Source organism: Lepisma saccharinum, chromosome 2 (assembly GCF_977018435.1).
Source record: "Lepisma saccharinum chromosome 2, izLepSacc3.1, whole genome shotgun sequence".
In the NCBI taxonomy this organism is placed as follows: domain Eukaryota; kingdom Metazoa; phylum Arthropoda; class Insecta; order Zygentoma; family Lepismatidae; genus Lepisma; species Lepisma saccharinum.
The window spans coordinates 90382655-90454743 of record NC_139230.1 but is presented as its reverse complement, the minus strand read 5'-3'; the positions used below and the strand labels follow the sequence as shown (position 1 = coordinate 90454743).

The 72089-nt window shown below is 37.3% G+C and overlaps 1 protein-coding gene across 1 annotated transcript; it reads left to right on the top strand.

Annotated features, from left to right (window-relative positions):
• Positions 1-28888: 28888 nt before the first annotated feature.
• On the top strand, positions 28889-63929 carry LOC145984465 (uncharacterized). The gene is made up of 3 exons (XM_083118124.1): positions 28889-28915; positions 46483-46664; positions 63207-63929. The coding sequence occupies exons 1-3, from the start codon at positions 28903-28905 to the stop codon at positions 63645-63647; spliced, it is 636 nt and encodes a 211-aa protein (XP_082974250.1). The 5' UTR covers positions 28889-28902; the 3' UTR covers positions 63648-63929.
• The last annotated feature ends 8160 nt before the right edge of the window (positions 63930-72089 follow it).

Here is a 72089-nt window from a genome sequence, read left to right as displayed (position 1 = left end):
GAGAGATCAGTCATGGGAGTCCCTAAGTTAAAACACGATAAAATCCTCACCAAAATATATTACGATCCCCGACACCGTGCTTCATTCTCATCTGTAGATCGTTTATGGAACGCGGTGCGGGATAAAAATATATCCCGCAATACGGTGAAAAAATGGTTGATGCACCAGGAAACGTACACACTCCACAAACCTGCAAGGAAAAGGTTCCCCCGAAATCATTACAATGTGTGGAACATAGACATGCTTTGGGAAGCTGATCTCAACGACATGACATCGATACAAAAACATAACGATGGATACAGATATCTTCTGACAGTGATCGATGTATTCTCAAAATATGCCTTTGCATTACCACTAAAAAATAAAACAAGCAATTCGGTAACCGAAGCTTTCAAAAATATTTTCGGACAAAGCAGACGAAAACCTGTCACACTACAGACCGACCAAGGAACGGAGTTCACAAATTCTACATTCCAGAAGTTTTTAAAAAATGAAAATGTAAATTTTTCGATCGCTTCAAATTATCCTGTGAAAGCAAGTGTAGTGGAACGTTTCAACAGAACATTGAAAGAACGTATGTGGAAATATTTCACATCGAAACAAACAAGACGTTACGTAGACATTTTACCGCAACTTCTCGAAGGTTACAATACAACTATCCACAGTTCCATAGGAATGGCACCTCGAGATGTGAACGAGTCTAACGTTTACATCGTGTGGAAACGTCTCAACAAACCTGACAAACATATTTCACAACCGTCTTCAGATCTGAATGTTGGTGATTTCGTACGAATCTCCGTCGTCAAAGGACATTTCGAGAAGGGATACGAACAATCGTGGTCACGAGAACTTTTCAAAATCCACTCCCTTGTTCAGCGATCACCTGTACCTGTATACATATTAGACGATTTAAACGAAGAACCTGTAAAAGGCACATTTTACAAACATGAACTGCAAAAAGTTTATTCGGATCCTGACGAAGAGTATAAAATTGATAAGATTTTGAACAGCCGGGGAAAAGGTAAAAAATTGGAATACCTGGTTCGCTGGCTCGGATATCCACCTAGTTTCGATTCGTGGATCAAGGCATCTTCCGTAAAACAGTTATCAGAAAAATAATTTCCAAAACATATTTATATCAAAATATATCGTCACCACGATCCAGTGAGTTCTTTGTGTTCGGCGAGAATGGACGATAATTTCTATGTTTACCTACCGTCATCTGCATCGGAGAAGTATTTTCCGAACAACACGCTGACCCATTTCAACGTAAAACTTGCAAAACGGATCGATCTGTCTCCAGAATTGTGGGAAGTCGGATTAGCAGAACTGCATTATTCAACTCTATACGACAATGTTTTGGAAACAGATTACGGAACGGTAACCTTTCCTGTTCGGACGTATGCAAGTGCTGAGGATCTGATCTCTACCATCGAAGAATCCCTCCCCAACGACCTGGAAATACGGAGAAACGTTCTTAAGCAATTCTGGCATTTTCTGTTGGAAGCGCAATGGGACGCGTCGGGATCTTCTGTTTCTACGGATAATACACTCTATATTAACGAGCAGCCATTTTATTTTCCTGCAGCAACATATACAATAGAGGAGTTCATTCAGTTCCTGAAAACAAACCCTGCTAATGCCGTTGTTCCTACTCATCTCAGATTTTTCTTTAAACAGGCTGTGAACAAACATCTGTCCGTGATAGGGGTTCCCGATCCTGAATCGGAAGGTGTTCCAACAAATACTGTTACACCCATAGACGAAACTGATGACTACGCTAAATTTCGATATGACGTATTGAAATCTATTTATTCTACGCACGCAGTGTCCAATAACGTCGTGGATAAAAACCCCTACATATTCATTTATTCCGATCTCGTGAAACAGCAATTGGTCGGAGGAGAAATGCTACGTCTTTTACGTCTTGCCCGAAAACAGTATTCGGAAACAGAATCATCTTGCACAGTACCCGTAGCCCATCATACATTTAATCCGATTCATTACGTTTCTCTGGATAAAGGTTCTTTCGAAACAATAGAAATTGCGATGTATGATAGACAAGGATATTTTCTGCCTTTGAGAAACGGCTCCGTACCTACAATAGCTGTTTTACATTTTCGTAGGAAAGCAAAGTCCTTTTAAAAAACAGTAAGGAATCATTTTGCTCAGTCTATGTCGAAAAGCTGATGAATCACCATGAATTCGCAGACCGAATATTACAGTAATCAGATCCGTGGGGGAATTGGACCCATCTATCGTTCAACTAGAATTCAGAAAGGGAGAGGATTGGGGTCTCTCTTTGCAGGACTCTTTAGAATGGTGAAACCTCTACTCTGGAGTGGTGCAAAAGCGATCGGAAAAGAAGCTTTGAAAACAGGCGCTAACATTATCACCGACATTGCAACAAGCCAGCAAACTCCGAGAACTATCGTTCGTCAACGTGTACGTGAAGCGGGTCAAAATCTTCAAAGTAAAGCACAACGGAAAATCGACTCTCTGGTAGGTTCCGGTATAAGAACAAAACCTGCAACAAAAATTGCTCAGTCGATGTTAAAACGTTCAGCCACCCGTATTAGAACATCTACGATCCGTAAAAAAAGCGCATCCAAAAAGCGGAGAAAAACATCCACAAAATCTAGGACAACACGCAAAAGGAAAATTAAACAGAAGGTGGCAGGAAAAGATATTTTCGGATAATGATGGAGAATAACACTTGCATGATCTCGCAGTTCGATCTTTTCAGTAAAAAACCTATTCAGCAAAATGTCGAAAAAACTTACACGGTCGCCTACAAGCCTATCGCTTCCATCGATAATCAGAACATACTTCAGTTTGCCGTTCCGCCGGCAGGAACAGATTTTCTAGATCTTTCATCTGCCTATCTTCGTCTGCTAACGCAGATGGTCAATCAAGATGGGTCTCCCATGAGTGCTTCCGAACCTTCCAACGCCCTCACAAAAAACTGCGGGGTCGTAAATTATCCTCTCCATTCACTTTTTTCACAAGTTACAGTGGCTCTCAACGGTATCACTGTAACAGTTGCCGATAACAATTACGCATATAAATCAATCTTCGAAGCAGAAATCAATTACGGCAGCGATGCTGCGAACACGCATCTCACAAATGCCTTGTGGTACTTGGACACACCTGGACATCAAGATCAAATCACCACCGACAACAAAGGTTTTACCTCCAGAAAAGACTTTTTCCAGCACGTTCCGACAACCGGAAATCCTACGGAAGTGTCTGCCGTAGTCAGACACACTGTCGACTTAAACCACAATACATTTTCTTTCAATGGGTAACTGGGGAAGGCAAGTGCAATGCGCATTTTCCCCACTTTTCATTGTAGTTACTCTTGGGAGGGCGAATTTTCCCACTTTTATTGCGAGAGCTCACTTTTCCCGGGCGCATTTTTCCCGACACCAGTGGTTTTGGCTGCACCAGCCACCCAGGTAAGCGTGGAGCGGTTGTTCTCAAGTGTGAAGTTTGTAATGTCAGATTTGAGGTACAACCTTTCCTCTCCAACACTTGATGATCTCATGGTCTTGCGGACGAATGCTTTATTCCAAAAGCGTTCTGATCAGCACTTGCCAGCCTTAAACCAAGATGAAAATTCTTTCAGTTCCTCTATTAGCTCCAGTAGTGTTTACGAGTTCGTCGACGAGGAAGGTGAATAGTCATTGTCTTTCATGCTCACATGTTTCCTGTCCTTTTTCATAATTCTCGTTTGGAAAGACATTTAAAAGATTAACATTGTAAGATTTATGTATGACCTAATTTCCTTTTTTTATTCAAAATTTAAATAATAGCTGTTAAAGTGCAAATACTATGTTACATACGAGGAGGAGGAACCTTTACTACAAAATTATGACATGTATCATTTACAATCAACCAAAGTTTGTGAAGCATATTTTTAAGTGCTTTTTCTTTAATCCATGGTTATTTGTAGGTGTGAAAATATCCATCGAGGATAGATGCTTATTGCGTTTTTCATAAATTAACAGTTCATACACTATTTTAATTTTCTATTTTCAGTAATTCAGAAAACCAAACCATAGGAAAATCTAATGTGTATTAATCTTATTGATGTAGTTTTGCGCGAAAATGGACACACTTATGAAGCTAGCCACAGCTCACATAGAATTGTATCTGTTTTATTAACTACAATTTGGTTGCTGTACTGTGATGACATACGCTACTTTCATAAATGTATTTGTTTAACTACATTTTGGTTATTGTGCTGTGATGTCATACGCTACTTTCAGAAATGTATGTCTGATTAACTACAATTTGGTTACTGTAATGAAGATACGTAACTTTTTCCACAGTTAATTTTCATCCCATTGTTTGATGCCATTTTGAACTGAATCAACTGAGGTAAAAGTGACGCGGCGGATTCATATAAACTTTTCGTTTTCATTTCACAGATAATTACAAAAAAGTACAATTGTCAGTACAATGTGAGATACAGTTCTTAAATGAAGAAAATGTAAAAGTTACTCAGTATTTTTCTCGATCTCAAACATAGCAAAACGCGCCCAGATCCTTAACATTTGGGTCTGGAAACGGTTTAAGTTCGAGAACTGAAACTGAACTGAAAACTTTCATTCCGGGCCAAACTGGATATGAAAGTTCAGACCATCCAATTACAGTTCGGGTAGATATACTCCGGTTTCGTTCCAATTTTAGTTCGAGAACTAAAAATGAACAGAAGGGTTTCATTCCGGGCCGAACTAGAAGTACAACCCCAGATCATTCTAGTTACGGTTCGGATAGATATGCTCCGGTTTCATTCCAGTTTCAGTTCGAGAACTGAAAGTGAACCGAAAGGTTTCATTCCGGGCCGAACTGAAACTATAACCTCAGATCATTCCAGTTCTGGTTCGGACATATATACTCCGGTTTCATTCCAGTTTCAGTTCGAGAACTGAAAGTGAACTGCAATGTTTCATTCCGAGCCGAACTGAAACTGAAACTGAAAGTAGGTTTCAACTGCAGTCCCTGGCCTCGATGCCTGCCAGATTTTTATCTTTACCCGAGTCCTAAAAAGACACGTGAGACTCGATGTAGTTCTTGCAGGTAGACGCGAGCACTACTGTCAGTGTTGCCAACGGCCATTATATTTCACTACGCATGGAAAAATTTGAATTACAGCTAGGCAAAGATGCCTTGAGGTATTATAACTATTGGCGTAGCAAGGGGTGGGCGAAGTGGGCAACCACCCTGGGCCTCGTACATGTATGGGTCTCGCGTCCCGTGAGGATGATACGAAAAACGTAATAAATGGAAGTGAGAAAAATAGAAAAGGCTATTTTTTTTTTTAATAAAATTAAAACCTTTTGTTTTTATCTGGCTTTATATTCTAGTTTAACGTTATAATTTCAATGAATACGTCAAATCAGAGGAGGGCGGGAGCTCTAAGCCTAAGGGGCCCCGAAAAAGTCAAAATAATTCTCAGTTCTCATGTGAAATATTAACGCAAAAATTGCTTGGACATTTTTATCCATTTATTCTTTTCTTCAATAAATAGCGCATTGTTTTGGCTTTTCTTGAGTCTCGTGACCTTGCATAGCCTACCCGATTTTAATATGTTAATGATAAAGCACCTCAAACTGCCATGGAGCAAAGCATGGGCCATTTAAATGCTTCCGTTGTTTTAAACTGAAGAATGGTATGGATAATATTAGCAGTTCTTCCTTCGTTCCTACAACTTCAGATCCAGCTATTGCCCTCTGTAACGGGCACAAAGATGATTTATCTTCCGAATTTCCTGATCAAGTTCTACGTTTCAGGAATGTGCTTAAATCTGAAATCAAGTGCTTTGGCGAAGTTTATTCTCCTTGATAGCTCTACACTAGCTTCCAGTGTTCTCTGTATCCTGCACCGCCACTGTTTATTTCCTACTCTTCAAGTAACAACCACGAAAAAAGAACTATCTTTTTTCAAAATTCAAACTTAGGAAAATATTCTGGAAGGTAGTGTCGAATGGTATGATTCATTCAGCCCAAACTAAGCGGACTCAGTAATCTCACTCTTGAACGGGAAGGGGCAAGATCTTGTAATGATGTGAAGTAAAAGTGTCATTCGCTGCCCAGAAACCAGCTTTCTGTTAAGCAAGGTGGTTTGATTTAAATCAGGTTGATTTAAATCAAGATTTAAATTTGGAATTCTATTTTAAAAAAATCACTTATTGAAATCACTTTAAATAAAATTACAGAAATATGTATACAAGAAATTTGCAGATATCAGAATCACTTTTTGTGAAAGTATATTAATCTCGTAATCATTTAATATTGTTTATTATGCTCTAAGAAAGGAAATAAAGGAAACGAAATATATGTACTGATAGGGTGAAGCTCATACGAAAGTAAATGTAATATGTCATCTAAAAAAAAAACACTTAAATTTCCCTTGATTTAAAATTCAATAATTTTTATAAGCGAAAATAGAACATTTTTTAAAATAGAATAATATGCAAAATACTAATCATGTTAAACTGTAAATAGTGGCATTTTTATTAAACTGTAAATAAATATGGCAGCTGATATTTGGCTAATACCATAATATTATTAAAAACACTAAAATTCGGCTACAAAGACTGTAAAAATAATTTTAAATTAAAATTATAAAGTACATCCAGAATATTTTATTTTCACTGTAAGAAAAGTTACTGAAATTATAATAGTTTCATTAACACACTCAACAAACATTTTCATATTAGGTTCATTATGTTCAGTTCCAGAAACAGAGAAATGCATATTTTACATGTAATTTGCTATTTTCATTAAACTAACTGTTCAAATACTTTACAGAGCTGTTTATCAGAAAAAAGCCTTTCTATATAAAAGATATGTCTATGTGTACGGTTCCAAAAAACACGCAAGCAATTTTAAGCATGTTTTTACAAAATTTAAAAAGACCGATTTAAATAAAAATTATGAAAAATTATAAATAAAAATCATTATTTTTATTCACCCAGCTGTTAAGAGGGGCGGGGGAGGGGATACGTAAGTATTTGTATTTTCTTTCTTTGAACACATAAATGTCAAAGAAATATATGTTGTAATATGTGTAATTGTTAACGTAAGTGTAGCCACAACCCGCCATTTTAAGTAATTACATAAATTTCCTAGAAGAATCTGACTGTACTTGAGGGACCCAAATTTGTTTCTCGCGGACGTGTACTTTACGATTTTGTTACGCCACTGCGTCAAATATTTAATATTGCATGAACATTAAGACGTAACAACAAAATGAGATTCACAATTTTTATTATCATCTAAGTCTTAAAATTCAAAGTTAACTGGTACAATTAATGTGCAACGAAGTCAAAATTGCGAATTAAAGAAATGTCAAATTAGCTGTATCAATTGACTAGACCAAAGACTTCACACTTATGGGGCAAATGACTATCGTTATAAGATTTGTTGATGTTGAAACCGATTGTGTCGAAGAGCTTGTAGATAGATATTTTGGACCCCTAGACAGGATTGTGGTTTGGTGCATCCCCTTCCCTCCGCTGTATCAAGCACCGACATTTTATGTGCGTCCTTCGATATTTTCTACTTAAGCCATGGTTTGTGACATTTACATCCTACAAACTTTGAAATGAGGAAACAAAGAACGACTCATTAAATAATATATAGGTTATATGTAAATATTCTTAGTTCGTATTTCTGATTTTTTTAAAAACAAGTTGAGCATATTTAAGGATATTTCAGTTGTCTTACTGCTTAAAGAACATCTTAAAAAACGTACTATTACTACTACTTTGGTTAATGAAAATTCCAGCAGCGTTTTACTGTAGCTGTGCCAAGTGTAAATTTCTTCTGTGGCGTACTATTAAATACAATTTTCGTCAAAATTATTATTATTATTATTATTAGGCTATTATATAAATATCATAATTTGCTGACGTTTTCTTGATGACTGTGTATCGATTCACATTGATATTTCAAACTTGAAGAACAAATGGGGCCGTGCATTCTAATCTCGCCCATGTTGCTACGCCACTGTACCTAAGATTTTGTAACTTCTCAAATTAGTTTCATTAATATGTCAAACCAACTACCACATATTTTCGAAATTTGTTTCGATGGTCTTGAAATAGGTTTGTGTGTCTTGTTCATTTTATGCCACTTTTCTGGTCTTGAAATCGTAAATCTTCTCTCGGTTTCATTTTTAATATTTAACATTTTCAATTTAATTGCCTGCTATTTGCACCCGTATGAAGATACAAGCTAACAATTATATTTTGCATCGTATTACTATCAATGGGGTCTGTAGAACTAGATAACTAGCAACAACATGAGCGAACGACGATTTGTTGAAAGAGATGACAATATTCAAAAACCTTTTAAAATGCAAATTCTGATTTCATGTTCCATTTTATGGACTACCGTGCCTTAGTGTTCAGGGGGTATCTTGAGCAACTAATTCGAATATTGAATTGGCAAAATGACACCAGAGAGAAAATCTGTTTGATTGATTCATTTATTTGCTCAATTTATGCACAATAAGGCTAATCGGGACTGGGCCTATAGTTTAAAGTGGGATCCGAACCACCATGTGCCTCCACCGGGTATCGAACCCGGGACCCCTTGATTACAAGGCGACGACAATACCACTGCGCCATAGGGGAGCACCCCCCAAAAAATGTTTAATGTAGGACAACCGCCAGTCACACAAAGCTCCAAAATATTTACGATGGCACTTTTGCAAAACTTGGTTCGTACTCCTTTACAGGTGTCAGCAGTGGCGGGGCCAAGAAGGGGTAGTTGATCCCACTTTTTGTCACTTTTGCACCACGCCAACCTTATGTACCAAGGGAAATTAAACTGTCCTCCCACCCACTTTTGCACCTTTGCCCCCTCGTTTTGGAACCCAATCGCCGCCACTGGATGTGAGTGATACAAATGTTTTCTACCAAGGAATAAATGTCTGCAATTTCAAATTGATAAAAGTGATGAACATTTTAAGTGCTCCTTGAACAGTTTAGAATGTAAAAGTTACCAACGGTGACTGTGTGACTCATGTACACTTCGCAACATCTTATTTGACCGCCCCAAAAGAATTCTAAGTCCCGAAATCGTAAACTTAGCAACATAGCACTTCAGCTCCAGGTGAGAGTAGCCAACTTTGAGTAGGTCCTTCCACTAGACGATAAACGCTGCGGTGATAGGTTTTCAATTTAACACTTTCCACGAACTTAGAAACTATAAACCGCTATTATAATACACAATCAAACAGATATAATAAATTGGAAAAAGAACCTTGAGAGATATTTACGATTCTGCTTGCTCGACTTGAAAGTTGGGGGGTTTGAAACACTGAATAGAGTTTTTCTCCACCTGGAGGAAATTGCCATCAAGTTTGTGCAGAAAGAAGCAAATTTGTGAGGAGTTTATGCGACATTTTATTTACAATACCTTGCATAATATCGAACAGTTCTCAAAAACATATATTTTACACGACTTGTCGAGAAAATGTGCTTGAAACACAGGAAGGTGGGAGTTTTCATAAACGTCAACATGTTTTTAAGAGTATGACGTCATTAAAGCCCCTATCACACGGAACTGGATTTCTAGTTAGAATGCCCTAATTGGCGCTGAACTAACTTTCTAGGTAGCAATCATGGCCGCCTGGCTGACTGCTTGACTTGTTTGGAGGAATAGGACATGTTCTAATTGCTACTTGCTTTCCTCGACTGGATTCTGTGGAACAGCCAATCAGAGCAAAGTTTCGCCTTGTGAAGATAATCTGTGAGTGTGGAAAGGAGCGTGTTTGTCTGTGGTTTCCGAGTGTTACTCCAGCAATGTATAACGTATACAGCATGAAAGGCGCTTTGAGTTATACCATCTATGGCGAGTGCACGGTGTTTACATTTGAAACAACTAAAATATGCTTCCATGCGTGTACAGTAAACGTTGTAAAGTATGTATTTAAGCAGCGCCATTGTTTTGTACCTAATAACGTTTTATACGAAACGTTATTCCTCTCGGTTGAATAGTTATCAGCTTTTAAAAATGTGAAGTGATACATTGTTTACTTCTCACGCGGCCGCCATTACAAGTTCCCTCGTATGGGAACAAAAGTCTATCGACAAGTACGCTGATAAGTATCGTGTGAGGCGAAAACTAGCAAATTGATATCAAGTCCAGCGCCAACTAGGGCATTCCAACTAGAAATCTAGTTCCGTGTGATAGGGGCTTAAGTTAACGTAGAGCAGTTGGTTAGGCGCTGATATCTTTAATTTTCATCAAGCGTGAAAGGTCGCGGGTTCAAATCCCACCCTCTCCTCTTTCTTTATTTTTTTTTGTTTGCTGAACAGATACCGTTGATATTAGAATATTTAAAAAATGAATCCGATGCACACTTGAGGGACGTCCCTTCTGCGCATATTTCCCCTTAGAAGTTGGAGATTTCCAGGATTTAAAGTTAAAACGTTTCTGTTTAGTTATTGTTCATATGCTGTGTTAACACACACATCATGATTAATTCACAAATCACATATATGTATTCAGGATGCAAAATGTAATGTTATTTAAGTTATGTATTTTTGTTCTTCACTGACACCTAAAATATTGATTATTTGATTTCGATATACTAAAAAAAGATATACAGTTATGTTAAGTAGTGATGTAGTGCAGTACTGTAACGAAGGACAGCGTTTAATGAGTTCAAATTGCTAAGATTGGTAATTTTATGTCCGTTCCTTCGTAATGACTGTTGTCAATCCTCTGACCACCATCTTACCATGCGTCTAAAACTAATAGTAAATCGCTTATTAACATAAATAAATAATTATTGCGACGAAGGCCGATTCGATAAGAAACTACTAATAAGTATTTATATAGTGAGTGACAAACAAAAAATTCAAAACCTCATAATGATGGTTAATTCCTCACTGCTTTGTATCTAAAATGTTTGTCTTCTTTGAACAGAAAGTACGAGTGTCAGATATAACAAACTTTCCCACTAACTTTGCAATATTCGATACCACCATCACAGACTTAGCTCTACGTAACTTGATTCTGCGCGTGGCATGTGACTTCCTCCTATCATGGAAATAACTTTATCTTACTATTTCCTTTCCTGTCGTGAAATACAGAGACCAATGTTAACTTCTTAGCACGGTGGATAAACTATACACCCAACGATATAATCCTGAAAAAAAATCCTGCCTAGGTGGAGAATCGATCCTACGACCTCCCTCGTAAGAATCAAGCACGCTACCTCTTCTCCAGGTAGCTCATGTTAAAATTTGCTACCAGTTTGAAGAAACCAATGCACACATAATGTCATATCATTAATTTCCTCATGGCAATTTTCATGAGGAAACGAATTCAGATAAAATCGAGAAACGCTGAAAGGGAAAAATGATGAACATGTCTATTGGCGTTTTGTTATATTTTGTAAATTGTGTAAAAATTACGTGTTTTGAACAAGCAATCGTTTAGTTACGAAGTATGTTGTTTGTTTAAAGTAGGAACAGGAGAGCGAAAAGGAGTCATTTAAACCAGACTCCGTTTGACAAGAAACTTCAGCTTTTTTCCAAAGACTGTATGAAAAGAGAGAGGAACGTATGAAATATAAAATATGTGTGAAATTAAAACAATGGAAATCTTGAAAGATAATACTAATGAACTTGTAACTATGAAAAACATATTTTCGTGATAGAAAACTGCAAGTTATTTTCGAAATATGAACTTGATGTTTTTCTTTATTATGAAGTGGAGATATGGGACGATACGATCCCTCAGCAAGAAAATTTTAAGTAAGCTACCTCCAACTTTTTCAATGGTCATAATTACTAATTAGGGTCCGGAAGTTGATGATAAATCAACTTTTTTTCTGGCCCTTAAAAACAATGCTATACCTGATATCCTGTCCGTTTCCCTTCAGTTAGAGCCGGAAAACACTTTCTATTTTACATTTTGTTTTGCATTTTTCTGTCTTTTTTGGCTTTTAGTTTATTTGTCAGTATTTTTAATAGTTTTTGTTGCATTTTTATACTTATTTTTGAGGTTTATTTTTCTCCTCCCCTGTTGTTTCGTGCATTTTGAATGCATTTACTAGTAAAACTTACATATTTAGATTTCTTGACATGGTCCTTTTAGCAAATTCACCATGAATCGAAAATACGGTCAACGGAAAAGCATAATATTATTCTTAACTGAAATGTTTGGCAATGGATTAAAATACTTTGTGTGAAGATATAATTTGAGGTTCTTTTTCTGGACAATATTATCGCTTTAATCTGTAGTTTTAAAGTAAAATTAGTCACAATATTAAATGGAATTACACTCTGGTATACGCGAAGCAGAACTGTATTTTCGGATGCTGGCCGACTACAGTATCATAGAAGGCCCACTCTGAAAGGAGATGAATTGGTTGATTTGGTGTTTTAAGTCAACTTTATACATAGTAAGGCTAATCGGGACTGGACCTACATTTTAAAGTGGGATCCGAACCGAGTGCATAAAATAACGTGAACCGTGTGGTGTAGAGGGATCGTTTGCTTATGGAATGGAAGGTCATGGGTTGAAACTTACTTCTTTGCAAAATCTTTTTCGGGAAGTAAACGGCTTTGGACGAGAATGCTTATCTACGTTTCTTGGATATTTACGTTGATATTTATGCGATTTATGTCCAACATTTCCGGATGCAGAAAGTTGACATGTAAGTTCTTAATATGTGTTAACTTATAACAGCTGAATGAAAGGAAAAGTATTTCCTAAATTCCTGCCAATCACTGAAAGATTAAAAAACATTAGAAGCATTACTTGAGGCATGCACAGTGGCGACGATTATGGAGTGTGGAGGGTCAGATGACCCAGCACTATGCTAAACATTACCTACCAAGGGAAAGAAACTGTCCTTGCCCTCACCCCTCCCCCCACCTTGCCCCATCAGTTTTGAAACCCAATCGCCGCCACTGAGCATGCATCGCATAAATATTTACAGTAATATCATATAATATTATATTACGTTATTAGAACACTTCGTACTCGGTAAATAAAAAGGAAAAAAATTAACAAAGGGTGGGATTTGAACCTACGATGTTTCGATCTTGACGAAAACAGTAAAAAAACGAAAATGCTGTCATCTAACCAACTACTCCAGGAGATTGCTAACAGAAAGCTCAGTAAAACACGTTAATCTCAGTTGAAGCAACATTGTGCCGGAGTTTCGAACCATTTTTCGCCAAGAACCAAGGAAAAGAGACACTTTGCAGAAGCGTTTGGTGTTGTGCAAGGTATCTTTACTAAACATTTCCCATAAAATCATAATAAATTTGCCTTCTTGCATTCTAATGTGACCGCAATTCTTTCCAGGTGGATGAGAACCTGTTCAGTGTTTCACAATGCACATACATTTTCCTATTTTCAAATTCAGAACGAAGAATCTTGAAATATTTTCAACATTCGTATTTCTACTTAACATTTTTTGTCTACTCATATATTTTATTACTGCTTTAGGGTATCTTTACTTTATGGAATGTGAAAGAATGAAAAAAAAAATCACGAGCGTTTTCATTCAGGAAGAAGAAATGTTGCAAAGTTGGCTACTCTTAGTTGGCTCAGAAGCGCTATGCTGCCAAATTTACGAATTCCGGACTTTGAAATTTTTCAGGGCGGTCAAATAAGATGTTGCGAAGTGTACTATCTGGAGACGGTGCAAAACCGAAATGAGCGTTCGCTGAAGATAAGCGAGCTTGGTCTTGCAAGGTCTTCCAGTTACCCGTGGGCTTTCAATGCTTGACGGGTCAAAACGCAGGTCTATACGTAGTTTTACTCGCCAGCCAGGCAGGCCTAGTAGACGAATCTGGCCGATGTGCAGCTTTCTGACCATAAAGTATAAATCTTTTCCTTTCCTCAGTTGAAGGAAAGCTTTCACATCGTCCTTTGAGATCACCAGCCTATGCACTGTGATGCTGCATGTTTATTCGTTTCTGGCGCCTTTTTGTTTCCGTCAGTACATTCATGTCGTTACAGTAAAATGGCCAACTAACATAGATTTTGTAGTAAAATACCTAAAATATAAATTCTATGCTTTGGGATCAGGATTCTGATGTTACTGTTCTCGTCTAAGAAGCTACACACTTTGTGTTATCAGGGCCTCCCCGATGGCGTAGTGGTGACGTCGTCGCTTTGTAATCAAAGGATCCCGGATTCGATACCCGGTGCAGGCACGTAGTGGTTCGGATCCCACTTTAAACTATACGTCCAGTCCCGATTTGTTTTTATGTGCATAAATTAGTCTTAAAACAAGTTTAAACAAACAAAGAAGCAAACAAACTTTTTGCTATCAGTTCACAATTATTTTTGTCTTTGCTCTAATAGTTGGAGATATTGATAAGTGCCCAAAATGGATAGACGTAAAGAGTGAGGTACTTGCAAAATTTCCGGTAACCACACTTGAAGCAACGATATATTATAAATTGTACGTATATAGTCTCCCCACAATAACCAAATATTAGCAACCAGATAGGCGGACTTCCCCTTCCCTTTCAAATACCATTCTGTACATAACCGCCGAACTCGGGACCCCTATTACTCAAGATTAGTCAAAAGCAGGCACATATCAAGAAATAGATTTCGGGGGTGGGGTGAACTAAGTCTCAGAAATAATAATAATAATATAAATGATGAAATTAAAGTATTCACATTAGATTAATGACATTAATTAAATACGAAAATTAATTAATAATAATATATTATTACTCCCTCTGTCCCATAATTATTGTCCGGTACACCTTTGTTTGTTGTCCCATAATAATTGTCCGATATTCAAAATGTGACATTGGTGTATACAGAAGAAGAAAATGAAACACGGGAATGAGTCATACAACTTTATTACTCAAGGATCAGTACAAATTGGCCGATCAAGAATCCAAAAGAAAATAAATAAAAAGCAATCAATTCAGGATCAATACAAAGTGACCAAGAAGTTCGACAAAATAAAACATCAAGACGAAAGAGATTGTTGGTCCAGGAAGGTTGTCATCCCATCAACGAGCTAGATCTAGTGCTGCAGTGCTGCTGTAGCCTCGTCGTAAATGTTTCGAGGACACTCCAAGCGAGATGGCAGGACGTTCCGGCGGTTCAAGTGCGCTTTTTGCATATGGAGAATCCTGTAGTTGTTCCCACCTTTGGAGGCGCATAATTTCAATGAGACAGGACTGCAAAGTAAAAAAGATGTTGTTGAGCTTGTCGCGTGTCAGATCAGAGAAAGATGTTTCAACTGCGGCGATCAACTCATCAATAGTATGTGGAGCTGCCTGATGCTGGAGAGACTGAATTGCCCGGAAGTACCCGAGATCTAAAACATTCATGTCCGGACTGTTTGGCGGTTGGCATACGAGATCCAAAGTGATTCCACTGGCCGCTGCAGCATCCATCCAGGCGCGGTCATTGGGAACGATATGCGGACGCGCATTGTCCTGCTGAACGGACACCTGGATTCTCCCTGCGCGCAGTCCACGAGGCCATTGTGCATCTATGGCTGGGATTAACTTGTTGATGAGCATGTCCCGGTAAACATCTTTGGCAACAGTTAATGGTTTGGTGACCATTGTACCAGCAGGACGATTCCTACTGTTCCTCTTGGCAGGTTCCTTGCTGACGAACGGCCAAATGTCTAACTTACCATTAAACCACTGCTTGCGACCAGGATCCCAACGACGCCGGGCGACGGCAGCCAGAAACATGATGTTGGCAATAAAAGATTTGCTTTTACATGTTCACTGCGGGTCTGGTTCGTTGGGCAGTTCATCCACATGAACTGTCTCCATCATCATGTTGAACTTCGGATTTCCGCTTTCAGGACAAGCGACTGTGGTAGGATCCAGCATTGACAAGGCAAATTTTAGACGTTCCGTCTTGTTGCTATCAGTCAATAATGGCTTCAGCGCACTCGTATGCACTCTAATCTCTCCTGCCTTCACACGCCTGTGTAGGGTACTCTTAGCAACATTTAGCGCCACTGCCATTGAACGAATATATATTGCCGCTTTCGCAGCGGTAGGTGCTGTAGTCGTTGTAGGGCGAGATCCTTCTTCTTTGTTCCGACTTTGCCTTTTATCCGAGATGCAACCGCAGAACAAATGGCCCCATTTTTCAAAGATTGCCGCCCCTGTTGCCAAATGTGACGTACTGTTCTCGTACTTACATGAAATTTCTCAGCCGCACTTGTCATGGCACCTTTCTTCACTACGCCAGCCGTACTGTTTTCAAAGAGAAACTCGTACACTGCCTGTCGTTTACTGTCCGTGAGGTTCTTGCTACAACTGTCGCTTCCTATCATGGGTTGTGTGTTCATGGCTGTTCTTCTCACACGTACTCACTGAAGGAGTGCTCTACTAACGATTTGCAGCGTGCCTTGCTAGACCGGTTGCCATACAGTGCCACACCGGTGTGTTGCAACCCAACGCCTCCTTTTGGTAATCGTCTGGGCGGTATTTCTTGCTCGTTGCGATAAGGTCACGTTGTTCCTCTTCACAATCTTGAAGACTGATCTACTGTGCCTCTCCTAATCCGTGTGCTTTCCATCTGCCTCTTCGTCTGTACTTCCTGTACTACCATTTTGGCATACCGGACTATAATTATGGGACAGAGGGAGTAAAAAGTATTTCCTGAACAGATTAACTTGTGTTACTTTGTAAAAATTAAATTAACATAGAAGATATTAAGTTAAAAGTTGAGAAATCTCTTTGGAAGTCCAAAATGCAATAAAAAATGTTGTTTAAATCGTATAGATCGAGTTATATTGGTAGAAATAAGCCTAAACTTGTAAAATATACAGATAAAAGTTGAAAAACACATTTCATGTGTCAAAAATGTAAAATAAAATATTTCCTGAACAGATTAAATTGTGTTACTTGAGTAAAAAATTTAAATAAACTTGTAAAGTAATAAGTTAAAAGTTGAAAAAACACACTTCGTGTGTCGAGATAACGCTGAATATATTCTTTATGTGTAATGATGGTTTGATATAAAAGCATTAAAATAATGTTGAAAAGTAATAAAACAAAGAATCAACTTAGATTATTTCTGGGAAATATAAAAGTTATACTCCTTAACACTATAGTGTAGCTTTTCATATATTTGGTCAGTCACCATATTACAGAATTTATTATTTTTTAAAACATTTGCAGATAGATACTTACATGGTTCAGCATAGCCTCCACTTTGAGTCAATCGGGAAGGGCACTCAAAACTTGTTCGGACTTGTTTCTCATAACCAAATTAAACTGGTTTTACCCATTTCTTGCTACGGCTCCTTTATAAGTTCGAAAAATCAAATGCGTCGTCCTTCCTCTTTTTTTCCTTACTTCCTATTCTTCCTGTGTGCTGAATATCCGCTCTTTCCTATTCTATACGCACATAACACTTTCAAGGTAATTTTTCCTACCCTTGTGCACCGTCGTCCCTCAGCCTTTTGTTCCTTACTCTCAAATCTTACTGCGCTCTGTATCTTGCTCCGTCCTATTGTGTCTACACAAAAACAATTTCAAGGTCTTTTTACCTTCCCTCGCAACCAAGAAGTCTTTCATCGCCTTTTCCGGTTACGCGTTACAAGAACGCAAGCTATTTAAACAGTAACAATACAGCGGCTTCCCTTTCACATTTCAAAAACATTTTCATTAAAACTTTCTTTTGTACAGTTGAAAAACATCTTCGACGTTCTTCTTCTATTATCCGTTCACATAGGCGAGCTATTCACTCGGTAGCAATACTGCGACTTACCTTTTGCGTTACAAAAACCTTTTCATTACTTCTTCTTTTCTATCGGGTTTCCTTTCGCTTCCTTTTCATTTAATCTTTTTCTTTTGTATCGACCCGCATTTCGATTTACAAAATCTGAACCTATTCACTTAGAAACAATACCTCGTTTTCCCTCTCACATTGTAAAAACCTTTTCACTAATATTTCTTTTGCACCTTCTCGAAACACATGCGATTTATGGGTTGTACTATTGTGAAAAACGCGGCCGCCATTGATCATTCGGTTTCCTTTTCTATAAATATACAAAAAAGATTATTTCCATTTACTTTTCCCCCTCGTTCTTTTTGTTAATAACAAAAGAACATTATTTATTCATCCTCCACTTCTATTCATCACGTCAAACATGTCAAACTTGTTTACAAGTTTTGTGAACACGTGTGCACTTGATTACAACAGTAGGGGAGGGAAGAACAATAGGTGTTAATTGGATTTCTCTAGGTGTTAATTGCTTTCTTCTGATTCCCCTACTACTAACATGGTTTCATAATATTGTTAAAATGTTCATTTCACCGTTAAAATTTGAATTATCTGTGAGGCAATTCAGGTAGGTTTTGGAAAGGAAATTTGCACGATATACCGAGCAGGCATTTCCTCCTGATCGTAAGTGTAATGTTGTATGTGAGAGAACTTTATATGAGTCTGTGTGTAGAGGTTTTGTTGAGACAAGGGCGCCTCTAATGTAAGTCACCCTTATTTTAAATGTAGTACTTCTAAATATTGCAAGTATGAAAAATCTTGTAGTTGAGGGTTGTTATATTTTAGGAAAAAGGAATTTGGAAAGGAATACCAATTCGGTCAGAACATTTACTCTTACTATAAATTAACCCAATTTCTAATTAATGCCATCCTTTACACAGCAAATATAATTATAATCTTGAGAAGAAAAAAATAAATATAACTACTAATAATTACTAAAAACAAATTGAACTTTACATATGAATTGAATGTAATATTGTAAATACTCTTGAAGATTTTATGAGTGTATACTGTATACTACTGCAGAATTTAATTATTAGACTGAAATGTTAACATTATCACAAAAAGTCTATTTTCATTTGACATCTTTCCAAAAAGTAGCTCGCTACGCTACTCCTGTGCGCTACTCGCTACTTCGCTACTTTTGCGCTACTTCTGCATAAAAGACTAAAAACAATCACAATATGAATATTCAAAAGATGCCCCAGTATGATAAGCTAACTCGGACACAGATTCTGTTATTTATTATCTAGGTTCGAGTTATTCGACAACTTTGATAGTAGTGTTACATCTGTTACTTATTTTTACTATAGTGTTTGAGAATAATGTACCTATGTAAGTGGCATATCAATTCAAATTTGATATATGAGTATTGCATTTAGGGTGTTGCCTGAATTAATGATTATAACTAGACACAAATAAAATTTGGTAGGATCTGTATTTATGTTAATATATCAACATATTTTTTTTTAGAATAAACGTTTCATTTTTTAACAGACTGATATGCCTTGTAATCAAGGGGTCCCAGGTTCGACACCCGGTTGAGGCACATAGTGGTTCGGATCCCACTTTAAGCTGTAGGTCCAGTCCCGATTAGCCTTACTGTGCATAAAGTGGACTTAGAACATCAAATCAATCAATCAATCAATTAACAGACTGATATAAAGGCGGTAATTTGAACAAAAAATATATCTCACTGGTTCACAAGGATGATAATTGTCTTGAACATGAATAACCAGATTTTCTAAATATGTAGATAATTATAACTGATATCCATCATTCACATAAAATAATTATTCAAGTATAACTGGTGGCCGCGGTGGCTCAGTCGGTAACGCGTCTGACTACCAAGCTCAAGGTCCCGGGTTCGATCCCCGGCCGGTTCAAATCCGGGAACTTTTCTAGCGGTGGAAGCGGCTCCGGCGCCAACCCAGCGTCGAATAACATAACATGGGTACCTGGGGGAAACCCTGGGGGGGGGGGGGTAAAGGCGGTCAGGGGCGTGATGCTGATCACATCACCCTCACTCACGACCGGATCAAGAAAGTGTGGGGCGTTACCCCCTATACGCCTTCATGGCGTGGTGCTATGCACAGGGGAACACTTTACCTTTTTTTTTTACCTTTCTAGTATAACTGACATTTTCACTAAATGGTTGCGTAAAACAATTTTTAAAACTACACCATAGAAACATGACCCCTGTGTGTTCTTGCGTTTCTGTCCGTTCAATTTAAGGTAAAAAACGCGACATCCAAAGTTGCGAGGTCAGTGGGGCACTCAAAACACGATCCACCATGTTGATACGTCACTGGTCCCTGGGTGTTTAGTCATTTTCTAAAATTTTATTATTATTATTTTACTATGCCTACGGAGAGACAACGTGTGGGACAGTTTTACAATCTGTGCAGATTGAAATAATTAAATAACGGAAGAAGGAGCAATAATTGGAAGATAAACTATGCTTTGTAATGGTCATTCTCTTACATGTGTGCGTGTTCTCATTAAGTTATATCAGAAATATTTATGTCAGTGACTACTTTTTAAAAAAATATTTGGAAATTAACTGTAACGTTTTGTGCAAAAGGCGAATAACGTAAAAATGTGATATTTATCAATTTTATTTTCTTAGCCTTAAGAGCTACGGGATGCAACCATGTTTCATGGTTGCTCGAACCTTGAAGATGGCTGGGGGATGCTTATGGTATAATTGAGAAACAATGAAGCGATGCTTTACGTAAGTTTTCCTGTTGGGAATGCTTCCCTGAAGACATAGTGGAAATTTGTCACTTTGTATTCAAAGGGACCCAGGTTCGATATACGTCGGAGGAACATAGTGGTTCGGATCCATCTCTATTACCAATCTGTGCATAAAGTGGACTAAAAAAAGACGTCTAGTTGGGACAATGGGATCCTCCTGTTTCTCTATTCCCCACACTGCTCATCATTCATCATTCTTCAACATACTCACAATTAGCCAAAGTGGCAGAAAGCGACTTTATATATAATAAATAAATAAATCAATAAATAAATCGTTCATCCTCATTGTCATGATTAGCATAAGTTCAGGAAAGGAAACGTAAAAATAGTTAAAATATGTAAATTTGGAAACTGTATATTAAATTAAGAATATTATTTTAATTCATTTGTTTTATTGAAATATTGAAGCGTATATTTTATTTTATTTTTTCCGTTCTGCAGAAAAGTCAGCAACTAGTTAGTTACTTTTTATAACTTTTGAGGAAAGTGGCGTGTGTACCCGAGTGTTCTAAACGTACTGTAATTGTACAATTTGTGAACAAATATTATGACGAAAATACTTGTAATTCCAGAAAGTGTATGTCTGTTCTTGAAACAATATATTTTTTGCTGGTGAGATCCTATACACTGACAATGATCAATGGTCAATGCTGTTAACGTACTGATCCATTGATTGCTGGCACTATTATAGTGGAAAATGGATGACTCGTTTTTGCACTGCAATTTGTGTTTTACACAGTCAGTCTCTTATACCATGGATATCACACAGGATTTGTCCCATGGGTGGCGCAACCGAGGCTGTTTTTCTCAACGGTGCGGAAAACGAGGCATGTTTCTCTCCAAAATGGCGATGCAGCTAAAAAGGACGTAGCCGGATCATATAAGTCAGTTAGTTATCTGGATATTAGAATTATTCAGATGCTAATAAAATAATTACACGGATATCTAATATATGCGATATAAAGATATTTATAATCTAAATTAACCATATTTCCAAGAAATAGACTTTGTCTTTATAAACCTCCTGCAAAAGTAAGCGTTATTGTCGAATTATTTTTGATGCTATTGTCACATTCAAAATTTACTTCAAAATGCTGGGAAGAAATGTAGCTGTAGCGAAATTTTCGCTACAACTACAGGAATTTTGTAGCTTTGCTACAGCTACAATTTTCAAAATTTAGCTCCGCTACAGCTACAAAGTTTGTAGCTAGCTACAGTAGCGACGCTACGAGTTTCTCCCTACTTCCGCCCACTGTATGATTCTCCTCAAATTGAATAACTACCAATTAACTTTCGAAAACACCGTTAATAACCTTGGATTTGTCAAGGATTCCCACATAGAATGGCCAGATCATTTTACAGCGCAGAAAAAAAGTCAACACATATCTTCGAGCCTTCCATCACTTAAAGAATATTGTAGGCATTCAGGTTAAAAAAAAATGTGCTAAACTCTATTATTACCACGATTAATCTACGGAGTCACAGTAGCTTCCAATGCAAGCAACTAAATAACTAAGAAGCTAGTACAGCTACAGAATGCATGTATAAAACTGATCTGAAAGCTGAAAAATGGGACCACATTTCGAGATACTTAATCAGTTTGAATTTACTTAATACCAAGAATTTCACTAAATACAAATTGAAGCATTCCACCGAATTACGCTGTATGGCACATTTCAGTGAATGCGAGAACAACGGATAAAACCTGTTGTATGTTACTGGACTACAGTAGAAACAACATAAAACCTTATGCAAAAACAGTAGCAATCTTTGGGCAACATCCGACCTTATGACTGGCCAGCTTGAAGCCTGTAGCCGCAGGGCCGCAGCTTGATTTCACTGGTAAATCAGCACATTCCCAAAAGTGCCATACAGCGGTATTGGGTGGAATGCTTCAATTATTAACTTTAACACATAAAGTACTAAGCAACACCATAATTTCTTCGTTTACACAATCATTTCTTCCAATTATGTACTAAAAGCCAATATAGAAACATTGGCACATGTATTAGTTAAAATATTTAATTTATCGTTTCAAAATAAATGGAAATGTGTTAAACTTCCCAAAGTTCAAGGTCTCAAAGGTATTGAAAATTACAGGCCCATTGCCATAATTGACTCTTTTGGGAAAATATTTCGAAATATAATACATAAGGATATTACTTTTCAAACCAAATTTCTAATAAACGAACATCAACATGGTTTTATAAAGAACAGGTCCACAACAACCAATTTAAGTGTGATCATAGATTTCATAACTCAAGTCATTTTTTATTGATTTGTTAGGGGTCCAGGGTTCAAATCCTGGCTTGGGAATGGACGTTTGTGATTTATATTCATCAATGTCATCATATCATCACTCATCCCCATCTTCGCAAATTACCAAAGTGGAACAAGAAGCGAAGTAAAATAAATCGATTCAAATCTTATTGATTTGTTGTTTTAAGTTCACATTATGCATAGGAAGGCTATTCGGGACTGGACCTACAGTTTAAAATGGGATCCGAACCACTGTGCCATGTGCCTTCACCGGGTATCGAACCCGGGACCCCTTGATTACAAGGCGACGACATTACCACTATTTTTTTTTTCTAGGTATCCCCCACCATTCACTCTTTTTCTCACTTTTACACTTTTACAGTTTTACACTTTTCAATTCTTACATTTTCTTTGTTTCTTATCAACTGGACGAACACAAATACCCATGCCTTACCCGGGACTCGAACCCAGAACCCCTGGCGTTGTAGCGCGCTCTGCTAACCACTTCGCCACGGAGGTCGACACCACTACACCATCCGGGAAACCCTAGTCATTTTTTTAATAGGAGTCAGGTTGATGTCTTGATTTGTTTATAGGAAAGGCCTTCGACTCTGTACATCTTGAGATATTATTATACAGGATGATTCAGAATTCCTATTACACACTTCTAGGGGTTGTAAAGGAGACTTAGTAGATCAAGTATTGTTAAGGAACCCATGTCCGGAAACTTACCGTTTTGGTACTGCACAGATGACAAGATCACATAATTTAACACATCCCGCTTCACGGTAGGCAACCCACATTGACGGAGGGCGACGTCTTCAGTCACCTGATGCCATGTGTGCTGCAACCAACGTCCTCTGTTTACAATCCAGTGTGCTTTGACCTTCACGTCAGTTGCTTTTAATTTTGATTTGATTTAGTTTATTCTACTTCGCGTTTTGTGCCTCTTGGCTAATTTGCGAAGATGGGGATGAGTGATGAAATGATGAAATTGATGAATGACATTCACAAACAACCAAGCCGGAGCGGGATTCGAACCCGGGACCTTTGGCGTCGCAGCGCACGTCAGTTGCTATTCAGTCGTTGCGGAAGACAGTACAGTATGGTTGAATACACGTTTGCCGTGAACACCGACATGTTGTTCATTTACGGCGAAGCTGGACGTAATGGTAGAGCTGCGCAACGTCTGTATGCAGAGCGTTTACCGCAACGTGTCACTACATCACATACCATTTTTGCCCGATTAGATGATGATGGAGATGTGAAATTATGCGATCTTGTCATCTGTGTAGTACCAAAACGGTACGTTTCCGGACTTGGGTTCCTTATCAAAACTTGGTCTACTAAGTCTCCTTTAGAACCCCTAGAAGTGTGTAATGGGATCTCTGAATCACACTGTATAAACTTGGGTTTTCGGATAGTTGTTGCAAATGGTTAAAAAACTACCTCTTGGACAGAACATTTAAAGTTAAAATTAACAATTGTTATCCAGACATAGCCAACATGAAGAGTGGTGTACCGCAAGGGTCATCCCTAGGATCACTATTGTTCTTGCTTTTTCCATAAATGATATGGAACATTCTGTCACAAGTAGCAATCTCTTATTATATGCAGACGATGCCAAGGTGAACAAAGAAATAAATTCTATTATTGATTGTTATTTGTTACAAAAGGATTTAAATAACATAAACAAATGGATGCAGAACAATCAATTGCAACTTCATGTAAATAAAACTAAATTTCTAAGGTATACCAGGAAAACACAATATACAGTCTATAATTACAAGGTTAACAATGTACCAGTACAGAATGTAGACAATATCAAAGATCTAGGTGTTATATATGATACTAAGCTTACACCACACATAAATATAATTGTGAAAAAAGCAAGATCTATTATGGGAAACCTAATACGAAAATGAAAAGCAAGCAGTAATTTGGAACTTTTCATCTTCATGCATTCCATCATGGTTAGGCCGTTCTTAGAATATGCTTGTCAAATATGGCATCCGTTATATTTCAAAAGTGATGCATTGCTAATTGAAAATGTTCAACACACGTTTGTATATTTATGTATAATATTTTAAAATGTATCATGTCTATTATGAATACAGTAATCTAGGTAAAAAACAACTTAAATTATGTAACCTTGAATGTAGAAGAAATATATTCTGTCGTCAGCTTATTGAGAATATCTTAGCAGGTGTAATAGATATTAAAACAAATCTGGAAAAACTATGCGTGAAAGTGCCTCATTATAACACCAGAAGACATCATAAAGTAATTGCAACTACAGTCTTGAAATCAAACACTTGGATGGACAAATTGGTATCGTTAGTACAGGTGGGTGAATGTTCCAATCTATGGAAATTAAATTCGACAAAAATGTAGGCTATTTTAAGAACAATTGTTTTAACTTTTATACATCTTCTTTTCTTAATTTCTGATGTATATATTGAATGTATATTATTGCAAGCCTCTTTTATGCATTCTAACCTTATTCTGTAAAATATTTTTATGCATAGATCTACGTAACGACTAAAACGCTTGAATATGGATCTATATGTTAAACACACGGTGTTGTATAAAGGTTAATCTGTTAACAACACTTAAATAAATACATTTCAATTCAATTCAATTTCAATTTCAATTTTAATTTCAATTTCAATTTCAACAAGCAGTCTGCATATATCCTTGAGAAAATGAACACAAATTCGAGCAGACATTAACATGTAACACGACGAAAAAATGTTTGTCAGTCTCAGTACATAATACATCCGCCCAAGGAAAATCGTACACCTTAACTGCCACTAAAGAATGGAAATCCCTACCTACCTCTCTAACATCCACCAAAAGCCATAAACTATTTATCACGAAACACTTAATCACGAGCAACTTTTTAATTTTATAAATACCCACTGTAACACCTATAGGTCTTTTCAGTTCTTACGGTGGGCTCTTTAGAAGCTGGCAAGGGAAGTGGGGAGCGGGGATTTAGCCGGAGACCAACCAGACAACAGCGGTGGCGCCCAGAGATACAACGTGGTGGAAATAAGTACTACGTGAACCTCGTTCTACAGGCTGCTGCGTTTCTTATCGTGATGGATTGGTTACTTCCCCGCTCCCCACTTCCCTTGCCAGCTTCTAGAGCGCCAGTTGTAAGAACTGAAAAGACCTATAGCAACTGTGTGCATATTACTCTTAAAATGTCATTATTTTAATCACTTTATAATTATTTTTATTACATTATTCATTTTTCCAGATTACTGATATATATATATATATATGTACTAAAGACGAAAGCAACAAACATTAGATGCCTATGATCAATAATTTACATGTAAACCTTTCTTTCATTGCATTATATATACCAGTATATGTATATTTGTTCTTACATTCAATCTGTTCAGTGTCTGTTCTGTCTAATCCCTGAGCACAAGATCTTGATAAGCCTTGCAGTTTTCTTAACGTCAGTGTGGGATGTCTTCTCATGAATGCCAGAAAAAAATCTATTCCACCAATATTGTTCTCACCCCAAGGGTGGGTCATATTATTTTCTACTGCAAAAAGATACGCAGTTACCTGCACTTCCTTCGGTGTCAATCCCAATCCTTGACCTTCCAAATACATCACTATCTCCACAATTGCGTCTTCCATCTGCATGGAGAAAACTGTTGGATGGCCAACATCAATCCTGGAAGGGGAAGGAATATCCGCTGCTTCTTGACGTGCCTTCGTTCGTTTGTTTTGGAGGGTGGCAAATGAAACATGATAAAGTTGCGATGCTCCGAGTACAGATAAGTGTCCCTCTAGATTATTCTGTAAGGCATTTTCGAGAAATCGGTACGAATACTGTTGATATACCTTCTTCGGTGTTCGTTTGCGACGCATCTGTAACAATAAATTGAACAACGCATTTACATTGTGAAGTAATGTGTTGCACGCGTTATGGTAATGGAACTAAAACTGATTACCTCGCTGATCGAAATTGCACCATTTCCGCTAATCGAAAATGTACCACTTTGTGCATGGAAACAAATATTTCTGCAGTTCCCTTATCTCTCACCATATGGCTACACATGTCACATGCTACAACCACCACATGCTTGTCCAAGTTTGACCTTAATTTCGCTGTCCTACGTTCACGCATAAACACAGGGCACGCAAAATGACAGGCAGACGTTTATATACAAAGCACCTATTCTATCCACAAAGTACTCACCTTGCCATACAAAATTACGTCTGTTTCTCCGGGTTTTCCGTAGAATTTCTCGATGTTTCTGCACAACACACCTGACACCACGCGCAACAACTCTCACTCCTCAAATCAGCGTTGTCAGTAACAGGAAGAAAAACATTTGACTTTTTAGAACAGATGATCGAAATAGTAGCTATATCGAAAATGTACCACCCTACCCTAATTGACCTTCACAATACTTTTTTCTTTTCTTGTGTTTACACGGTAAAAATGACCCTCCATTTATACCAAAGAACTACAGCAATCACTTAACTTTTGTTTTAACTCGGAATTAAATACTACAGGAAAGATTTTTAATGGCAATGTTCCTCAATGTTAGGATAACTCAAATTCAAAATGGCAAATGATGGAAGCTTGGCGGAATCATTTTACATACGAGGGTTGGTCGTATTGACACGTGGGAGAACTCTTGGATTCCGATGAACATGCTTAATTTCTACATATTCTCATGCTTTTTCTGTAACTCTCATAGACATACGCGTAGCTTGGGAGCTAATTTGGAGGGGACAGAAGAGAACTTCGAGCTTAACTTTGGGGTACAGAATCAACAAGTTTTCAAACCCATAAAAATATCATCCACGACTGTTTTGATAAATAACTGTTACACTCGAAAAACTATAAAAAATACTCGTTACTTTGCTCCTCAGTTTCCAGGCGGTTAACTAAATTACCATTATCTTGTAAATTTTCATGAACCTGAAAATTTTGGTGGAGGGGGCAAGTACCTACTTCCTACCGCCAAGGTACGCCTATGCTCATAGATTTTTATATTTCTTATAGATTTCAAACATTTCAAAGCATTCATGTTACAATGTAGCAGCATATAAGATTCCACTCTATTTTTCACTATAATACTGGGTGACACAAAATTCAGCTCACTCAAACAGCCACAATCACGCTACGTCTGTCGTTTGTTAGGAATATATCATGTTTTAACCATCCCCACAAAGCAAGGTCTAATGGCACCGGCAACCTATCAGTGATCACGAAATATCACTATCAGCGAACTCTTTCGATCATTTTTTCCTCATTCCGTAAGTAGTTCCATGTGTAATGTGACTTACGTGCCACCCTGTACTTCTACAATTCGAATTTTACGCTCTATTATACCTTCATACATTGAAATGTTACACATTTCAGCTACTGATACAATATGTGGATACGTAATAACCTTCTCATAAGGTTTTGTGGCAAAATGTATTATGCATCATTTTTAGTCCCTCTTTAAATAGAGAGGGCCTCGTATGTATTCATATGTACTCTCACATACACAAAATGTAAATCATACAAATTAATAATTGGTATCTGAAGTATAGAGTAAGATTCTATGGTGCGGGGGAAGGGTATTTATTCCCTTTTTTAATCTGACAATAAGGCACGCAAAACTATATAATTGCATTGTGTTGCGGCGACTTATCAGTAAATTACGCACGATATATTTATGTATAGAATATTCCTGCCACCTTAAGTTACCAACTGTGGCAATATTTAGTGGATGATTCACGATAAACAAAGACAGTTTGTATTGCTATCTTCGTTAACCGGTTAGGAATGCAGGCAGCTTTCTTGGGTCATGCACGCAGACGGTTCCTCAGGGTGTTGTTTACCGTATATCAGCCCTTGGCCATTGTTTCCGAACAAAAACCACCGACAGGAGCGAACGAAACACAGTGACTATTCCTTATAAATATTTGTAGCAGACAATAGGTGTACTGTTTCAAATGAATACACGATCGATGATGTAAATATGTGAGACATTATTTAACTCCCGGCACATGCACGTGTACGCTCATTGTAAGGTCAGCTCTCCAAGGAAGTGGTTGGAGGTCTACAAAAGGACAGACGGCAGGAAGAATGGACCCACAATGTAAGAATTATACATTATTTACTAATATTAGAGTTCCCTTATTAAGACCACGTATCTAACATATATGATTATGACATAATGAGACACTACTGAAGAACTGCAGTAAACTTGTAAGCGACGTCGACTTATCGCAAACCGTAGTCAGTTTACTCCTTGCCAAAACAATAAACGGAACTGTATTTTTGTATCGACGTGTTCCAGTTTAGACGAAGTATGACAAGTAAATAGATAATTTTATTTGATTTTAAGTTACTTCGCTTTTCTGCCACTTTTGGCTAATCGCGAAGATGAGGATGAGTGACGATTTGATGAAATTGATGAAGAGACAGACACTACCAAATAACACCCATGCTCAAATTGGGATTTAAACACGTGACCCCTGGGGTCGTAGCATGCTGTGATAAGTACTTCGCCACGAAGGCCGGCATACCACTAGATAAGTGGCGGATTAGAGCCTTATGTCGTGGAAAGCAGACGACCTTTTGTTGTGAAGGTGTGGCATGAGAGGGCAGTCTACTCTTCTGTTAACTCACTGACGATAGGTGTAAGAGGGATGGTCGCTTAGCTTCAATTTTAAAAGAGAATCTCATCATACCTGTCTGGACTCTGGAGGGAGTGAAAATTTTCTCAAAAACAATATAGGGCTTCTCAGAATGTTCTTCGGGGTTACGATAATTTGTATTGTACGATAATTTGTATCTGCTATTAAGTTGGAAGGTTGTGTTTGTTCGTTTTTTATTTTTTAAATATGTAAGATGTCACAGGCAACTAGATAACGGTAGTATGAAAACATGTAAAACAATACCGATGTGTGTATTTAGGTTTTTAAATTGTTGTTAAGCAGTGGCGTGGCGTGAGATTTTTAAAAGTGTTACCTGTTATCAGTAGGACATTTAAGGAAGGAGCCGTAAGACTTGGGCACCTCCCCACCTCATGCGCCCCCCCCCCATGTCTTCCAAGTAGTTCGTATAATATTATTCTGGTACGACTGCAATTCAATACTAGATTTTGGTAAAGTTATTAACAAGCGGTGTTAATTACTTCAATGTTTCTGTAAGTATTAAATTGCGTATTTCTTTATTAGGCTAATGTTTATTGTGTCAACAACCAATGTTTGCGATTTCACGTCAGTGCTTACGTCAATTTTTTTTTTCCTGATTAATTAATTGACAATGCCCGAAAACAACAAAAGGACGAAATACACCACTCACAAAATTCGCACTGCACAGTCCCTCCCGTCAACCGTTGTTTACTTTTGTACCATGTGAAGCACCCTCCTTGCCCCCTCCCCTCTCAGCATCGGCGCTTCCCCAATAGCCAATATTTCCTTCCGAACCTTACACTGCAAGAAGTCCAGTTCTACTACTGTTGCCATCTTAGTTCTTTCGAAACCAGATTTGCTCAAATCGCGAAACTTTTCGTTTCAAATAAGACGTATGTAGAGTAGATTTAGTCTTCATCTGTTTCCTAACTACTCCCATGTTTCGCAAAATCCACAGAAATCTCATTTCTGACACAACTACTATTTCGTACATTTTACGTTACTTGCTACCTTTAAGGCTTTCCCTTTATAGGACAATCGTAATGAGTGACTATGAGGATGCTTGGTTAATTATTGAAATAAAATTATTATTATTATTTTGTGTATGTAATTATTAATTTTTATAATTATGTAAGTAAAAGAATAACAACAAACGTTGAAATAACCATTTCTTACTGAGGATTCGAACTTGCGACACCTGACACTTCAGATCAAGCTAAGATAACAATCGGGAAATCATGCTTTTAAGTAATGTTTTCACCCAAAAACAGTGCTGCTACCTCAAAAACATTACTTCAATCCGAAATTATCGCATTCCTGCAACAACTTATGTCAATTTGAATCGGCTCTTTCAACAATTATCACAAATTCCTGTAACCGAAATAACACACGTGTGAAATATAGAATTTCACGTTGACATTATTAGAAGGACAGCGGACCCTTTGACCATCCCCATGATGTCGAAGAAGGACAAAAAGGACTTTCGTAATCGCTGATATTTAGTGTAAATACAAAATATCACTTGGTAGTTTGCTTTTCCCCAGTGTGAGTGGACACCTTCAGAGTAAGATAGACCCGATTAGGCGACTTACCTCTTTTCTGTCAATTTAATATGGCAACGCTGATCAGTATTCGGTAAGGATCACAGGCAACTGTGGCGGCTAAACAGGCATGGCAATAACCCGCCTCCTCCTCCCGCCGTAACAGTCTTTGCCGCAACGCGAAGTCTTCCTTGCGTGGGCTCAGGGCCCTTTCCTCATGTTGCCTCAGGAGGGTACCGGAACAGTCCTCCTATTCGCTTTTGCAGGTGTCAGAAAAAATGTCAGTCTGCAATATTTACTTTACGACAATATTACCAGTTTATGTATGCAATAATATTTTAAGACAGGTTCTTCAATTCTTTATATTTTGTTGTTACCTGCGGTAACAGCGGTTACATGCACGCCACGCCTCTGTTGTTAAGAATAAACCTTTTATTATGGTAAAACAGGAAGTTTTGTTTACCACGACTGGTGATTACCAGAATTATTTGCTCACGAGCGGAGGGTAAATTCCTAAACAGACTTGAACGTACGTAGCAGGAATTTTGGCTCCCATCATGGTAGCACGAAGTGAAAAGGAATTTCGATCGCTTGATTTGTGAATTTATATTCGCGTGTGGTTTCAACTTAGTGATTCGCGTGCGGTTTCAGCTTACATGATTTAGTATCGGACGGCTGAAGCTTCAGAGACTTTTACGTGTAGCTTCAGTTTACGTTATTGGGTCTCAGATGACTGAAGTTTTACAGATTTTTGCGTGTGACTTCTATTTAAGTGATTCTGTTTCATTCGGCTGAAATATTAGAGACTTTCACGTGTGGTTTTGGCATATGTTATTAAGTGTATTTGACCTTGGAACTAGTGATAATATGTGACTTGCTAGTCCCTCTCTAGGTTGCCAAAGCTTAAGCCAGAATCCTCGACGGAGTCTACTGAAGAAAGAAAAATACTGGGAACGCAGAAGAGGTTGTTGTGGAGTGACAGCAAGAAGTGTGAAGTGTAAGATGGCCCAGTTGAATTGCTGCCAAGATATTAGCAGAAAGGAAGAAGAGAAGCCACAGTGTTATGAATTCTCAATGGAATTTAATTTGAAGTGTGCCGAGTTTCTTCAGTCAAGCAGAAGAATTCAAGTGTCAGAAATTCAAGTACCGAGTATCTCTTTGCACACATACAGAGGCTGTGAAGGATCAAAATTGTAGCACTTCTCGTAAGACCACTCCTGTCAAATTTTACAGAAGAACCCACATTTCACCTTCGGGATTTTCAAAAATGACAGTCACCAAAGTGGTTTTCGGTTACCTGCAAATCATTCGTACTCCAAATTTCAGGCAGTTCCTCATTCCATTTGTCCTGTTGTGTAAATGCTCCATACAAATTTATCATACAATATGAGGCGCCTGTAGCTTATTCTGATCTCCAAGCTGAACACCAAAATAACCTACATATGCTATTTTAACAAACTTGGAAACAGGTATCGTACTTGCCACAAATATAGCGAAATACGTCGGGATGATTCAAGCAACTTCACCTTGAAGTAGTCATAACGTCTACGGTGTTCGATCCGCAAAATGAAATGATATGAGTGGGAATAGTTGTGAAACAAAGGTCAATTACATTTCAATTAATGTGGGTAATTTAAATACATTAAATTCCAAGAAAGCTTGTCATGACATCCCGATTCTGCAGAAATGATCTTCTAAAGAGCGGACTAAAATTGTATATATTCATATATATGTATTATACCATATCCATATCTAAGAAACTAGAGCTGACGCAGTCTATCCAATGCAATTTTCGGAATCAGCGGCCCCCAAATACCCCAGGAAAAAGCCTAGAAACCAAGGCACAAAAAATATTTTTTTGTTGGGCAGTGTTATCTATGACCTGAAAATCTAAACTGGGAATATGATGAGTTGAGGCATATTGGAGGACCACTCCGTCTTTCCCTGCGTGACATGAAGGATCAAGTGACAGTGAAAGTGTTGGCAGGGAAGATCAATGCCTCTAAAGTGCGCGTAAAATCTCCTGTATATGGCTTTGAACGGCTGAACAGCACCAGCGAATCACAGACGTGCGAGGTTGCCTAGTTCAGAACCTGTTTCACCTCGCTACTAAATCGTGTACCTGGCGCTCGGATATAAATAGATTATTTCAAGAGGCAGTAGTTCAACAGATGGAAAGATAATGAATTTACGAGTATGTACGAAAAACAAGCGTGATTGTAGCTTATACCGCTCCCTCTGTAGAAGCAATGTTATTATAAACGTTTTTGCATTGTATCGTTTTTGCTCTCCCTTCGTTCGTTGCATTCCGAAACTTTCTGATTAGCGAAGGGAAGAGGACACGTTCGTGATGGTAGAAGAAGAAGTTGTCACTGTTCGTTTCTTGCGTGTGTTTAGTGCAGTGACGTGTACTGAGGAGTAGCTAGTCTAGCAGAGATAGATCAATCAATCTCACGTCTCTAATTATTTTCAAATCACAATATTTATTATCTTGAAGCCTCAGTTCATATGCAACATTTCTTTCCACGCGCCTCTCGTCCCTCGATGTGATCAGCTGGCAAAGCTGAATACCCTAGCTGACTCTTCTTCCGCCTTACCAGATCCAGGTATAGACAACCGTCCGAAGGGAAAGGGAAGATTTCTGCCTGCACCTCCCTTGTCCCCTCGACCCGCTCCCATGGTTGAAAGCCCGTGGTTTCAGGTCCTCCAGTCTATCTTCTGTAAGACAGATAGGGGATAGGTTTCCCTTCGATTCCTTTGTAAATCCTCTAAAGAACTCAGGGGAAAATTTTCTGCAGCACTTATGTTCTCTGTATTTACACAACCTTTTAAACGTTGTACAATATGCATATATAATATGGGATGTAGTTTTATTTATATATGAATGGGAACGTACTTGTATTATGTGCAGACAAAAATGTTATGGTTTCTTTTATTTTTTTTTCAAATATGGAATATATAATGATTAAATAACAAATATTTGCTCACGTTCTCTCTCGCTCTCGTTTTAGTAGTGTTTTATTTAAATATACTAATAATTTGGCCTCCAATAAAAAAAATGGGTAAGCTAAACAGTCATAAATACGGATGTTTTAATTTGGGCAAGAAAACGCACGTTCTAATTGTTGTTGTTGGTTTGGTTTATTTTACTTCACCTTTCTGCCACATCTGGTTATCGCGAAAATGAGAATGAGTGATCATATAATGAAATTCATGCAGGGACCTCACAAAGAACAATTCAGGCCAGGATTCGAACCAGTGACGAGCGCGCATTCTTGTTCCTATGTGTTGTACTCTGCAGTGAATAATGAAATACAGTAATTTGGAATATAAAATGTATCCCAGAACTAAAAAAGCCAAATGAATATTGTTGAAGAAACTACAAAAAAGTGTGTTTTGTTACCTGTTTATCCCCTCTAATATATTTAATTTTTGCCACCTTCCATCACTTTTTCTTGCTGTACCTATAGATTTAATCGCGATACGTAGCTAATGAGCTTATGCAAGTCACGAGGGACAATCATAAACAGAGAACTCTGGACTCCTGATTTCACAGTGCCCTGAAGATGCACTGGGAGGAAATAATTTGTATTTTCTTTTTCCTTTCTTTAGCGTTGCTTTTCCATCACTTTACCTAACTTCTGCCATGACGATGAACGTTGATTAAATTAAACGGAAGAAGAGTGGTTACAAAGGAACACTCATGCACAGGCCAGGGCTCGAGCCCGGATCCTTCAGTAACGAGATCCTGAATTGAAGAAATTAGGGAAATCAAGCAATGCAAATTTTTTGGAAAAACGTTAATCATATGCAAATATGGTGTTCCAAAAATCCAATTGAAATTTACGTACCACTGAGTAAATACGCAGTATCGGAATAGTTAGAGCGTTCCACTCATCTTTGTTGTCGGCCGACCTCCGTGGGAGAGTGCAAGTGGCCCCGGATCGGTACCAGGTGGACGCACATAGTGGTTTTGAACCCACTTTAAACTGTGGGTCCAGTCCCGTTTAGATGTTATGTACATAAAGTGAACTTAAACACCAAACCAACCAACCGCGGGTTAGTGGTTATCACTGCACGCTATGACACCAGGAGTTCTGGGTTCGAACCCCGACCTCGGCATGGGTGTTTTATGTGTTTGTCTCTTCATTAACTGTATTGTACCATCTCCACGATTAACCAAATGTGATAGCGACGCTAAGTAGCATAAATCAAATCATTGATTGATTGTTTCATTTGGTTTGTTTTACCTCGCTTTTCATACACTTTTGGCTAATCGTCAAGATGGTACGATAAAATTGATGAAGGAACAAACACAAATAACACCCATGCCCAGGTCGGGGTTCGAACCCAGGATCTCTGGCTTAATAGTCAAATCAACATGTTTTGGATTTTCGAAAGTGGGTGGGATTAACACGTGCTTCTTTTCAGTAGTCCTTCCTCATTTTGCAATCCTTTCCTTTCTTTGATGTTCTATTTTTAGGAATACTGGGCCCTAAAGGGGGGAGGGGCATTATGACCAACACCAACCTCCCTTGGGCTACCCCAAGTGTCGACATCACCGCACGTAACTGGTTTAGTGGGTGTGTGGAGCATGTCGTTGAGTAAACCAAGTGGTAGTGGTAGGCTGGTAGCGAGAGAAGCAGTGGCGTCGCTAGGCCCTTTTTGGGGGGGCTGATAAGCCCCCCCAATTTTTAGCTATTATTACATACAGTATTTCGAGAAAACATATTTGAACAATTGTTAATGCAGGAACATACCTCTAGATACATATTCTGGGAAAGAATCTTTTCGTTGTGACATAGTTTTTTTTAAACCACGATCTTACATCTGACACGCCATGTCTTTAGGCGGCAACAGCAAACGATCGCCGTCATTTGTTCTATTTCCACAACGGTTGCTGCGCGAGGAGACGGTAGTGGTGCGTTTTGTGTTACGGAGTTTGTGATATTGTGCGTTTGTTATCAATGCTTTTTGTGACATTTACTGTTGTTCGTACAACAATGGACAAATTGATTATTGGAAGTAAGCGCCTGAAATCGGAAGCTTTAAGCGAATGCAGCACAGCCACAGATTGTCTCGATGAAGATAAGGTACCTGCTTCAACTGCACCAGCTGAATCGGAAACATGTCCTCCCACTCCAAGTTAATCTACAAAAGAAGTCGAGAGTTTCATCACTTCAGATTTAGGCAGTAAAAGCGAAGGGCCTAAATAGGTGTTTAAATGAAGTATGGTACAAAAGTTTCCGGTGGATTGAGTACAGTGTTAATCACGATGCAGCCTTTTGTTTTCCCTGGAGACAGTTCGTAGGGCAGACAGGTAAGGCAGATCCTGCATTTACAAGTATCGGTGTTCGTAACTGGAAAAAGGCTATAGAAAATTTAAAGATCACGAGAAATGTGCTTCTCATGCAGGCGCGACTCGTGCATTATTTTCCTGGGGGTTCACCGAAGTCATGACACATACTCAGTTTCCGCAAATAGATTTTTTTCAGGAAACAAAGGGAAGGGGAGGGGGCTTAAAAGATTGGTACATATTTTTTCACAGAATGAGGTTTCATAGTAGAGGTGTGCGTATAAATTTAGGGCTAAAACTAAGTACAATAAATTGTACATCTATGAAAGAAATTTCGGGTTTTATGGACGTCATAGACGTCCTCAGGATTTGTTCCAGGGATTGTGTTATTGATAATTTTGCAAGAAATTCGAACCGCAGAGTACAGCTGATACATAGTTCACCAACATTAGAAAAACAGGACAAGAATATCCATCTGTTTTCATAAAAATTAATGCAGTAAGTCTATATTAGTTTTAATTCCTTATGTTTGTTATATGTTAGTGTCTTATTAATCACTTTGCTATTTTCAAACATTAAAACTATTTACAATAGTAGTAAGTCATGTATCTGGTTGCAGCTCCTCAAAGCAGATGGCCTAGCGACGCCACTGGAGAGAAGACAAAAAAATACAGTGTTGTACGAAGCCAGGCACGACAGGTGATTTTGCAGCCGTACATTTTTTTTAAAAAAAATGTTCGAGTGAAGAAGAGAGAACTAAAATTTACTATAAGAAGTGTCAAGCTCTAACAGCTCAAGCTTGCGGTGTGAACCAAGCTCGGATATGTTCAGGGGCAAAACAATGTGGATCGTGGCCTGCTCCAATGATTCAATAACATAGAAAGCACATTAACGTACCGAAAAGAAAGACAAACTTAGATGACTTTGAAAAAGACGTAGTTCGTAGAACTGTCTTTGAATCTTACGATCGTGGCGAATTTCCTACTGTCAAAAAGATAACGTACTCTTTACGGGTCAAAATATCTTACAAAGGGTTTACAACTTCCACCATGAGAATATTGAAACAATTAGGCTTCAAGTACAGGAAAACCAACAACAGTCGTAAATTTCTGATGGAGAGAAGTGACATTGTTACGTCCAGGGTAAAATTCCTTCGTACAATGCAAGAAATTGGAATGTCTCGTTGAGTTGAGTTGAGTTGGTGTTTTAAGTCCACTTTATGCACAGTAAGGCTAATCGGGACTGGACCTACAGTTTAAAGTGGGATCCGAACCACTTGTGCCTCCACCGGGTATCGAACCCGGGACGGAATGTCTCGTGATTCGAGACCAATCTTTTACCTTGACGAGACATGCGTAAACCAAAACCAAACATTAAAATGTATTTGGCAAGATTCCTCAAGAAATGGTGGGTTAAAGGTACCCGTAGGGAAAGGTAGCCAGCCATCTTATCGTGTGCCATATACTGTAGGTTCGGCGAAAACGGGATTTTTACCAGAGAGTAAGTGGGTATTTCGATCAAAATTGACATCAGATTATCACAATGAAATGACAGCTTATACATTTAAAGACTGATTTCTGAACAGATTCATTAATTACTTGGAAGAAGGAAGCATAATTATTATGGATAATGCAAGTTATCATTCCGTATTAGTTAACAAAATTCCGAACACCTCTACTCGCAAAACTGACATTCAATAATGGTTACAGCAACGCGGAATAAATTTTTCACAAACAGAAACTAACGCAGAATTATTACAACGTGTTCTGCCATTTACAAATCAGGAAAAAAGATATGAGCTCGATCAACTTGCTAATGAAAGGGGGCATCATATAATACGACTGCCGCCATACTATTGTCAGTACAATGCAATTGAGCTTGTGTGGGCTCAAAGAAAGCGTCAGGTTGCCAATAGAAACAGTACATTCAAAATTGTGGAAGTTGAAAGACTTTTTAAACGAAGAACTTGACAATGGAACACAAGAACAATGGACCGCTTGTGCTAAACATGCACAAAAATTACAGGAAAACGATTTTGTAAGGGAAATAGGTCGATACAATATTTTGGACCCAATTATAATAAATTTCAAGGACAGTGACACAGAGGGCGAAAGTAGTGCGGGCAGTGACGATGAGGAGAACGACGGCAGTTGTTGGAGTGAGGAGGAGCAGGCAAGTCACTCATACTAGTTGCTCCAGCTGGTGTCAGGAAATGGTCACTCAGGATTTAAATTTGAATTTTGAATTTTATTTTTCTTCTATTGACCCTGGATTAAAAGGGCATGGAAAACGTCAAGATACATAATGAAATAATAATTAGTTAAGTACATCATAACAAGAAAGAAGAAACATTGTGTAGTACATTACATCACTACACCAAAGTAAAAATTAAAAAAATACACTTCATTACACTACAATAAAAATAAAAAACACATTATCATTGTTGCATGATTGAAATAAGAATACAATTAAAATACATATTTTTTAGTACATTGGCCTTGTATTGTCTTGTTCCATGAATTATCTGATACTGTAGAGAGCTCTCTCTGTCAAATATTTTTTTTGGTTTGTATTTGTTTATGTTTTGGAGATATCAGTTTTATGTCAAGAGGCAGCTGGTTGTAGAATATATTTCCAGCATTCATTGGTGATTGTTTTGAGATATTGAGTCTGTGTTGGTTCTGGTAATAATTATCTTTCCCATTTGTATCGTGGTTATGTAATTGGTTATTTTTAGTCATGATTCCAGTATTTATAACAAACGTTATAGCCTTATAGATGTGTACGGAGTATATTGTCATTATTTGTTTCTCCCTTAATAACTCTTTGCAAGATTCCCTACAGCCTAGTTTGTACATTATTCTAAGTGCTCTCTTTTGAAGTCTCAGTATTCTGACAGTATTATTATAAAATGATCCACCCCAAGCTATTATGCCATATTGAACGTAGGGGTAAATTAGTCCATAATATATGCATTTGTTAATTTCTGTTAAATTATATTCAGCCATTTGTTTTAGCAGGTATAGATTAGATGATAATTTACTGCAGATGTTGTTAATTTGTTCTTCCCACGTTAATTTTTGATCTAGAGTTATTCCCAAAAACTTTACTGAAGATACAGTTTCTATGAGCACATTGTCTATGCATAGTGTTTGTGACTCAAAATCCATGTTTCAGATTGTATTGAATATCATAAATTTTGTTTTATTGTTGTTTATTATTAATCCATGTGAAGTTAAGTATTGTGCCAGTTGGTTTATGGTGATAAAAGTGTTTATTTCAAACTTCCTAGGGTCGATACCTCTGGCAAGAACAGTTGTGTCATCTGCATAGGTCACAATTTTTGTGTTTGGGTATTCTGGTACATTGTTTATGTACAAAATAAAGAGCAGGGGCCCCAGGATTGGTCCTTGGGGTACCCCCATTAACACTTTCCTACTTTGTGATTTAAAGTTAGTGACTATACCATGCATGTTGTAGCTTATTTGAGTAATTTGCATTCTGTCCTGTAGATAAGATTGTATAAGTTCATAAGCTATCCCTCTTATTCCTATATTGCTTAGTTTGTCCATAAGCAGGTCATGTTTTACCTATCAAATGCCTTGGAAAGATCTAGATATATAGTGTTTGCAGCTTCGTGTTTCTCTAATGTTTCGGTTACATAATCGATTAACTGTGCTATCGCTGTGTTTATTGATTTCCCTTTCTGGAATCCATGCTGGTTTCTGTTTATTATGTTATATTTGTTACAAAACTTTATAATATAATTTTATAAAATTTTTTTCCAATATCTTTCAAAAAGCAGATGTTAGGGAGATAGGTCTGTAGTTCTCAATGTCTATTGCAGCTTCTCTTTTGAATATGGGTATCACTGTGCTGTGTTTTAGAACTTTGGGGAATGTACCAATTTTTATTGAATTGTTGACTGCATACAGCAGGGGTTCTAAAATAGATTCTGAGCAGGATTTAATAAGTTCAGCTGACCATTCATCATGTCCGTTAGATTTTTTGTTTTTTAACCCGGGAGAGGTTGCGCCCATTTCACAACTTAATGTGGTCGCGGTGGGTCACTGTGAACCGCAATTATTTTTAAACTTTTATATTTTTAACATGTAAATATTTTTCTATGTTTTGTTCTTCGGATATTATTTTTAACCTATTTGACAAATCAATATATATATATATATATATATATATATATATATATAAATTTATGTTTCCTGAATTTTTTATTTCTAATGTTATTTGGAATTACATATTGAATAAATGCAACATTTCTGTGATTGTTTCAAGTAATCACTAGAGAGCTTTAGAAAAAACAAAGAATTACAATTTTTTGAATAGTAATACAATCAGTAAAGATGTACAGTACATTTTCATGTGAAATACCTTATAATTTGCTTCTTTCCAAACAGTCATCACAGGTGATTTTTTCATGTTTCCCACAGATTGGTACCTGACAAAGCAGACACCATTGGGAAGTCTTATTGCCAGTTCTCGGACATTTTCCACATCTTTTTCTTTTACTTGAAGTTCCTTGTTCCTGGTCATCACTAGGAGATGGTTGAACATGATCTTTCAAAAGTTCGAGGATGTCAGTTCTCAGTTTTCTGCTGAGATTTGGAATTTCCAGACGAGACCTTATCTCTGTTTTCTTCTTCCCTGTCAACGTCACTTCCAATATCGCTCTCGTCACTCTAATTCTTGGCCTTCTTTGTCTTCTGACACCCCATCGTTCAGCATACGACGAATTCGATCTATAGCTTTTGGATCCATCACACAGAAATTCAAACAATGCACGATGCAACAATGCCACGCTACTGCAACAAACTGAGCCTTGACTATTTGCGCAAACGTTAACAGTCGCTGCGTGTCACTGTAACCCGCACACACCCTTTCCTGCCGACACCTGAACGCAAACTAAAGATCGTCTGCAGGGGGGTAAAGGACAACAGAAGGTAGGAAGCTACTACAAGCACCAATCGCTTATTGCGGACCCTAACGGAATTGTCAAGAAGGAAAACTTAGGTGCGGGTCATGGTGACCTGCGTGGCCTCTCCCGGGTTAAACCTTGTATGACTTTTTTTTTAGCCCATTAGAACTTACTTTGGGATGTATATACTGTTTGGCCGATATTTGTCCATTGGGATCTCTAGTGTTTTGTCATTATTTTCGTTCTCTCTGTGTTGGTTAAGTTTATAAAATATTTGTTGAATAAGTTACATATGATATTTGGGTCAATTACTTCAGTGTCATCCTTGATGACTTTTATGTTTGCTTTATCATTGTTTGTGTTTGATACACGGTGATTGTTTACTATTTTCCAAATGGGTTTTTGTTTATTAACAGACTTTTTTATTTGTTTACTGAAAATATTTGATTTTTGTTTCTTTATGGCTTTCTTGATTAGTTTTTTTTACATTTTTGTACTTTTCCTGGTGCTTTTGTAATTCTAATTTTTTCATATTCTATTTTCATATTAGTTTTCAAAAGTATAATTTCTTCTGTTAGTGGCACTTTCTTCTTATTAGGGTATATTCTTTTTTGTTGCTTTGGGACAAGCTACATTTAAATAATATGTTAAGTGGCTTATTACCCAGATATCATTTGTGTCAGTTAGTTGGTAAAGGTCTATCCAATTTTCCTGATGTAAGAGGTATTTAAGATAATCTATATTTTGCTCACATGTATCCCTACATTCTATTGTGTAACTTTTTGAGTATTCTAACCTTTTTCCTTGTATTGTAATTTTTTGAGATGTGTGGTCAGAGATAAGGGTATGTAGGACTTCAGCTTTAATAGGATTTGATTGTATGTTTGTTATTACATGGTCAAACAGGGTTTCTATACTTTCTGTTATTCGAGTTGGTTCTTGAATTATTTGAGTTAGGTTGTTTGACTTCAAGGTATCCAAGTATTGAGCACTGTTTTTGTCTTGTTTTAGAAGATTTATGTTTATATCTCCAACTATTAATAGTTTGTTATGTTTCTTTGTCAGATGGTTTAGCATGTTGTCCAAAGCATTTACAAAGAGATTTATGTCACTGTTTTTTGATCTACATACTGCTATAATCTTAAATGTATCTAATCCTACGCCACTAACTTCTAGTATATTTTCCATACAGTATTTGTCAAGGTTTAACACTTTTTTGATATTTTGTACACTATTTTTTATGAAGATCGCAGTGCCACCACTTTTGGAATTGACCTGTGGTAAACTGAATGTAGATTGTAACCTGTAATTGTGCATAATTTATAATTTTCAGACCTGAGACCATGTTCAGTAACTACGAATATATCTGGTGTGCACTCACTTAGCATTATTTCCAATTGGTCAATTTTGTTGTAAATGCTCTGTACATTGTTATGGAGAACTGTAATCATTCCCTCTTGGATTCGCAGTTTTCAGTTTTCAGTTCACTTCTTCCGTTGAGATGACCATACATTTGGAGCATTCACTTTTTCACTACACTTTTCACTGCTATCTTTGGTGTCATAACTGATTATAGCACAATCCCTGTTTTCAGATTGTACTTCTACCATGGAAGAATGTGTTTCTTCCTCAATTTCCCTTTGGTTTATACCATTCTCCTCACTTTCTTCACTTGATTTCCATTTCAGAGGTATGCTATGTTGAACTGGGAAGGTATTTCCATTGCACAAGTTTACTAAACACTGAGTAATGTAGAGCTTTCCCCTCTTGTTAAAATGTAGACCATGTTCTGTGTGTAGACTTCTATTTGCGATGTTGAGTTTCAGCAATTTCACATTCCTGAATCTCTTGCACATTGATTCCAGTTGATTGTTTACTTCTTTTACTGCACTATTTACACAAGAGGTACTTATTAGGTCATGACGAAATGGGATATTGCATACGATGACATTTGTATGTGTTAGTTGTTTCAGGGTGTGTTTAATTGTGCTTACGACATTCTGACCTTGATTTTTGGACACATCATTTGTACCACTCAATAACACAACATAGTCTTCAGATCCTAAGGATTTACAGTCCTTTGCTATTCTGTGGTTAGCTGTTGTGTTTCACCACCTGGTTTCACCATTGCACTACACACTACATTGGTTGAAATACTTTTTACATGAGCAGCTAAATCATGTCCATGACTATCCGCAAATATAAGAATTTTTCTTTTTCGTGAAAGGTTGTTTCTATTTTGAATTGGGAGAGTGTTTACCATCACTTTGGGGGTTATTTTCCCTGTATTCAGTTTCAATGCATTCTTAGTTTTTTTTGTTAGAAATTGTGTTTAAGTAGGGCGTTGCATTACCAACTAACTGACACGAATGATATCTGGGAATTGCTAATAAGCCACTTAACATATCATTTTAATGTAGCTTGTCCCAAAACAACAAAAAAAATATACCCTAATAAGAAGAAAGTGCCACTAACAGAAGAAATTATACTTTTGAAAAGTAATATGAAAATAGAATATGAAAAATTTAGAATTACAAAATACACTAAGCACCAGAAATAGTACAAAAATGTAAAAAAACTATTCAAGAAAGCCATAAAGAATCAAAAATCAAATATTTTCAGTAAACAAATAAAAAAGTCTGTTAATAAACAAAAACCCATTTGGAAAATAGTAAACAATCACCGTGTATCAAACACAAACAATGATAAAGCAAACATAAAAGTCATCAAGGATGACACTGAAGTAATTGACCCGAATATCATATGTAACATATTCAACGAATATTTTATAAACTTAACCAACACAAACAGAGAGAATGAAAATAATGACAAAACACTAGAGATCCCAATTGAGGAATATCGGCCAAACAGTATATATATCCCAGAAGTAAGTGCTAATGAGTTAAAAAAAGTTATACAAGGTTTAAAAAACAAAAAAATCACACGGACCTGATGAATGGTCAGCTGAACTTATTAAATCCTGCTCAGAACCTATTTTAGAACCCCTGCTGTATGCAGTCAACAATTCAATAAAAGTTGGTACATTCCCCAAAGTTCTAAAACACAGCACAGTGATACCCATATTCAAAAGAGAAGCTGCAATAGACATTGAGAACTACAGACCTATCTCCCTAACATCTGCTTTTTGAAAGATATTGGAAAAAAATTTTATAAAATTATATTATAAAGTTTTGTAACAAATATAACATAATAAACAGAAACCAGCATGGATTCCAGAAAGGGAAATCAATAAACACAGCGATAGCACAGTTAATCGATTATGTAACCGAAACATTAGAGAAACACGAAGCTGCAAACACTATATATCTAGATCTTTCCAAGGCATTTGATAGGTAAAACATGACCTGCTTATGGACAAACTAAGCAATATAGGAATAAGAGGGATAGCTTATGAACTTATACAATCTTATCTACAGGACAGAATGCAAATTACTCAAATAAGCTACAACATGCATGGTATAGTCACTAACTTTAAATCACAAAGTAGGAAAGTGTTAATGGGGGTACCCCAAGGACCAATCCTGGGGCCCCTGCTCTTTATTTTGTACATAAACAATGTACCAGAATACCCAAACACAAAAATTGTGACCTATGCAGATGACACAACTGTTCTTGCCAGAGGTATCGACCCTAGGAAGTTTGAAATAAACACTTTTATCACCATAAACCAACTGGCACAATACTTAACTTCACATGGATTAATAATAAAAAACAATAAAACAAAATTTATGATATTCAATACAATCTGAAACATGGATTTTGAGTCACAAACACTATGCATAGACAATGTGCTCATAGAAACTGTATCTTCAGTAAAGTTTTTGGGCATAACACTAGATCAAATATTAACGTGGGAAAACAAATTAACAACATCTGCAGTAAATTATCATCTAATCTATACCTGCTAAAACAAATGGCTGAATATAATTTAACAGAAATTAACAAATGCATATATTATGGACTAATTTACCCCTATGTTCAATATGGCATAATAGCTTGGGGTGGATCATTTTATAATAATACTGTCAGAATACTGAGACTTCAAAAGAGAGCACTTAGAATAATGTACAAACTAGGCTGTAGGGAATCTTGCAAAGAGTTATTAAGGGAGAAACAAATAATGACAATATACTCCGTACACATCTATAAGGCTATAACATTTGTTATAAATACTGGAATCATGACTAAAAATAACCAATTACATAACCACAATAGAAAGGGGAAAGATAATTATTACCAGAACCAACACAGACTCAATATCTCAAAACAATCACCAATGAATGCCGGAAAAATATTCTACAACCAACTGCCTCATGACATAAAACTGATATCTCCAAAACATAAACAAATACAAACAATAAAAAAATATTTGACAGATAGAGCTCTCTACAGTATTGGAAAAGTCATGGAACAAGACAATACAAGGCCAATGTACTAAAAAATATGTATTTTAATTGTATTCTTATTTCAATCATGCAACAATGATAATGTTTTTTTTATTTTTATTGTAGTGTAATGAAGTGTATTTGTTAATTTTTACTTTGGTGTAGTGATGTAATGTACTACACAATGTTTCTTCTTTTTTCCTATGATGTACTTAACTAATTATTATTTCATTATGTATCTTGACGTTTTCCATGCCCTTTTAAACAAGGGTCAACGGAAGAAAAATAAATTCAAATTCAAATTCAAATTTGTTTGGGGGCTTACTTCTGCATTGATTAGCACTTCATACGGGTTTTGATGAGAGAAAGTAGTTGTTACACCACGATTGCCTACATAGTTTGTGGAGGTAGATTTTCTCTGTATGATTCTTTTTACCACTTATGACCATGTACTATTACTATTTTCTTTTTTTTTTCTCTTTCTCCTTTCAACAGTTCTAATTTATCTTCTTCGAGGATTCTTATAATTTCACTTTTCATTTGCAGTTCAAGTTGTAGTTTTCCTAATTCCCACTTAACTTTTTCACAATCGTGACAGACCACCATTTTAATGATTTTTCCTTGTTTTACACCTTACTGTTACCTGTTTTTCAACTACACTATCTTCCGAGTTCAAATGATGTGAATGTTATCTAAGACACCATGTTGTAACTAGATTTTTACATTCGTCTTCCTTTCCACTTCAGACCTATCACTGTAATACATGTAATTTCATGATAGTTTATATATTTTTTGATGATGTTGCTTAATGTTTACAAATTGTGCAGATTTTATTTTGTTCTACTTTCAGTTGGAAATTCAGAAACACTGGCTCAATCCAACAGTGAATCAAAGGTTCAATCTGCCAATGGAGGGGTTTCAGAATTTATGTTCTATTTTGGAATCTTCATTATTTTTATAATAATAATATCCCCATTTGTTGGAAGAAGCATTTGGAAGAAGATATGCAAGTTCATTTTCTGTGGATTCTGTGTGAGTTTCCTTATATTTTTTACAATAACGCTTTTACTATTGATGTAAGATTTTTTTTAAAAAAAATTACTATTATTAAATCTAATGACATGTAAAAATCTATATTTCCACAGAGTATTTCAGAAGATCAATATTGTGGAACATGAGCATTCTTATTTATACCTGTTATCTCGACATAATTGACTTCAATAATGCTGATAGAGTAGACATTTACAACAAGGTTAGGAATAACATAATTAAAAGTTACGAGTTGCTTTTTTGGTGCTCTTCTTAGTAAAATATTAACAGTAATTATATGTAATTGTAATTTCTTTAATTGATACCTCATTACTTTGTGCTGCGTTTATGAATGTGATAAATTCACAACTGGGTCCTGGACAAAATGTGCTTTGTTTTCAAGCAAACAGACAAAGCTTATTTGGAAATAGTTGAGGACACTTTCTGGTACATCTCTTGGGTGCACTTGTCAACTCAAGCATAATATAAAAGGAAAGCCAACCCCTTCTGGAGTTCATCATTTGTGAAATTTTACAGACTCTTCATTGCTCACCGGGAAGTGGTCATACCAATATTCATGTTCAGGGTGCTTTGTAAGAAGGTGTGATGGGACAAGGTTTGCTCCCTTCTCACCTTACAAAGTACTTCTTCCCAAAGAGAAATGTTAATCAATGAAATATTGAAGTGAATGCCCATTGTAGATTGATAGAATGAGGTACTTGAATCCAATATTTCCTACTTATGGCCTACTTAACATTCACTATACTTTGATTATATGTTAGAACCAGTGGCGTAGCATTATAATACACCCGTACGCCCGGCGTTCCCTGATTTAAAATTTCAAAAATGCGTAAATGTTGTGAATATAAAGTAAATCTTGACTAATTTCATATATGTTTGACCTTCATGGCATTATAATAGCTATTTTTCACGATCCGCTTGCAACGCTCCACTCTCAACACTCGTTCTAGCATCTCTTTTCAATGCCTTTCCTGGCCGGACACCGAGCAGGTTCGGCGTAAAGAACTCTATATTCCTTGCTGCCTTTCTGGAGGGAAAGCTTCGATGTCTACAGTACGCGTGCAAATGCTCTCTCATACGCCAGCGTATGGAGCAGAGGGCTACGTGATTTGTTCATGTGACCCTTCCTGCCTTCTGCAGCAGACGACAGCGGTAGAATTCCTACCTGGTTCTTCGCGCTCATGCAACTTGTGCTATGTGATACTGCAATATGCAATATTGACTGACGTAACTTTACCAATCTCAAATATACCGCTTCTTAATGGCCACTGCATTGTATAATTTATCGCACGAAAACAGCGATGTGCATTAGAAACTAAAAGATCAACACAGTTTTTGTCAAATAAGTTGGTGAAGTCCTCGTGGCTGCTCTACCACTTAACCCGCAAAACTATTATTATTTTTATTGTTATTATTTTTTCGTTATTATCTAACTGCTTAATATTGTGTCAATGGAAATGTTTAGCATTCATTTGAAAACTCTTAACATCGAATTGTCTCTGGACAAAATTATTTTAAAATGTTTATCAGCATTCTCAAGATGTAATAAACAGTGTCTGAATTACTAATCGGCACTGTTACGTCAGTAGAGTGAACGATATTAGGATCATCCACCCACCTCCGTGTCAGAGTGCTTTGCACAGTGCACCAAGACGACAGAGCTACCTGATTCGAATCCCGGCGTGAGCACGGGTGTTCTTTGTCAGTGTCCCTTCATCAATATCATCACTCATATTCATATTCGCAATTAACCAAAAGTGGTAGAAAAGCGAAGTAAAATAAACAAAATCAATCAGTAGTTAGATCATCCACAACAATGACGTCTACTGTTGTGCAGAGGCGCTTGTGATTCAGGTAGGTTTCTTAATGACTTGCGTCATGTAGAAAGATATAAGAAAAGGTATAAAATACCAGAGTTCAAAACATTTGTGGCATAGTGAGGCATCTAATTTTCTAGCTAAAACATGCACGGATGATGTTTTATTGAAAACCCAGCTGACTTGAGGCAAATAAACAATACATGTGGCGACTAATACCATAAGTAAATTATTTAGCAAGAAAGGGCCGACCCTTCCTTCAGACTTGGCGTTCCCACCCGAAATGTCCATGCTACGCCACTGGTTAGAATATACTACAATGGATGTTCTACCTGAGGTTTGCAATTGTTTCTAATGGTGTATTAAGTTAGAAAGGTAAAACTAACCGCAAGATTCAAAAGAGGAAACATTTCTGGATGTTTACTGAAAATTGGAGTCAGTTCCAAATAACAACATGGGTGCAGTGAAGATTTTGCTAAAAAGTAATGTTTAGGCCATATTGGGTACATATGTAATATAGTAATATATTTTTTCTTTCACATCATAAAATTCAACAGAAATTGTAAGGAAAGTACCACAATGCTATTTCAATAGGTACATAAGTATATTGATATACTTAGGTTTTAGTTACATAATGACATTATGAGATTAAACAAGAAGAACATCCTTTACAAACCAGAACACAAAAACTGTCCTGTCATAATCAAACACCAGAAGACCATGGATTACACATCACAGACTGGGCGAATTAATGGTCCTTCATCATCCTTAGCGACTCCCACACACTCTATGTGAACAAAGTAACAAATGTCATATTCGTGGAATATTCCTATGAGTACATAGTGTTCTTTTTTCGTTTGTTATAGACTGGACTGTAGATTAAAGTCTAAACTAAGCACATTGCTGTAAAGTACAAATTATGAGCTATCATAATATGGACTAGAGACAGGCTCGTACCCCGGATTTTTTTGAGGGGGCCCAGACCCATAGGCAAATTTTCATAAATTTTCTCTCATAATATACTCTCTCTCTCTCTCTCTCTCTCTCTCTCTCTCTCTCTATATATATATATATAACCGGAAGTTGGGGTCCTGCAGAGTTGCCAGGTCCCCATTGAAGAAGAAGCGGTGCGTAGAACGAAAAAAACACTGTTTCGTCACCAGGCTCGTCGTAAACTGTGAGTGTGTAGGATGAGTTGGGAGGGTGGGTGAGGGTTGGGCATTACTGGGTGGCCTTGTTCAGGCCAGGTGGAGTGGTTGCACTCATGGCCGATATATAGGCCCTCCCCCATCTTTTGCGAACAGAGGTGTTGGCTGGTTGGGGTAGGAGGTGGATGCAGTCGTTGAAACTGATGTTGTGGTGGTTGGTGTGGACGGCGACAGTGAAGTCCAGGTTGTGGGTGGAGGAGCGGTGGTTATTGATGCGGAGGTTGAGGGCCGTTGATGTTTCCCCCAGGTAAAAATCACCACAGATGTTGCAGGTGAGGATGTAGATAAGGTTTGATGCATGGCAGGTCCCTTTGGGATGGAGGGTAAATTTGCCAGTGGCCGTGTGCACCTGGAGGGTGTGAGAAGTGATGAGGATGGGACAGGTCTTGCACCTGGGTTGGTTGCATTTATGGGCAGGGGGGTGTTGGATGTGTGGTGAAGGAGTGTTGTGGACCAGGATGTTTTGGAGGTTAGGGGGGCGTTTGAAAACCACCCTGGGTTTGTCGGGAAATATGTTTTTGGTTTCGGGATCACTGTGGAGGATTGGGAGAAGAGAGTGCAGTGTGTGCCTGATTTTGTTGAGGTGGGGATGATATTGGGTGATGAGTGCAGGTGGGTTGGTGGCAGCAGATTTCTTGGTGGTAGTGGTATGTGCGGCAGCTCGTGATATTTGCTTGGTGACCAGGATGGAGGGATATCCACGGTTAACCAGGGCCTGGTGTAGGCGGAGGTTATAATTCTGGCGGGAGGTGGGTGAAGTGTTCAGGGGCTGTCCCCTGAGGGCCAGAGAGAATGGAATTGCTTTTTTGGTGTGGAACGGGTGGGAGCTGGAGAAGTGTAGGTACCTGACTACCTCCATCCACATAAAACCCACCAACCACATGCCACCAACCACATGCCAGAGAGAATGGAATTGCTTTTTTGGTGTGGAACGGGTGGGAGCTGGAGAAGTGTAGGTACCTGACTACCTCCATCCACATAAAACCCACCAACCACATGCAATAACTACACTTCTCCAGCTCCCACCCGTTCCACACCAAAAAAGCAATTCCATTCTCTCTGGCCCTCAGGGGACAGCGCCTGAACACTTCACCCACCTCCCGCCAGAATTATTACCTCCGCCTACACCAGGCCCTGGTTAACCGTGGATATCCCTCCATCCTGGTCACCAAGCAAATATCACGAGCTGCCGCACATACCACTACCACCAAGAAATCTGCTGCCACCAACCCACCTGCACTCATCACCCAATATCATCCCCACCTCAACAAAATCAGGCACACACTGCACTCTCTTCTCCCAATTTTCCACAGTGATCCCGAAACCAAAAACATATTTCCCGACAAACCCAGGGTGGTTTTCAAACGCCCCCCTAACCTCCAAAACATCCTGGTCCACAACACTCCTTCACCACACATCCAACACCCCCCCTGCCCATAAATGCAACCAACCCAGGTGCAAGACCTGTCCCATCCTCATCACTTCTCACACCCTCCAGGTGCACACGGCCACTGGCAAATTTACCCTCCATCCCAAAGGGACCTGCCATGCATCAAACCTTATCTACATCCTCACCTGCAACATCTGTGGTGATTTTTACCTGGGGGAAACATCAACGGCCCTCAACCTCCGCATCAATAACCACCGCTCCTCCACCCACAACCTGGACTTCACTGTCGCCGTCCACACCAACCACCACAACATCAGTTTCAACGACTGCATCCACCTCCTACCCCAACCAGCCAACACCTCTGTTCGCAAAAGATGGGGGAGGGCCTATATATCGGCCATGAGTGCAACCACTCCACCTGGCCTGAACAAGGCCACCCAGTAATGCCCAACCCTCACCCACCCTCCCAACTCATCCTACACACTCACAGTTTACGACGAGCCTGGTGACGAAACAGTGTTTTTTTCGTTCTACGCACCGCTTCTTCTTCAATGGGGACCTGGCAACTCTGCAGGACCCCAACTTCCGGTTCCGTCTTCTGTTTCTTCTCACACCGATGATGCTATAAATTAGCGAAAATTTTGAATTTTCCTACTGTCCGGTGAGTGTTTCCTTTTACCTTATTTGATTTATATATATATATATATATATATATATATATATATATATATATATATATATATATATATATATATATATTTGTGTGTGGGGGGTGTATGGTAGAGGGTAGTTAGACAGGCACGTACCTAAGCAGGTGGGGTGCATTACCCCCTCGATCCAAGTTTTTTTTTTTTGAATGTATAAAAACCTACAAAAATTACGTTGATAGTTTTTCAAATTTTGCATGAATTTCGATTTTCTCCTTGCACAAATGAATAGGTTGTCTCTGGACAGAGGCAGGCGCCAGAAGTCTGCAGTCTGTAATATTGGGCTATTTTAGTTCTATAACAATTGATGCAAGGCTATCAGACGTTCCAATTTATTAGGGATAGTCCATTCTTTTTAATCCATGTTCCGACCTTTTCGCCTCTGCTTGGACACTACTTGCTATAAGAGAAGAAAGACTCTTGCGCCACTACAGATTTTGTACTGGTTATATAGGACTTTCTGTAGAATACTGTGTACATTATTAAAATTGTCTGAACTTTTTATGAGTCAAAAACAGTTATTTGACACTCGACAAATAGGAACCTCTTCACGTGGTGGAGGCACATAGTGGTTTGGATCCCACTTTAAACTGTAGGTCCATTCCCGATTAGCCTTGCTCTGCACAAAGAGGACTCAAAACACCTAATCAACAAGGAACTCCTTCATTTTTGAATGGTTTCCTCTATTACAGTGTCACAAATGTTTCACATAATTAGAATAGAGAATTTTCTATACTCTTTACATTATGGAAGAAAGATTCAATGACTGCAATACAAAAAACAACAATATAATGGACATTTAGCTCTCCACCCACACCGCAAGGTCTGTGATCCTCTTCGACACCACTGAGCAGATGGATAAAAGAAAAATATTTCTCCAACATCAGGGTTTTTCTGCAACTGATGTCCATTCTGCCACTCAATGGCTTAGGGTTAATTAATATTATGTAAATATGTAAATTCACTTTACAGCAGAATCTTTGCTAAATTTTTGGGCCAAAAAAAATGCCTGAAGTAATTTTAACATATATTGTTATTTGTCCAAAACACTCAAGAAATTAAGTGCATTATTATTTACGAAATTCTGTCAATCTGAATTTGTTCTACTGTAACTTTTTTTCCTTTCTACTTGTAATTGTCTTGAACATAAATACACAGTGGTGTGACCATACAACAGGCAACTTTCACAGTGTGCAGAAGACATCAAGGGCAAAAAATTCGATGCTACGAGCCGTTGATAATGGCATTTTCTATCCCACATGTATGCATCCCCATTTAATAGCTCTTCGTTGCCACTGGCATTTATTTTTACTGTCAAATAAGATTCTAAAGCAAGAAATACACCATAGAAATAATATAACACCAGCAGACACACTGCTAGGGTGAAGTCACTTAGCCGTTCCCTTCAGATAATTTACTTACAGCGTTCGCACTAACTCCAAAGTCCTGGACAACTGGAGGAATCATTGAAAACAAATGATTTTTTAAACAAGCTTTCAAAGCCTGGAAAAGTCAAGGGAATAAAATTACTTTGCTTGGCAGAATTTGTAACAGGAAACACATTTTGTTTTATCTTCCCAACAATCTTCCTTTTTGGGTAATATTGTTTATGAAAAGGTTCTTTCATTTTATTTTTTATTTATTTTAAAAAATAATTCAAGGAGCCTATGAAAAGCAACATATGTGTGTGAGGTTGATAGATGAGGGTTCACAACCATCTTGCAAAGTCCCTGACTTTTCCAGGTATTTTACATAACTGTGTAATGATTTAACATGCTAAGAAATGAGAGTTACACTTCAACTTTGTAAGTTAATCAAATTAATCACGTTTGTTGAACATTTTTGAAAATAAATTAAAGAACCATTTTATAAGCAATATTACCCAAAATGAAAGATTGTTGGGAATATGAAACGAAACGTGTTTCTTCTAAGCAAAAATAATTTAATTCCCTTGACTTTTCCAGGTCTTGGAAGCTTTTCATTTTTAAAAAGAAATTATTTTTTTCCAATGACCTCAGTCCTAGCCCTATTTTCCTGACTCCTCCAGTTGTCCAAGACTTTGAAGTCAGTGAAAACCCTGTAAATAAATTATCTGAAGGCAACGGCTAAGTGACTTCACCCTGGCAGTGTGTCTGCTGGCATAATATTGTTTCTATGGTGTATTTTCATTTTTGAAAACTTATTCGACAGTAAAAATAAATGCCAGTGGCAACCAAGAAGCTATTGAATGGGGTTACATACATGTGGGATAGAAAATTCCATTTTCAATGGCTCTGGGATCTAATTTTTTGGCCTTGATGTCCTCTGCACACTGTGAAAGTTGTCTGTTGTACGGTCACACCACTGTGTATTTCTGTTCAAGATGATTACAAGTAGAAAAGAAGAAATGTTACAGTAAAACAAATTCCGATTGACAGAATTTCGTAAGTAATAAAGCACTTAATTTCTTGAGTGTTTTGGCTGAGTGGTTAGCACATTGCGTTGTGATGCCAAGGGTCCTGGGTTCGAATCCCGCTTGGGCTTGGTTGTTTGTGAATGTCCATTCATCAATTTCATCATTTCATCACACATCTCCATCTTCACAAATTAGCCAAGATGCAGAAAACACGAAGTAAAATAAACTAAATCAATCAATCAATCTTGAGTGTTTTGGACAAATAACAATATATGTTAAAGGTACTTCAGGCAATTATTTGCCCCAAGAAGCTAGCAACGATTCTGTTGCAAAGTGGATTTTCCTATTTACATAATATCAATTTACCATAAGCCATTGAGTTTCAGATTAGCATCAGTTGCAGAAAACCCCTGATGTTGGAGAAAGAAAACAAAGTATTTTTTTTCCTTCTGCTCAGTGGTGGCGAAAAGAGATCACAGACCTTGCAGTGCGGGTGGAGAGCTATCTGCTCCTTATATAGTTGGTTTTGTATTGCAGCCATTGATGGGCCTCCCCGATGGCACAGTGGTAGCATCGCCGCCTTGTAATCAAGGGGTCCCAGGTTTGATACCTGATGGGGACACATAGTGGTTCGGATCCTGCTTTAAACTGTAGGTCCAGTCCCAATTAGACTTACAGTGCATAAAGTGGACTTAAAACACCAAATCAATCAATTGCAGTCATTGATGAACCTTTCTTCCATAATGTAAAGAGTATAGAAAATTCCCCTCTATTCTAATTATGTGAAACATTAGTGACACTGTAATAGAAGAAACCATTCAACAATCAAGGGGTTCCTATTTGTCGAGTGTGAAACAACTGATTCTGACTCATAAAAAGTTCAGACAATTTTAATAATGTACACAGTATTCTACAGAAAGTCCTATATAACCAGTACAATATATGTAGTGGTACAAGAGTCTTTCTTCCCTTATGGCAACTTGTAGTTTCAGAGCCGAGACGAAAAAGGATTAAAAGGAATGGACTGTTCCGACTAAATAGGAGCATCTGATAGCCTTGCATCAATTGTTATTGAACCAAAATAGCCCAATATTGCAGACTTCTAGTACTTGCCTCTGTCCAGAAACAACCTATTCATTTGCACAAGGACAAAATCAAAATTCATGCAAAATTTGAAAAACCATCAACATAATTTTTGTAGGTTTTTATAGGTTCAAATGAAAATTTTTCATGGCTCGAGGGGGGGGGGGCAAGGCCCCCCTGGCCCCCCTTGGGTATGGGCCTGACTAGAGATATAAACACCTATCACTTGGAAGGGGCAGTAAGTAATAACCACCATATGCAATATTAGATCATGTAGAACACAATCACGAGGTCTTTGACCTCAAATTACTGCACTATATGTACAGCCAACAGTTTCAATCATGTTATTCGGACAGTCTAAATGACATACGAACGCCATCTGTTGAATTAACCTTGCAACTACTTGGAAACATCATATATGCTATTTTGGGTGTTAGACCTAATTGGATTCAGGCATCTTACATTGGGATATAATTGTAAGTTTTCAGGCCCAGATATTCTGGTCTCATGTAGCTGTAATGTGGAATGTATATATACAGGTAATACCACTTATAGGTTGTGTCATTGTTCTGAGTATGTGCAGGCACGTCATTTTGATGACTGTCCATGTTTTGTGATAACATTTAATTTATAAGTGATATATGTTATTCAATACATGTTTATAAACTATTTTTAACATGATGAATTTAAAAAGATATTCGAAAAATGACAGTAATCAATAAAATTCACATGTGAGCGTGACACTCACCATATACCAACAGCGTTACTCTGGAAGACGTATACCAATGAAGGGTTACTTTCTCACTGTGAACAGCTTATGTAGAAGTATGCATCATATTGTATCAATTCAACTCTGATGATGTAGCAACTGATATACTCATCTTGGCAGGAAATGGTCAATCTCTCCATATCCTACATATCTGCTCATGGCTTCAAGTTTCAACATGCATGCATGTAAAGTTATTGGTGAAACTTGTGCTAGAGAGATTTCATGTATAGATCAACCACAAGGAAAAAACCTTGGGACGAAAAGTCCCTGCACAGCTTTCTCTTCTTCCCTTCACCTCGGGCCATAAGGAAGCATGGTCCACTCTCCCCCTCCCCTACTCGTTAGAGTATGGTGCACAGGAGCTGCGGGTCTGTGCAGGTTGTTTTGCTCGTGGTTCTACTATAGTACTTGTGTAAGGAGTTATATGCCCTTATTGTGTGACAAAGTAATGTGCTATTTCCAGAAAGTAATGGTAACAGTAAGGTATAGCAGGGTAAGGGTAAGAGTGCACACTAAGTTTTGGATCTAAGCTACCAAACCATTAATGAACCTAAAACTTTATACCTAAGAAACCTCAAACATTATTTTTTTCAGTTTCTCTAGGCCACAGATTAACACTTTGAATATATTTGTTTTAATGTATAGTTTTTTAACGAATAGTGAAAAGGTTCGGTAAAAGTGTGCATGCAGTGGGGCAAAAAAAAAAAATAAAAAAAATGTTAGTGACTAATTTCAAATGATATAGAAAAATGCATGGGATATTGCACCCTTAAAAGGTGAACTGGTTATGATTTCAGACCCTTGGCCTCTCCTCCTTTTCTTCTGAGATATCTACCCATTGGGAAGGGAAGGCTGATTTTCATACTCTAGTTGATGAATCCAAATCAGAATCTGAAAAATTTTGCACAGATGCAGATTCAGATGTAGTTTGCACAGTTCTTTGATTAAAATTTTGCCCCACTGTGATATGTGAACCATTACCCACAGCCATGGCCGTAGGCAGAAAAAAAAAATCAGGCGGTGGTTCACTCATAATTGGTCCCATGGGCATCACCAGAGAATTGAATAATAGAAATAATGACAATAATAATAATAATAATACATAATAATAATAATTAAAATTTCATAATAATAAACTAATTTATTCCAAAATTATTATTATTATTATTATTATTAATAGTAATATTATTATTGCTGTCATTATATCCTTGAGGAGATTTCTCTACTCAATCCATCATGTGAGTGAATATGCAGGACAACTGTTTTCATTATATATTTTTTTTACGTTTCATACAGTGTGTGCTGAAATTCACAGTCATTATATTTTCTTATTAAATTTTAGATACCTTCAAGAAAAAGCTTTAAATGTAATAGAGAAATTTTATTCATAAACAGTGGCAGCAATTGGGTTGCAAAATTGATGAGGGGGAGAGGGCAAGGTGTCTTAACTGTGGGGGCAAGGTGTGAATACAGAGAGGGAGCAAGGACAGTTTACTTTCCTTTGGTAGATAAGGTTTAATATAATGCGAGAGCAAAAGTGGCAAAAAGTGGGGAGTACTACTGTCCCTGCCCCCCTAATTGCCGCCACTGGTCACAAAGTTTATGTTGTTTGACCCTTTATATAAAACTTAATTTTTGGAATTTTGAAAACTGTGGAACCAGTTATTCTTTGGATTAAATGGTAAAACATGGTCGAGCATGCATTTTTTGCTGAATAATCTACATAACCTGGTGCCTGTATTGTAAGAGCCTCAGTTTTTCAATCTAGCACAGTTTTTGTTTGGTTATTCTGTTCGAATACTAACTAACTGAACTTCATTTCTGTTATTAACATACTGCTATTTTGTTCCTTGGAATAAACAGTATCAATTCCAGGAGAGGATTCTAAGGACCAGTTCGATCCCAATTTCCAACACTCTCCAATACTTACCAAACACCATTATATACAACCACTACACAAGTATGTGTTTTATAAGACCACATGTAGATTAAATGCATATACACTATATCTATCGCTGCGTGAAGTATAGTGAACATATAGCACTACCAAACTGGATAGCCTAGGTTAGAACTCTTATCAGAGGGCATTTAAAACCTTATCGAACAGAGAATTTAAAAGTTAGAACGGGAATTTTGGGACAATCATAAGGGCATTTTCAGTCTGATCCAAGAACAACACTGGACAGAGGACAGCAGAAGTGTAAATGAAGGGATTGTGGCTGGACTATGATTCTGAGAATTAAACCCATTTTGCTAAAATTTCAGAATTACAAATGTTTGAAAATTCTAGCTGGATTGTTTCAGCATTGTCTTCCTGTTGTATTTTATTGAAGCTGTGAATATTTTTTTGAAAATGTGTTACAGATTTACCTGTAGGTTTCTGAACCTCCATTAATCCAACATGCCAGAACTTTCGGGGTAGTTTGAACCCTAAAACCCCACTCTCCAAATATGGCCATGCCCACGGCACTGCTTTTTCATTACCAGCAGGTTCTCTCATTTATGGAAAATAATTTGAAACATCTAATGCAAAACACATTTTGAAAAATCAAAATATTACATTTGGAAGATGAAAAATGAAACTTACTCATGGTTTCAATGATGTTCTTTGTTCCAGATCCTTGCAACTACATCTGATTGTATTCTGCCATGACACCTTTTAGGATGACTGATTATATTTGCACTGTGAACTTTTAACTGCCATGTCGTCTTACTCCACTAACTTGCTATTTTTTTTAGCAATTTCCCCAAATCTGATTTATTGTTTACTTATTGATATATTGGCTATTTTGTAATGTAGCTTACATATTGAATATTTATGTGTAATGTACTTTATAATTTAAGAAAGCCATATGTAGTTATAAATATCTTTAGGTGACCCATTGTAGCCAGATACCTCATTCTTAGTGACTTTTGTCTTATGATTCTGGAAAGTGTGTAATTTCAACTACTTCAAAATCTTCCTTCAAACTCATACAATGTTGAAATTGAGAGGAAATTAATGCAGACAGAACAGACTGTAAAAGTAGAGTTTTTTATGTGACAGTATGAAAATATACTGTACAGGAAAAGTTATTTTATTTTAATGAAGTAAAATACAAGTAAAAGAACTGGCAAATAACATGTCCAAAATTATCAGATCTAAGAAATAAATTATATTTACACACACACGCACACACACACAAACAAACACACAATTTTTAAATGAAGTCAGGGACACCTATTTTTTAAAATTCAATTACCTCTCCTTCATTTTCTGACTCTATGTGTTATATTACTTTTTGGCACACCATCTCTTAAAATAATCTTTCTTATTTTACACATAAATTTCCTCCATTCCTGTTTTAAAGTAGTCAATTGATATTAGCTTTTTTCTTATTTTGCTGAATTGCTTCAGTAGTAGAGGAGGGCCTCCCTGATGGCGCAGTAGTAGCGTCGTCGCCTTGTAATCAAGGGGTCCTGGGTTCGATACCCGGTGGAGGCACAAGTGGTTCGGATCCCACTTTAAACTGTAGGTCCAGTCCTGATTAGCCTTACTGTGCATAAAGTGGACTTAAACAACAAATCAATTCAATCCAGTAGTAGAGGACACTGACATATGATGTCTACTTTCTAATTGGTAATTGGATAACAAAAAATACAATACAGTATAATACATCCATATTTTAGTTATCTTCACACATTGACCAGTCAAAAATAATTTTCAAAATCTGGTCCCAATTTAAAAATAATTCTTATGTTACCTATATCTTCACATCTGCATACTGTGTGCAATTCCCTTCAGCTTTCATATGCACACACACACACACACACATACGTAGATAGATAGATAGATAGATAGATACCAGTGTTCAGAGAGTTAGTTCCTTTTTAAAAGTAACTAACTTACAGTTACTCATTTTACAAAATGACTCAGTTACAGTTATTGGCACTTGAAAAGTAACTATAATTACTTTTGTAGTTACTTTCTGCTCAAGATTTTCATGCAATAGAACTTACACACAATCAATTATTATTAATTGTATTAAAATAAGTATGTATGTTTTATTTATATAACTGCTACATAGTACAGGGTGTCCAAAAGTAACACAATTGAGACTTCCCATGTAACCAAAAGTGGTTAGCCCAGCGTTTGGCTAATTATACCGAAAATTGTAGGCCAAATGTAAGAACATACACTTGGTCAATGGTAATTTTGACCATGGTTCCAACGTTGGCCCAATGTGTGTGTTTTTACAATGGGCCGTATTTTTTAAGTTGGGCCAACATGTGGTTTTTCTGTTGGGTCAACATACTGAAAACTAAAGTATAGATAGGTTTGTATTCTGATAGATATAATTTATCGTGAGACCAAATATAAACTCTCGTGCAAATTATTTGTGTAAAATAAAAAAAAATACACGTAAACAGCACTTTCCAAATCATATGGTATCATTGTTATCAAGGTATCTTGGAGTGGTAGCAGGAAACACTTTCTAGTGTTTTCTTAGTTTTCAATCTTTCATGGTATTTAGTCTCGAACACCATTGTTTACTTTACACATATAGATCTTGAAGCACCTTCACAAGAATAGGTGTAAGAAAGTTCTTGTTTTGCTACAGCTAAACACACAAACCATAAGCAATTCATAAGCAAAGAAATATATTTCATCCCTCACGATTGATAATGGACTCATGAGTGACTGCAAGTTACAAATAACTTCTACTTTCATTAAGAAATATTATATTTCCAGTGCTGTGACTGAAATAGTTGCAAAGAAAAGCTGTTACATGTAACTTATTTTACGCTCTCGAATTTACAGCATACTTTTGAAAGTTGTCTTAACAGGAGAAAGCAGTTCTTAAAACTGGTTTTCACTCACTTTTCAATTTTTGGAAAAGCATTGGCAAAAACCATTGGCCCAATGTAAGACCAACTTGAACTTGCCAACCAACACAACACCAACCTTTTCCACGTAGAAACTGCATTTTGTCCAACAGTTGTGCTTACTTGGTTTTAATGTATGTACCTTTTGCACAATATGAAATGCAATAGAGACATGAAACTTACACTGGGTATTAGCATTGTGTATGTGGATATTTGCTAAACGTGAAGCAAGAAAATCATGCTCGACATGAACGTTCAATATGTGGAAAAAGTTACTAAGGTGTAAAAATGTTTTTGCATAAAGTAAAAAAACGAACATGCATAAAATACAGCTGCAGAGTCCCTTGCAATAATTTTCGATGTGTGGGTATTTATTCAATTGATAAATGGATTATAAATTTTCACACATTTTATGCATTATACATGATTTGTAGGATTAATTATGAAATTTTCATTAAAACGTGGTGTTTTTTTATTTCAAATTACGAAGTGTTTTGGCAACATTGGTCATGTCAGAGGGCAGTAGCAGGTGTTCCCAACATCTTGTCATTCAATCAATGCCCAGGTGAAATAAAATATTTGAAATTTATGATGCAAGAAACTAACCTTCCTAACCTACCTATTATTTTGCTTATGTGGAGAATGATTTTCTTGCTTAATGCTAAAAAATATCCACATAGACAAAGCAAATCCTCAGTCAAAGTATCATGTCTATATTGTTTTGTACAAGTTACGTATGTTCAAAGCCTCGGTCACATGACATTTTGGACACCCTGTATATGGTTTTCCATACTTATTATATTACAACAAGTAAATGATGGAACAAAGAGTCTACATTGTTTAAAAGATTTTTATTTAAAAAATAGTTCATATGCTGACTATGGTACTTTGCATATGGTGGCATCAATTCCACTTGCACCAGTGTCACTTGTTTCTATTCCTTCAACAATAACTTCTTTCTGACTGACTGCCATGTTCAAAATGAATGTAGTAATCCACTCAAAACACTGAAGTTTTCATGAGCAATTAGAAATACTGAATTGCAATGAATTGTGGATTTTCTAAATTTGGTATACATTGAAGCCCAACTTCACCTTAGCATCCAGAGAAGACAAATAGTTTGAATCAGTTTGCAAAATTAAATTCTTCCCTCACACTCTAAAATTTCAAGTTAAAAATTTAAGTGTCCTAAATTAACTGCAAAGTTAACTGTGGAAAACATTTCTTCTCTTGCAAAAAAGTAACTTTGTTACAGTCATCTATTTACTTTTAAAAGTAGCTAGTTACAGTAAAGATTCCTCAAAAAGATAACTGTTACTTGTAACTGAGTTATGAGTAACAAATAACTTTCACATACTGATACACACACATGTGTGTGGGTGCTCTGTGTGTGTGCATACATGCAAACTTGTTAATTTAATTCCGGACAGAGTGTTTGAAAATGAAGGACCCACATCTTTGTCTATAGTATGACCCTCGAAATAGTACCCTTTCACTTCAGTACACTTATTACAACATGAACATTGCTGCCACTTGTAGACGGCACTGTTGTACTTTTTTCGTAATGTCTGTCAACAATGTATTTTAATCTTTGATCCTTGAGTGTGTGTTTCAGTTATGAGAACAAAAATATCAAAGGATAAGGGCAGGGGAAAAAGGAGGGGGAAACAATAGTAATATTACCCTCTGCCAAGAAGTCAAGCACCAGCATCCATGAACTGAGGTAATGTTGTGGTGAACCTACCTTTTTCATAAGCCAATTTCTGTGGTATTTTTCTGCTAACAGCTCCACATAGGCACTATAGGACACTCTTGTAGCACTGTTATCATGTGTCCAGGTGTGACAATTCATAGTGAGTTTATTCTCACGTTCATAGGATGGCCCCTTTCACTACAATGACATCTTCCTCAGTTCTGGTGCATAACTGTACACACACAATTCGTCCACTGTAACGATGCTTGCTAGGAATGTCAGATTATTGGCAGCACCTGCAAGAAGTGATTCCTCTATTTCACTACACAATGAGTGAGTGTGCATCACCTTCAAAGTATCTCTTCTCATATCACACTGAGCACAATTACAAGAATGGTACCACTGGTGAATCATCCTGAAATGTTGCCGTATCTCCTTTCAGTGTTCAACTGTAGCTTCAACATGTCTTTTGCCACAGTTAAAATTCTGTCCAGGTGTTACATGAACACTCCTAGTATATATTACACATTACATTTTGAATTGCTTTCACTGACTATAACTTTTTCAAGCTTATTTATTAATTTTTCTATTTTTAGCAGTGCTGTGAACACAAGTATGATCCTGTCTCTCTGCAAGAAGGAACGACATGTGATGTGGAAGAAGACAAATGTCAAGAAAATGACATAAAGGAATGCAGGTGTAGAGGAAATGACAGGGAATGCAAATGCGGAGAAGATGACAAAAATTGTTCACAATATGACCAAAAGGACTGTGCATGGGGAGAAAGTGATATGTCGGAATGCAAATGTGGAGACATGAAGGACTTGAAATCTGGAGAAAATGGCACAAAGGACTGCAAATCTGGAGAAAGTGTCATGAAGGAATGCAAAGTTGGAGAAAGTGAATTGAAGGACTGCATATTGGGAGAAGGTGACATAGAGGAATGCAAAATGGGAAAAATTGACTTGAAGGAAAGTAAATGGGGAGAAAGTGCCATGAAAGAATGTAAATTGGGGGAAAGTGACATTAAGAATTGAAAATGTGAAGGAAGTGGCATTTAGGAATACAAGTATGGAGAAAGTATCCTGAAGAACTGGAAATGGGCAGAAAGTGCATTGAAGGACTGCATATTGCGAAAAAGTGACACGAAGGAATGCAAATGTGGTGTAAATTACATGAATGAGTGGAAATAGGGAGAATGTGACATGGAGGAATTCAAATGGGAAAAAAGTGACATGAAAGAATACAAATGTAGAAAATGTGACATGATGGAATGTAAATGGAGTGAAAATGATATGAAGAAATGCAAGAAACATGTTACATGAAAGCAATTGCACATAAAATATTATCATATATCTGTGGAACTTCAAGGACTGCTCATAACATAGTATCATGGCATTGATTATGTTAAATTTATACTGTAACATTTATTGCTGAACAATTGTGGTATAAATTTACTGAAAATGAGAGATGGGTTTATGTATTTTTGATTAAGCACTGTCTGAATTGTAAATTATACCTAATAAAAACTATTGTAATTTCTGTTTTGAAATTAATTTTTAACATACTATACAAAAAAATCAACATTAATTCCAATTTTGCTGTGTCTTTCAAGTTATCCTTATATATAGCAAAAGAGGAAAATATTCTCTCATATGAAACTCAATGGAAATTTGCTTCTGTACTTGACATATGCCAGTACCCAATTATGTGAATTCGATCCTCAATGCAAGAGATTGCCTAATATGAAATGTCCTTATTCTGATCATCCACTACCAATTGGTGTCGAGGTTTTGCAGAGAGCTCACATCTTTCATTCCTTCATCCCCTCATTCCATGTCCTACGTTGTCTTCCTTTCAGTCTCTTCATATCCAATCCTCCCATTCTTGCCTCCCATAGCTGTTTAGGTATTCGATGTTCAGGCAATCTGCTGAGGTGTCGAAACCATCTGAGTTGTGCTTGCTCAACATCCTGATATATTGGTTTTGTGTTTAATGTTATTTTGATTGTTTGATTTCTGATTTTGTCCTTTCTGGTCTTTGCCAATATTCTCGCCCGACCCTGTGGCCGAGTGGTTAGCTCATCGCGCTGAGACGTCAAGGGTCCGGGTTCGAATCCCAGTCGGGCTTGGTTGTTGTGAATGTCCATTCATCAATTTCATCATTCATCACTCATCCCCATCTTCGCAAATTAGCCAAGAGGCACAAAACGCGAAGTAAAATAAACTAAATCAAATCAAAAAAATCAAACCAATGTTCTCTTCAAATATTTCATTTCTACTGTTTGCAAGCTTCCTTTTTGTTTTCGTTAATTATCCAGGACTCACTTCCATATATCAATGTTGTTACTCAAGTTAATTGGTAAACAATCATTTTTGGTATTTGGCTTATTTCCTTTTCCCCTAAAAACCCTTTGTTTATGGCATAATCATTCTAGTGTTTAATTTTTCATCCATTTCTCCGTTACCATTGATTGTAACACCTAGATACTTGAAACTTTGTATTTGTTTTAGCTCTGAATCTTCAAGGATTATTATGCAAGGTTTACCTATTCTCCCTATCATTAACACAGTTGTTTTTTCTCTGTTTATTTTCATATATTTCTTTGACATATTTCTATTTCTTATTTCTAAGTTTCTTTGTAGGTTTGCTTATTTGCAAACACTACAATATCATCTGCATATAAAAGTTCAGATGCAGTTACTGTTTTCAGTTTCCAATTTCCTACCTTGAATTTTCTCATCTCTGGTTTTATTTCTTTCAGAACGTCATCCATCGGAATGATAAACAAGTATGGAGATACAATATCACCTTGTATTACCCCTGTTTTCGTTATGAATTCCTCTGATCTGTTATTGCCAGTTCTGACATAGCATCTGTTTGTTTTGTAGAAACTTTGTATTGTTCTATGAATTCTTTGTCTACATTGTTTTTCTTTGGTGTTTTCCATAGTTCTTGCCATGGCACCCTATCGAAAACCCTTTCCAAGTCTATAAAGCATAGGTAAATTCTCTATTGTATTCTATAATTTCCTCTGTTATTTACCTTTATGCAAATGTGCAATCTTGGACACCTCTTCCTGGTTTGAATCCTTACTGTCTCTCCTATAATTTAAATTCCATTTCTTATCTTAGTCTATTTTCCAAAATTCTTGAATAGACTTTGCCAGGCACACTGAGTAGTGAAATACCTCTGTGGTTTTCATATTCCTTGTTATCTTTTTTTCTTATATATGGGTATTAGTATTGATACTTACCAATCCATCACTATATTCTTTTCCTTCCATGCCACAACATTTACTCTTCCCATGCAATTACTTCTTGTTCTACATCTAAGATATCTTGTTCTTCAGGCATTCTCTCCTCCTCCTCCTCCTCTTCATTCGGTACCTTTCTTCTTTCATTTTCAATTAGTAATTTTTAGAAGTAGTTTTCCATCTCCTCGTTATCTCTTTTGAATTTGTTAATAATTTATTATTTTCATCATTTATAAATGTTAAGGGCAATCTTTTTGTTTCCTCATGTACCAGTAGCAATGTAACCGTTAGCTATAAAAAAAAACGGTCTTCAATGCTACATTGAGATAGATGCATATATAAAAATGTTACTACAAATATAAATGCAACACTACTTACTATGATTGCAAGCTGCACTAATATATCAAAATTTATTCACCGAAATATGTTTTTCCCCATCTTTATTTCGTGCTTGAAATTTTCTCACGCGCGTTGTTTGTCACTGTTTTTGGATACCAATGTCTTTTTATTCCCGAGTGAGTACAACGTTGAAGCAAACGGGCATAAGTAGTTCAAATGGGCATGAAACGGGGTCACTAGTGTGAACATCCTTGTGGGCTGATATGGTGAACGATAAAAGTGCCAAGCAAGGCGGCAGCCATAATTCCTCGTGAACAGCGTCAAGGCAGTCTGTGGTTATGTTTGTAGCTGTGGCATTAACTCTCGCGAGGCAGTGTTGTGTCGAGTGTTTTTTCGAGTGTTTTACTCTTGTTTGAATCATGTCCAATGAGCCAAACTGTTCATATATGAATCCCCCCCGTGAAAGTGAGAGAAATCAACGTGATGCAAGAAAGAAGGCGTTTGAAGCACTCTGGCAAGCCATATACGACGTCAGCAGGGAAAGCTGTTGAAGGTAAGCAACTCCCTTCAGAGACAGTCACTTGCAAATGCCGCTACGGTTGTAAAACTTTGTCCAAGGAGTACCGAGACGAAATTTTTAAGGCGTTTTATAAAGTCAGTGACAAGGATCAAGGTACCTACCTTCTTAACCGCATGCAGGTCACCGAAATATCTCGTTGACGACATTTAAAGTATGGTGACCCGTCTGAAAGCAGACGACAGTGTACTGTGTTTTATACAGTACCCAATGGGAAGGCAGAACATATCCAAGTTTGTAGTAATACATTTAAAAACATGTATGGTTTGTCAGCAAGGCGTCTGCAAACTTTGGAGCACCTCAAGAAGCAAAGGAAAAATCGTGCACGAAGACAGACGAGGAAAAGCACCTGGATGCAATGCCCATAAAAACAAATTCACTGATGATGACAGGAACATTGTCCGATATAACATTTTGTCATTCCCACGGGAGGTTAGTCACTACTCACGGAAAAAGACAAAGAAAGAGTATCTGAGCCCTGATCTTAATTATTCTCAACTATATGCGGCATTCACAAAGATGTATCCTCAAGCGAATGTCACACGAACTTACTACATATCTGTTTTTAAGGATAATTTACTCCTGTCCCTGTAATAGAGTCATGTTATGTTATTTTAGTTATGATTTGTCTCCCCAATGGAATCTAGTAGAATACATGTAGGAGAGTCAGAAAAATTGGGTAGACATCACCATATTCTGGACCGGGTGTTTTAGACGCCATTTCCCAAAATGGCCGACAGCTACAATATTTGTCTTTTTTTCCGCTCCTGAAACTGTTAAAATCATAATTTTGGTGTCTAAATATATGTTTTGAAGAGTGAGGAATCGAATAAAATGATTCCTGAAGTTGTCTGATTGTTATTTATTTCAGAAAATCTATTTTTTGTATCTTTAAAGGATAATATGAACAAAAACTGACTACTATTATTTGAAAAGTTACATATACATAACAAAAAGGATTTGAAGAAAAATATAATAAAATAAAGCACACATTACAAGAATTATATTCCAATAAAGCACACAAGATAATTATGAAAGCTCTGAACTTAAATGTTTCTTTACAAGTTATTGCAACAATCTGCATAATAATATGATGATTTCTTATTTTTCTCCCACACTATCTTTTACATTCTTCGCCGCATTTGCATGGTAAATATTTCATACGACATTTACATCTACTAGTAGTACATGCTTTACAAGTACACTGTATTAGTAGCTCAGAAGGCATTTCATGAAGGCACGCAATTTGCGTCTTTGCACCATCCATAATCGGTTGGTTACAGGGTTCCATCAAGAATGTAGCTTACAAGGGAGGTTATCTAAGTGTACCCCTCCGATTTCCATGAAACGTGGCAGGTGTATAGAGGGTCCCAAAGGAAGAAACACGTGTTTTTTTTTGTTTCGGCTAAAAATCTGTTCTAAGAAGCAACCTCCCCCCCACTCAAATGTTAAGATGAGGACAAATTGAAGTGGGGATCTGACCCCTTTGTCCCCCTCCGATTTCCATGAAACTTGGCAGGTGTATAGAGGGGCCCAAAGAAACAAATATTTGTTTTTTGTTTCAGCTAAAAAACTGCTTTAGAGGGCAAAACCCCCTCTCAAATGTCATGATGAGGACAAATTGAAGTGATGATCTGACCTCTGTGTCCCCCTCCGATTTCCATGAAACTTGGCAGGTGTATAGTGGGGCCCAAAGGAAGAAATACGTGTTTTTTTTTGTTTCGGCTAAAAAACTGTTCTAGGGGGCAACCCCACACATGTTAAGATGAAGACAAATTGAAGTGGAGATCTGAAATGCCAGGAAGCAATGTCACAGTCTTTGCTATGGACTTAAAGCAAGTGCTTTTTGTTCCCACCCTCACACACTGAAAAATGTTCTATTCAATGCAGCTTTTTTGTTATCTGTGTATACATGATTCGACGAATAATGAAAGTTACATGAATATGTGGCATGAGGGTATAGCAGGTAAGGGGGAAAATACAGTAGCTTCTTGTCTTTTCAAGATTATCACCACCAAAGTGGCAACACGTCGTTTGATTGTATGGGCCAATATTTGAGCAGGCCAAAACAAGCTTAGGATGATCTTGATTGTTTTGATATATCTCGCTGCGAAGAACATACTTGACGAGATCACATTAAAATTTTTTGTAAGCGGTCACAGCTTTATGCCATGTGACTGTGAATTTGGTCTGATTGAATAGGGGAAGAGAAACTGCAAGGCAATGGTTCCATTGGATTTAGATGGCATAATCGCAAATTCATGTCCTTCTAAGCCTTTCCAAATCGTTCACATGGAAAATGAGGACTTCTTCGATTTTGCTGCTATTGCAGATGAGTCTATCAACACGACCAAATTGGGCATCTCTAAAGTGTCGCAGATTCATGTTTCGAGATCAAATCCGAACGAGATTTGAGTCTCAAGGAGAATTTCAGTGATCTTTTGCTGTTTTCTACACACAAAGTTTGCAAGAACAATAAATCGCATTCTAAACTACCTCCAATATTCAGGTTTCCTCGATTGTTCGAAAAGAATGGCATAAGTGTGTACAGTGTCTCTCAAAAGTTTTAGGACAACGACATTTTAAACTAGGCAACCCAATTTACACAAGGCGTTGGTGGGTTGCGTGTAGAGTTAGGCTAAATTTCAGGGTTGCCACATGCACAGTAGGTATTTATAAAATACGCGAAAGAAAGATATCCAAATATTATTGCATAAAACTAGAAAAAAATCAGTATTACATTGTTGCAATACTCTCAGAAAGAAACAACGTCGATTTTCTAGTATTTCATTGTTGATGAGTCTACTCAAAGGAAAAGTGGAGAGAGAAAACGAAAGGAAACAAAGCAGAGGAGAAAAGAGAAAGCAATAGGAGAAGAGGAAAAGTAAAGAAGGCAAGAAAATAGAGGACGGAGGAAGTGGATAGGAGAAGTAATAAGGAGAAAGGAAAAAGATGCGAGGAGAGATGAGGAAAATGGAGCAAAGAGGAGAGAAGAGAGGAAGGAAAGCAATGTGATAGAAGAGGAGGAAAGGAGTTTGGAGAGGAGAGGAGAGGAGGAGACGAGAAGAGAGGAGAGGAGGAGACGAGAAAAGGGGAGTGGAGAGTAGAGTAAAGAGAGAAAGAGAGAAGAACGAAAAGATGGGGAGAACAGTGCCGTGGAGTCGGAAATATAAGACAGGAGAGGAGATAAGAGGAGTGGAGAAGAGTGGGATTGAGACAAGAGGCGAGAAAATTAGGGAAGGCGGTATGAGATAAAAATAGAGGAGAAGGACGGGAGAGAAGAAGGAGAAGGAGAAGTTAAGAACAGAAGGGACTGGAGACGAGAGGAGAGAAGAGGTAGTTGCAGAAAATAGTCTCGGCGTCAAGAACTGATGCACTGATAACATTATCGACATGAAACATTCATTAACATTTTATAATGTATTGGAGAATGTATTAGATCGGTGAGAAATTCTTTTTGGCCGAGTTCAAAGTAAGATAAGATCTTCCACGTAAGATCTTTGATTTTACCTGCGATTATACCACTAAAAACATGAATGTAATTTTCATATTTATAAGATTTATCCAATTTTTCTCCTCTTCTCGGTTCGTTGAAATTGAGATTTTGTTATTTAACATTTCCCCTCCCACCATCGTTAATTCCAAACTGAATCATTCCGTTTCATACGACGTGGACAATGAACGCAATGGGATATGTCTAAAACGCACGAAAAGTTTCTGCCACCGGAGGGGTTTGAACCTACGACCATCAAATTATCAATCCTTAACGGTAACCACTACCCCACAAGCTTTCGCTCCTGAACACACGTAGAAGGAGCTGACCAACGTGAAATGCAGCTCCAACCCCCCTCCTACATGTCATGTGCAAAGAATACGTGTTTGTAACAAAGAAAACGAAGGTAATACGACTGGGCGAAAACATTTAATGGATAATTGCACATGATGGAAACTTTTCATTCGATATTTGCGGAGGTATCTTTGTATAACTCGATTTTTGATTTTTTTTATTTTGATTTGATTTTATTTTACTTCGCGTTTTGTGCCTCTTGGCTAATTTGCGAAGATGGGAATGAGTGATGAAATGATGAAATTGATGAATAGACATTCACAAACAACCAAGCCCGACCGGGATTCGAACCCGGGACCCTTGGCGTCGCAGCGCAATGTGCTAACCACTTTTTTTTTTTTTTTTAAAGGAAAGCCCCCTAAGCGGAAGCTTCCCCCATCACATTCACTCATATCATTTCATTCACATTTTCTATTTCAGGACTTTTTCAGGACAGACAATCACAAATACCCATGCCTTACCCGGGACTCGAACCCGGAACCCCTGGCGTTGTAGCGCGCTCTGCTAACTACTTCGCCACGGAGGTCGACTCGGCCACAGGGTCGGGCCATTGAACGCGAGTGGAAAAAAGTGTAATATTAGTGTGTCTTGAATTGCCACAAATGTAAATGGTTATTTCATTAATATTTGTCAATGTCTTTGAAGCAGAACACAATTATCCTTAGAATATCATAACTCAAGATCTGATACGTGAAAATAACCCTTTGAACGTGTGTCAATTCATTTATTTGTTTATTTTTTTAGAAAATTCCAGATGTAGAACAATGTAACCATTTACACTACTACTACAAATAATGTCACCTTGCTGCTGTTTAATAGAAGGAGAATTAAATAAAAGAGAACACCTCGTAAGGAGGATCGAACCTGGGACCACTAGCAGCCCATATCATTTCATTTAATTCTCAATTTCAGGACTTTTGAGGACAGACAATCACAAACATCCATGCCCGAGCCGGGATTCGAATCCGGGACCCGCGGCGTCGTAGCACGATGTGCTAACCACATCCACCACGGGGGCCGACATCACTACACCACGCCCTTACCTTCTGTTGATTCAACAATGTTTAAGAATTCTGTTCCTCCAATATTGTAAATGTCCTTGGATATACATGTAGTTGAATTTTACTTTAATTTTGAATTGTTTCTTGTAGTATAGCAGCTATCTTCGAGAATATATTTTGGAAGTGATGAAGAAAAACAAGAATATTGGTAGTTGTTGTGAAAATGCTCCTATCTTATTATGTTGATTAGACATTATTAATGAAAAATATCTTGAGTCTTGAACATTGCAGGGCGATGTTCTCTTCTTGTGATACTGCAACATACGAAATGCTTGTTTTCTGACGCAAGTCTCGTGTCCGGAACAGTCTTATGAAATGTATTTGCTGTTACGTATGGTAACACGAAATAATTACAGCATTTGCAAAAACGTTTGCGAACTGCCAAATGTGCGAGACGTT

What these genes read in the sequence shown, in the direction of transcription:
- LOC145984465 (XM_083118124.1), top strand. An exon ending in TCATTTTCTGTGGATTCTGT is followed by an intron (nt 46,665 to 63,206) that starts GTGAGTTTCCTT and finishes TTCTATTTTTAG; the next exon opens with CAGTGCTGTGAACACAAGTA.